The following is a 72,089-nucleotide window of genomic DNA, read 5'->3' as shown; positions in this document are numbered from 1 at the left end:
TTCATTCTTTAGAGATGCCTGTGATTTTGTGTTTTCCAATAAAACTCTAAAGTTCAGTTGACCAATATTTTTGTCAGAAAACACACACAAAAAATTAGTGTTTGAGAAATATTCTCCTATTCTTTCTTCCTCAGGATTCACATTCCTGCACTTAAATTTTATTTTTCCAGTTCTTTTAAGGCTGTTTCAAGGCTGATTCTAGAAAGACTATTTTGGCTGGAAGACACCCATTTCCATACCCTGTGGATGACTCTGACTCTAAAAAGAAAAGCAACTGAAGCAAGAAAGATATTTCATTCTTGACTGCACAAGTAAGAAAATGGGGCAAATGGGACAAGAATGCTGTGTGGATGAACAAGGAACTCCAGTCACTACTCAAGCATTAAGCAGGAAATGTGCACAGGGGATGGAAGCACTCAGGCCACTTGGAATGAATATAGAGAATTTGCAAAATGGAAAGTAGATGAAGAATGTGGAATTAAATGTAGCCAAGGATGTCAAAGACAACAAGAAAATCTTCTTCAAACACATCAGAAACAAAAGGAAAATAAAAGATAATGTGGGCTCATTACTAAATGGAGGGGAAACCCTGGGAACAGAGGACACAGAGAAGGCAAAGGTGCCTTCTAGAAAACCTTCTTTGCATCAGTCTTCACCGACACGACTGGAGATCAGGAATCTCTGACAGAGGAGACCACAGGGGAGGCAGGGAGGCAGGGAGGCAGGGAAGCAGGGAGGAAGGAAGTGGCGGAAGGGAGGGAGGGAGGAAGGAAGTGGAAGAAGAAAGTAAGTGTTGGAAGGAAGTGTCGAAAGGAAGTGGTGGAAGGAAGTAAGTGGCAGAAGGAAGGAAGGGAGGGAGGGAGGGAGGAAGGGAGGGAGGAAGGGAGGGAGGAAGGGAGGAAGGGAGGAAGGAAGTGGCAGAAGGAAGGAAGTGGTGGAAGGAAATGGCGGAAGGAAGGAAGTGGCGGAAGGAAGTGGCTGAAGGAAGTGGTCCAGTTCTGGGCTCCTCAGTACAAGACAGACATGGAGGTCCTGGAAGAGGTCCAGTGCAGGGCTACGAGGATAAATTATTGGACTAGGGACCATCTCTCTTATGAGGAAAGACTGAGAGAGCTGGGCCTGTTCAGCCTTGAGAAAAGATGACTGAGGGGGGGGACCTGATCAATGTCTGTGAGTATCTGAAGGCAGGGTGTCAAGAAGATGGAGCTGGGCTCTGCTCAGTGTCACCAAGCAATAGGACAAGAGGCAATGGGCACAAACTGGTCCACAGGAAATTCCACCTGGAAACAAAGAGGAGCATTACTGTGCAAGTTACCAAGTACTGGAACAGATTGTCCAGAGAGGGTGTGGAGTCTCCCTCACTGGAGATTACCAAGAACAGTGTGGACACAGTCCTGTGCCATGTGCTCTAGGATGGCCCTGATTGAGCACGGAGATTGGACCGGATGGCCAGCTGTGGTCCCTTTCAATGTGACTCATTCTGTAATTGTTGTAATCTCAACAAAATCCAGTTCCAGGATATCAGGTTGAAAGTCTTCCACAAAGGTGATATGCGACCAAACCATGAGAACCAATGGTATTTCCAAATGAAGGAAAGTATTCAACAACAATGTGCCTAAGGAAATTCACAATGGGAAAAAAAATGTTAGATATGTATGTCCTAATAATTAAAGTTAAAAGACTAATCAGAAATCACTGCAATTTTCTTACTAATAGAGGTATTAAGAATTAAGGCTGATCTCCTATTTTTTCCTTCTGATGAGAGATAAATGCTGACTGCTTCTCTTAAGGTCTTACTTAGTTGCCAGAACTGGAATTCATACACACATTATGGATAAGAAAGCAGGTTCTGCCAGTGAAGTCAACAGCTGCTTGGAGTAGGTGTCACCAGAGACTTAAGTGATGGTAATCTATCTCTTACATATATCTGGCTGCCATTGTGGTCATAGAAGGCAACTGTGGGATAGATGTTGCTGGAGAAGCTGGCCACTTGCAATACAATTGGTGAGGAAAACACTTCATCTTGCAGATGCCAATTGCTTCACAGGGAGAAGCTAAATCAAGTCCAAAATGCAAGATTTTTCTTAATTACTTCTCAAACCAGCTCAAACTGCTTTCCAAACTCATGGGCCTCCAGAAAGAGCTCACTAATCAAAATTCACTTTTGGCTTAAATTGTAAGAAAGACAGGATTCTCATTTATTCTGGAAAATAAATTTTTAAAAAACCTCCCTCTGGAATTGTATATGTCTTCAGAAAATTGACATTGAATTCACTCAAAGCAGAAAGGAAAACACCAGTTTCGTTGTTTCTCACAGCTACAGTAAAAGCTTATTCCTCTGGAAATCAGACACAAAATAATCAATACCATAAACAGCTGCAGTCTGGAAAACACTGTAGGTTGATGGTTTGGTGGGACATTTATTCACAAGTGCATTATTTCTTGTCCAAGAATAAAACAGACAGTAAAGAAGTACAGTTTGAAAAGTTTGCAAATGACTATGTGTAATGCACTGGTCACTTTGGAAGACAGTATGTTTAGGCCTAGAAAAATCTCAGACATCCCAATGTCATTCTTACAGTCAGTCAAACTACCACTCTTTATATGCAGCCTGCAAGAGTTATTTTCTCTGCTTTGTTTGATTGTGTAGTTAAGTTAATACCATACAAAGAGCACCTTGTAGAAAAATTCTACCTTGGAAAACAATGGAAAAATATTTATATGCTTTATATTAACAGTTTATATCAGTGGCTGACTGTTTCATGATTTTATGATAACATACTCCTCTAAAATAATAACTACAATAAATGTACGTCTTACTACTAGCACTACTATTAGCATTGTGAGAAAATTTCCATTCATTTTATTATCTTTTCTGTTAACTTGTCTCATATTATTTTAAAGATCCCAGGTTGAGCAGAAAAGCACGAAGAATAAATAAATCTCCTAATCTTGATGATACTCAGGATGAACAAAGCAGACCTTAATGTATACAAAAAGAGGTATTTTGCAACTTCTGTCATCCTAGAGATTAACAAAAATATCTCATATGTCTTGAAAATACCACCAGAAGAACTACCCGGTATATTATTGAACACAATTTCTAAATTCAACACAAAAATCTTTTTTCACTAGAGGGAAGAAAAGAATATTTTTCCTATCTAAATGAGAAAACTGCAAGGGGAAAAGGAACAGGTTATTCTCTATATTTTGTCTTAAAATTCACATCACTGTGATCAAATTCATTCCTGATTACACTAAACTCTCAAGAGGGATGAATGTGGTGAACGTGACAGTTATAAAAGCTATCTTCCAATAGAAATATTAAAAAAAATAATTTTCCCTCGAACAAAAAAAAAAAAAAAACTAAGACAAGATCAAAAGCAAACAACCATTACTTTTGTATTGCAAAATCAGAGAGTTATTGATAGCTATAATAAATCCAAAATGCATCTATACTTACAAATCTATGAAAATTTTTATTTCAAGATTAATTATACATTGCTCTCATTTTTCTACATCTCATGCATTAGAAGGAACACTATAAAACTTTCATCTGGAACAGATAAAGATGTATACTGACAGGCAGGATCCCTTCATATATATTCACACCTTCACTCAAGTTAATGACTTTGAGAGTTTAAGAGTTCAATAAACTATTGTTTGCATGAAATTTATACTTCAGTAAATAATTAGGCAAATAGGTGTGACCTCTGGTATTCAATTCAAATGTGAAAAATTCATGCATTCCTGAATTTTTCCAAGCACAGTAAAGAGCCACAAAAACAAGCCATGAAGTGTACCAAGTATTTTGTAACCACTAATTTAATATCTTCCAGGGTTTCACAATTACAAACTTAATTGGAATTATGAAAAGTACAGAATATCTCCTCAGTTGCTCCCAGATAAATCAGTCTCATCAGCACCACTGACTTCCAAAAGCCAAATATTAATTTGAAACAAGTGCATCTGAAAATCTATTTTCCACATTAACCCTTAACTAATTACTGAAAATCCTTGGCAGAGCAATAGGGCAAGGAAAAGAAAAGAAAAAAAAACCACCACCAACAACAACGAAAAACCATAAAAACAAGAAACTATTTTCAGTCATAAATTAATTTACTTTTGATTATTTCAATACATTCAGCAAATAAATTTTAAGCAGTAATACAGATGCAAACAACTAATAAATATTAAATAAGCTAAGCCCTTCCAGGCCTTCAAAAAAATTTGCTGACAAAGTCCACATTTCCAGAGGAGATAAAGGGTGGTTTCCATCCTTATTGATATATAATTGCATCTTTACCTTACCTATGTGAAAAAATTTTGAGACCTCATCCCACCATTTGTTCTTTCAGGATTTTACCTCAGGATGGCCAGGAAGCCCAGGTCCTCAGACAGCTTGTCACAACGGAAAAGCTATGAATAAACTAATGTTTTATTAACTTTGGGTTTGTGTTATGCAAGACTATCAGCCCCTAAAATAGGATGCCTTTGCCACAGAATCCAACCCAGGAACCAGATTTCAATCAATGCAAAGCATCTCATGAATTCAGCAATTTTCTACCCTTGAGGGCGGCCACAGAAGAAAATCTCCTCTTTGGACTGTTATCATCTATCACACAGCACCCATCAGTCAAGCCAAAATGTTACAAATTCTAAAAGAGGATATGTTGCCTGGTGTTTCCCTTGTTCCCCATACACTAGGTGGACACAGCTTCAAGAGAAGCTGTTCCTGCATGCTGCAGGCTTGTGCTCATTCCTTCATCATAACTCAGACGTGATGACAGCAAAGGTGCTGAAAATCCTGGCCCTTACATTTAGTAATGAAATAGGTTCACCTGAGCTCATGGGGTGTGCAGTCCACACTCTCAGTCTGCTGACACAGACTTTTTAATTAAGCTGCGCTCAAAAGATCGGCAGCTCAGTAAAATACATCCTGTCCACATACAGCCCAGATGATAGGCCCTATTCTTTATCCCACATGTGATGCTATGTAGAAATGTATTTTTGAAAGTGCAATCAATAGCAGTCCTTTAAAATTTAGCTCTGATAGGGAGTGTTGTACCAAAAAAAAAAAAAAAAATCAGAAGATAATGGCATATTAAATCTTATCCCAGAACGGCAGAGTAGTGGTATTATTCATGAGAAATTTTAGATTATAAGAGCAGAAGGAACTACTGACAGTTACTACTATGCTCCTAGGGTCTATACCATGGTACAGGCCATGAACCTAAGGGCTCACTTTATTAAAGAACATCCAAAAAAATCCTAAATCTCAAATAAATTGAACAGAAAATACACTTTATCAGCCACTGTGTTGTTAGACAACTTTATTGCCATTGGTGACAGTCTTCATTTTGAATCTGAATACATCTAATTTCAACTCCCAAAACTTGGGTCTTTTATAACTTCAATCTCTTCTTCTCATATATTTCTTAGATGACACCTGTCCCTTCGCAGATATCTGTAAATCACAATTCCTTCTCTTTCTCTTTTACCAGCCAAATATTTCCTGGAATCTCTCAATTTACAGCAAACTCTCTCTTTTCTCGACTCTTCACTGAATTTTCTCATGTATGTGTGGTCAGCTGCAAGTGAGAAATAAAACAATCCTTAGAAATGCAAAAGCACAGAGGAAGTATCAAGTAATCTTAGATGTTGAACAGATTATAAAATAAAATGGAAACTGGATAGTCATATCTGAAGACATCATTTAAAATTTCCAATATTTTTTAGCTGGTAAGATTTCTGACTCAAGCCATGAAAACAACATTTTCTAATTATCATATTTTCGTGTTCAAAACAGAAAGAAGAAGAAGAAAAATCTTACTTCTTTACCAGGTACAGCAAACAGTTTAATTGCAAAGGAACGTTTTTAAATAAGATTTGATATTGCTAAAATCTACTCAGAAACTGATCAGGTGCAGTCAAGCAGAGTGTGGAAATTATAAGACCATCTGAACCAATTACATTTCACAGAAATGACAACCACTAACATAATTTTGTGCATTGGAACGTGTTTGCTTACATAACTTATGCCCACTGTTGAGGTCTATATTTCAATAAAGCAAATGTGCAAATGGCATGGTTCCTGTTAGAACAGAGTCTTCCATCAAGTTAAATAGCTGCACAACACACTAAAATCCAGACAGCAATCATTCAACATCATTTTTGCATCTGTCTAAGTTCTTGTTGCAGTAAAAAAGATTAAAAGGGTAAGAAGTTCAGAAATAAACAGCCTTTCTTGTTTTTATTCCATTTTCTGGCCTTTCCAAGACAATGTCTACAATAAACATCATTCATCATCATCCTTACAGTTAAAAAACCCTGACTAAATCCAGAAACATTATAGAAGTAGAACTATACTATAATGTGGACTTCTCTGAGAACAGCATGTATAGATGACATGCTCCTTCTGAAATTTTGATAACTTTTTAAATTAAAAGATCCCTTATTGCCGCACTTCCGTTCTTTTTTTTTTGTTTTAAATCCAGAAGAACACCCACAAAATAGTGAAGAACTACAGTTGGTGTCAAATCAGTAACAGACATTTGTTATTAATAAATGCAACAGCATTCAACGTATAATCACCATAATTCCACCCATTTTGTTGTGCCTGTTGGCCCAGGTCTTTGCCAAATTGAGCATGTCATTTTTGCTAAGATACCTCTGGCAAACTCCTCATTCTTTCAGCAACCTCTCAAAACAACATCTTTTCATGAACTCTCTGATTAGCTGTCATGCCACCATTTCAGAGAAGGTGCCGCCTTAGGGACCTGGCTGAGAGAAAGTAGAAATTCAAAATACTAATTTAGCATTAGTAATTTTTTTTGCAGCTGCAGTGATCTGAAGAGAAGTAAGCTAGAAGGTATTGGGTATCAAAGGATGACTACATTTGCCATTTTATGATGATATAAAACTCGTCTAGCCTGTAATAGCAATTTTTGCCCAGCACACTACTTTAAGAATGTAATTTAGCAACATGTTGTTTAGGCTTGATCTCTTTTGTGGTCGGTTCCATGAGAGCAGACTATTTTAACTTCAAAAAAACTGGAGTATGTGTCTCAGTTTTAAGTGCTGCTACAGTTTGAGATCATTAGCATAGATTTTTTGCACATCCTCAGAAAAAAATATAAACAAATCCCAGCATCTAGAAATGGAGAAGATTTTTACCTCAGGTGTCCTGGTGTCAGAAAAATCTTTGTAATTACTATAAATTGAGACCATTTTAAATATTAGAAAAATAGAGTTATATTATATTAGTAAGAAAGAAAGCTTTTCTGTCATTCACTAAAAAGCTTCCATCCTTAATGAATGCTTATGCAGGAAGAAAAGCATACTTTTCACAATTTGAGCTCCAGCTTGCTCTTTTGTTTGTCAGTGAGCACTACCTGAAAATTTATCCAGCACAGAAAGACATATACTGACTTAACAGTTTCCTAATTTCCTAATTCCTAAACATTTGATTAACTTTTCTAAAGGGAACAGTTTCTCCTAAGAGAGAATGCATGTTTCAGATAAAAGATAAAAGGACAGAGAGTCTATGATCAAAGAAAGAGTTTTCATATTAAAGACTGGTTGGCAGGTATCAATAGCATGAAAACCCAAGAAATATAGAAGTAATTAAATACAAAACCCCAGCCTTCTTGCTAGCATCCCAATTGTAGCCAAACTCCACTAGGCAAATCGCTGGCTGGAAGTCCCATTTTATTTTCAGATAAAAGCTTGCTATGTCTAATGTACAGTTGTGCTTTTCACATATCTATTCCCTCTAAAGGTAGCAATTTTCTCAAAGCAGGGGAATATTTATGTCAATAGGAATCCTTTAGTAGATGACTTCAGTCACTGTGGCCCAGATTTCCCCCTGTATTAAGAGGGTGCTAGGCCACCACTTTGGACTAGCAAAGAATTGCACTCTATGAAATTATTGGCTCTTTATGCTGAACTTATTCCATGCTGAAGCTGACTTCAAGACATCCTCCTTCTGCACCTCTGTCTTCTAAATGCCTCTGTTAAAATGATTCTATTTTATTTCCTTTTAACAATTTTTTCTTCACCAGGGCCTTGTTCTTTACTTATTTCTGAAGTTAGTAAATGGCAGCATTGACTAGAGTAAGAAAAGCAAATACAAGGCCTGCACAAGACTATTTGCTAACTGAACAAATGGCAAACAATATGTTTCCAAAAATCTTACAGATACAAAAAATCTCAAAACTCTTCATGCAATAAACGTGCATTAAATAATTTCTGACACAAGCATGATTTCTCTTCCATAATACTCTCAGAATTGAAAGCAGGGATTGATGTCACCTTTCTGCTCCCCAGTCTGGCCTTTTCCAGAATAAAATATATGACTTTACAGTGCAAATTACTAGGATCGTTTTTTGGTTTTTTGTTTGTTTGTTTTAAAATTTATTTATCCAAGTGCTTCCTTCACTTACTTTTTTTTTTCATATTAGGAAATAATAGATTCTGACCACTGTGTTTCGTACATGTGTGAGACTCCACCTACTTACAAGAAAGAGATCTGGTAGCAATAAAAGAATACAGTGAATAATGGCAGTGGGTGAATCTGGTGCATGAGCATAGAAATGTAGTCCACTTGTCCTGCCATTGGTAGCCATCCTCAGTACCCTAAATTTTTGATTGTTTGTCTTCCTTGATTAATAGTCAAAGAAGACATGAAATTATGCCTTAGGAAGCAAAGGATAGTGGATAGGCAGGAAATAATACAGTTTTAGGACATTTAAAAGAGAAGAAAATGCACTTGAAATAAGTGCAATGAAGGACACCTACACTGGAGTTTCAAAGAGCTGACAGCACTGTCCAGACTATATGCAGATCATTATATAAGTTTCATTTTCAACACCCTGGATGGTCTGAGGTAAGTGAAAGACATTTAAAATCAAAATTAAAACTAAAAACCCTGAATCAGAGAAACAAAAGAAATCCTATAAGCAAAGGTTATAGGTACTTTAGAAACTATTTCTGTCCACTGCCCTTCCTATTTTCTTGCTAATCTGCACTGGAGCCTGAGTGGTGAAATATTCAGAAGTGCCCAGCCCTACTAAAATCCAATTTCTTTTTCTATTTTTAAAATTAAAGGTCTTGAGTCAAACCATGATGTATTATGCAATGAATCTGTAACAGAAAGAGCTGTATAACATTGCCAGCTAGTGGTCACTTGACTTCAGAGCACAATAACTCAATTCTAGCACAGTTTAAATATTTTTGAAATGTAATAAAACCTTTTATAGTTGTAGCGTAAGGAGATGACAAATAAATTGCAAACATATTTCAGTACCTTAGCCATCAGGACATAAAATTCTGCATGAAGGTAACATTTAGTTCATGAATATGCTTGTTCTTAATTTATGTTTAGTTTTCTAGTAGAAAATTACATGAAAATTTTAAGTTCATTCCAGCACTGATTCCAATGGTTCAGGAAACTATATCATATTTTTGTTAATGCTGTTTAACTTTACTATATCATCTCTGAGCTGTATCTTCTAACACCTGTATAAAAATATGGTTTTGAGGGTTTTTTTTGCAATTGTTGTGGCTAAAGAATGTTTATTCATTAGAAGTGAACTCTTACAAAGGAACAGACATCAGCAAAACAAACACATAATGGATACAAAAGTGACTAAGAAAATTCAGTAACCTGCATTTATAACAAGACATGCATTTATAACAATTATAGTTAAAATATTAATGATGCATCTTTCTGACCTCTCTGTAATCTAAGGTTTAGATTCAAATAAGATGTTTTTATGAAGATATAACAGTTCATGAACACCAAGTAATGCATAATACACAGTAGGAGGGAAAAGCAGGAGAGAAAGAATGGATCCTAACATAAATGTTATGTCCTGCAAAAAACATACACTTAAATGTTTCTATAGATAGCTTCACTAGCTAAAGTACATTTGCAAAAATTAAGTCAGTTGGCATTTGTGTGTCAGTATGTAAAGGTCATAGAGCAGAATATACATTCTGGAAGCCGACATTTCCTTCAGACTAACATAAGAAAGAATGGAAATCTTAGGGAATTATAACAGAAATTAAAGGCAAGCCTATGATGGTGTAAACAGTTATCACCAAAGAGTTCTTATTAAGCCATTGTTGGTCTTGATATATTAAAGGTTTTATCTATGTCATCATTTGCAGCCTGTTTTAAAATTGCACTTTTCACACTTGTATCAGATTTCACACTTGTATCAGAATTGGGAGCAATCATCCCCTTTCAACAAATCTGTGTTAATTCATCCTGCCCTGCAGACAGATCTATATGGTGTGGATTTCATTTCAGAGCTGGCTGTGGTTATGGGACCCACACAGTTCAGAATGAGAGCACACCATGCTCATACTGGCAGTATGCTCCAGCAGGACCAATCTGGTTTTTCCTGTAAAGGAGTGGGAAAACGTATCCTAAAATCAATCTATTTAAGGTCCTTCCAGCCTCAGGACATCATTCTGCAAAGATTTACATGCCCATTTAATTTTATTCTGACTTCAGCAGGACTAGTCATGGATAAGTACAAGCATAGCAGGCAGCTTTGCAAATGACTCTGAGAATTGGGATAATGCTGAAGTGTGACCTGAGATACTGAGTCTGAGGGCCAAGTCCTCAGTAGTCTGAAAAATTGCACTGCCATTAAAATTCATGTGAGGACTGTCCCTAGAGGAACAGATCTGTCAACAAAGGCGGAGAGCTACCAAAGAGGCCTTACTCAGAATCATTTAAAATTATCCACTACTTACAATGGAAGACCTAATTTAGAAGATGTTTTTAAAAAGAGGAGAGAAGGCAAATTTCACCTTTTAATCTGAAAGAGCAGTTTAAAAAGGCAAAAGAAAATTTGCTCCCTTTATGCTAAATCTACACCAGCTATTTCAGAAAAATTTTGAAGCCCTTCCCTTAACTCATTCTACTGAACAGTTTGCTTACACAGGATGGTTTCCCTGTACACTGGACAAATGCCTTGGGCATTGCAATTAGTCTCTCTTTCAGAACAAAGTCTAGTCAGCCTTTAAACATTTCATCTTTAGATATCTCCAAACCACCTGTGTGGTGGAGACTTTTGGCATAGGGGATCAAGCTAGACTCAGAGTAACTCAGAGTAAATCCCCTGAAAAATAAGTGTAAAAATACCAGAAGTCCAGAACAAGGAACAAGCTTCTGAATACCAATCCCTTTCTGATGTACCATATGATCTCCTAATGAAGATATAAAAATAGGCATTGAGTAAAAAAAAAGCCAAGCTCTTGTTACATTGCTAGTCACAATTAACAGAACGTAGGTCTTCAAACACACAGGCATCATTTGTTGACAAATACTTTAATCAGCCTCAGGAGTGAAAGGTACTGCACATCCCAAGTTTCTGACTGCACAAGCAGACTTCCTGCTCAAGCATTGAAGTTAATAACTCTAGATGTTATCATCCTAGCTGTAGTCATCCCTACAAGGAACAAGGGATTACTTAGACTTTCCTAGCCATCATAGTGCACTGCAGGGCTCATTTCATTCAAGTTCTTAGATTCTCCTTCAATACTTGCAAAAGTACCAACCTGCTGGGAAATGGCTATTTCCACATTACATTTTCAGGCTGTTGGATCAGTGACTGACACATACCATCCTTCAGCCAAAGGATGCTCTGTAGCTCCAGCTTCCCATGAGGTCAGACTTTGCAGCCTTGTCTTTCTATGCTCTAGCTCTATACATCATGTTTTCTTCCCCCATTTCCATTGCGAGGAAGTTTATGTTTTTGTTTTCTTGCTAAAAATGTATTGGAGACACTTTTCCAACTAGCTTGATAGTTACTAACTTGTGCAGCTACAAGCAGCTTGTGTAAGAGGGCTTCAAGGCTGATAGTCTTACAGTTCCAATGCTGTCCATGGCTGCAGAAGCACATTTGTCACCTCTTGGATCATTCTATGCTATGCCACCACTAGCCAGTTTTTACAATGTTTTATGCAATCCCTGCCACAGCCTTCAATTCTCTACAGTACAAAAACTTTCACCAGCCAAAGGCTCATTGCTCTCACTTTTCACACTCTGTCCTACATAAACCACTACCTGATTAGGTACTCATTCTCCTCCTTCCAGCAATTACTACCATCAATACATATACATATGCTTTATTATTTTTTATATAGTTAGAACTTTTGTTGATGCATGCTCCACTTTTACACAGAAAGCAGCATTCCTAAATTTTCTGTAATGCAGTTGCACAGCTAGAACATCTGTCTGAGATAAAGGAAAGACACTAAAACCAAACTGTTTCAGAACTAGCATTGCCTGCAATGCAAGAAATGATCCTCTGAAAGACTTCCTTCTTGGTAGCACCACTTGCCTTTGACAACACAAAGCAAAATGCTCTCCAGTCATCATCCACTCTGCTAAAATGCCAACAGTCATGGCAAGGCTTTTAACTCACTGCTATATTTGTGGGAAGTTAGTGTAGCAAAACAACGCAAGATGTTGCAGAAGAGGGAGGTGATTCATTAAACAAAATTATCTCAAATACATTGTGCATGCAGTTGCATTCTGCGAAGTACCAATGTATGGTTTCTCTTTTTCTTTTTCAGGCTGAGGGATGAACAGATGTAGTGCAGCCCTGCCCAGAAGGACTTGGGGATGCTGGTGGGTGAGAGGCTGGACATGACCCAGCCTTGGGCACTCCCAGCCCAGAGAGACAAACGTGTCCTGGGCTGCATCCAAAGCAGCGTGGGCAGCAGGGGAGGGAGGGGATTCTGCCCCTCTGCTCTGCTCTGCTCTGGTGAGAGCCCACCTGGAACACTGCATCCGCTCTGGGGTCCCACAGGACAGGACAGGTCTCACAGGAAGGACATGGACCTGTTGGATTAAGTCCAGATGAGGCCATCAAGTTGATCAGAGGGATGGAGCACCTCTCCTATGAGGAAAGGCTGAGAAAATTGGGATTGTTCAATGTGGAGAGGAGAAGGCTTCAGGGTAACCTAGTTGCAGCCTTTCAGTACCTAAAGGGAGCCTTAAAAGGAAGATGGAAAGGGAATATTTACAATGGCATGTATTGATATTATTACCAATATTGCTGATGGGATGTGCCTTGGCTTGTCTGGCCCTGCTGCTGAACCAAATAGTGGCAACTCTGGTGTTTCACCCCAGAGACACTTTTGGCTAGCTGGATGCTGCAGCTGGGCACGTGAAAACAAATTCAGGCATGCTGGAGCTCTGGTGGCCGTGGAATGGAGTTTTCTTCTCAAAGAGGGTCCGCTCTTCAGGTCTCCCTCTGCCAGAGAAGCTTTAAGGCAAGGTGAAGGAAAGGAGTCGGTTCTGATGGAGAGTTTTAATCCAGAGTTTTTATTCTCGCCTGCAGGCCTCTGAGTCTAGCAACAGCTCCAACAGAACTCCCGACTGCGTGGTCTACTCGTCCTTTTACCTGGGGGAGAGGGGTAGGGGTCGGGGGGGGAAGCTTACCGACCAAGTACAGGAGAGGAGGTTCCAAGGGACAAAGGACACCTGGATGGCCCAATCCCCCCCAGGGGGTAAGGGGCATCTTTTGAATTTGCCCAACCACTCGATGCCTTTCTGGAATTTTCCAGGATTGAGAGACAGAGCTCGGCAGGGGTCAGGTTGGGGAAAGGAGAGGTGACTGACACACCTGGGAGGGAATTTTCAGGGGAGGGGCCCAGGTACTGGGGTAAACCATTATATGACACCGCAACAGGTGTGCAGTGACAGGACAAGGGGGAATGGCTTCAAACTGAAAGACAGCAGGTTTAGATTAGACCCTAGGAAGAAATTCTAGGGGAGTGGTGAGCACTGGAACAGGTTATCCACAGAAGATGTGAATGTCCCATCCTTGGAAGTGTTGAAGGCCAGGTTGGATGAAGCTCTGAGCAACCAGACTCAGTGAAATTGTCCCTGCCCACGGTAGGCAGGTTGGAACTAGACGATCTTTAATGTCTCACTCAAGCCATTCCATGATTCTACAGTTCTACAACACCTAAGCAGCCTGGCGAGAATCATTTGGGCTCACCATGGAGGACCAACACTGCTGTCTATGCAGCTCTCATCTTGATTTCTTTTGGATTGACTCCTTCACACTGACTGGGGCATGTACTAAACATAATCCTTTAATGTGGACAGTGCTGGAGCAAATGCCCAAGACTTGTGGTTCTTTTCATTTCCTCTAGGAACATTTTATGGCTCCAGATCTCTCAATTTGACAACAATAATATTGCAAGTTTTCCCTTCTTGCTATCTGTGTTGGGTTTGTACCGCCAGTTTTTTTGGTAGCAGGGGGGCCACAGAGGTGGCTTCTTTGAGAAGCTATTGGAATGTCCAAAAGAGCCAGCTCCTGGTGACTCCAAAGATGGGTGTGCTGTTGACCAAGACTGAGCCAGTTATAAATGGTAGTAAGGCCTCTGTGATAACATATTTAAGAAGAAATTTAAAAAAAATTGTTGGCACATTTTCAATTCCAGCCAAAGAAGAGCAGAGTGAGAACATGTGAGTGGAACAACTCTACAGACACTGACGTCAGTGAAGAGGGGGCAGGAGGTGCTCCTGGCATCAGAGCTGAGATTGTCTTGCAGCCCTTGCTTGGTGCAGTCCATGGTGAAGCAGCTGTGCCCCTGCAGCCCATGGAGGTCCATGGGGATGCTGAGATCCACCCACAGCCTGCAGAGGAGCTCCATACCAGAGGAAGGGAATGCCTGAAAGGAGGGGAATGCCTGTGGTTCCATGAGAGATCTGTGGAATCTCCTTGAAGGACTGCACCCCACGAAAGAATGATCCACACTGCAGCAGTTTTGGGGGGACTGTGTGTCCATGGGAGGGACTCACATTGCAGCAGCTCACAGGGAGTTGCTGCTCTTGAAAGGGACTCACATCAGAGAAGTTAACGGAGAACTGTCTCCCGTGGGAGGGTCCCCATGGAATGACTCCACCCGCTGAGCAGAGGGATAAACCATGGCTGATGAATTTACCATAATCCCCATTCCCTGTCCACTTGCACCACTGGGATAAAGAGGTAGAGCTTGGGAAGGAGGAAGCAGGGAGCGGAAGGTGTTTTCAAGAGCTTTTTTTACTTGTCATTATCCTGCTCTGGTTGTGTTAGTAATAAATTCACTTTATGTCTCTAATTTGAGCCTGTTTTACCCCGATGATATTTGATGAGTGATTTCTCCTGGTCCTTATGTCAATTCATGAACCCTTTGTTACATTTCTCTCCCCTGCCCAGCAGCAGAGAGGAGTGAGCAAGCAACTTTTTGTGAGTGCCCGGCATCCAGCCAATGTCAACACATGACACTATAAAGGAATATGAATGAAAAACTATATACGGCATTCTGTAGCAATTAATACATACCATATCCTTGCTTGGCTGTTTCTAAGGCTTTAATACATTCTTCCATTAACACTTCAGTTACACCAGTCTTAATATTTTTGGTGTAAACATTTATACATTCTCTAAGTTAATTATCTTTGCTTCCATTTGTTTTTTCAATAATGGGGCATGTGCTAAACATCTAACCATCTAACCTCACAGAGGCATGACTCCTTCTGTGTCTGACTACTTTCAATTGCAGGATTTTTTAACACAACAGCTGACTCTTGCCAAAGGTATTCTGATATTTACAACATTTAATTATAAAACAGGAGTGTGCTCTACTTGCCATCACCTGTTTCAGCAAACATATTTCTACTGCACAGAGGGTGAGTATTTTTGGATATTATTTAAATAAATTCTTTTTCAAGTTAATGAAACACAGGTTAATCTGTACACAAACAGAAGAAAACTGTTCAAGCTCACTAAAATTTTGCAAGACTTGGACAACAAAGACTACAAGATTGTGCATTAATAGGTGAGGGTTTTTAGTGTGTCCACAGGATGCATTAATGAAACTGATCTCAGATTTCACAACTGGCACTTTCAAAGAGATAACAAGGACTTTTCACTTCCGCAGGATGTCTGTCCTGGGGATTGTCTTATTTAGCATTAGAACCACAGTTTGCGTCCAGTTGGTAAAGGTTTTTGTGTTTTAAGGGTGATGCCAGATATAATTTTATCAGATAGTTCAGTACCTTTTTGATATAACACTGGTGTCGTATCGTCTAAAAGAGCTGACAAGGTCTCAGACTAACATCGAAGAAGCATGTATGATGTTTTTCCCAAGTATTTGAAGCTCAGTGCCTTAAGACATTTTCTAACTCAAATACCACTCTGGGGTTTGTGGATGGATGTACTACTTCCTAAGCTAAGGTTTTCTTCTATGACTAATTTCTCATAGGAATAAAGTGGTACTATCTTTTTACAATGACACCTGAACCTTACAGTACTCTTGAGACCATGACGTGACAGCAGACGCTGTGATAACAAAAGCCAAGATTTTCTGGTATTTTTTGCTGCTAACAGTAGGCTTTCCAGACATCTGCAACTAGCAGTGACAGACACTTTCAGTCCCTCCCGCCAATGGGATTATCACCACAACCTTAGGCAGTAAAGAAACAATGCAGTCAAGTCTCAAGTGATCAGCACATTCCGTGCTCTAAATAGGACTCCTGTGTCAGCCTTTCAGGTCTTGTTTTTATGCAGGACAAAAGCTACACAGCATCAAAGACAGCATCAAACTAACATTCCTTTTATAACAAGCACGTAAACACTCCAATTAAAGCATGGGTATTTGCTGCTAAACGCTGTCACGTACCAAATGCTACAAACCTCAAAATTTGCATGGGCAGAAAAGAATTGTCACTGAAGGGTGAAAATAATATTGCATCATGAACAAATAGACATAAGACATTTTTGAAGCATTGTAGTTAAGAAAGTGTATCCTATTGGTATCAGTAGCAAAATGGACACCTGAGACTTGTGGCTGTTGAAGCCTTCCATCTTATAGGACAAGTTACCTGAAGGTGTAAGTTTCCCCCCGTTTCCTGTAAGTTTGTGGCACACAGGGTATCAGAGGAAAATGGCAATGTGAGATGGGGTTGAATTGTCTTCTTTGAAGGCTATTTCTCAGTTTTCAGAGATCAAGTTTGCTGTGCAGATTTTCTTACTAGCTTTTGATTCATCAGTTTAAATTCAAAAATCTAGGTATATTTCAGATATAACATTCGCCAAAATCATTGATCAATGTCATGTCAAAAATATTTCCATTCAAAGCTAGGTCTGCAAGGAAAACTCCTTTTATCAAAATGATATTAACAAAACTTTCTGCAACCATTGTTAATCTTTCATGTAACTTTATACAGATAAACCCTGCTTACCTCATGAGGTTTTTTTATCAGATTTAAAAATACAGTGGGTTAGAAAGTCATACTGTCTTCTTTCCTTCTCTTCACTAATACCACACCTTCTCAAATGCACTTTTAATACACTTAATTACCCTATTTGCACTCTGTTCTAGGTAGCTTGGCATTTCTGGTAGTCATGCAAGAAATAAAATAACATAAGCTGAAACTCTTAGGTTGAGACTGAAGCCTTTGCAATTAGGGAAAAATTTTAAAAGAGAATTTTAAAAATTTACCTCTAAAGGTACACATCTTCACTGTTCCATTTTTATTGCTCTTTCTCCAAATATGACTATGTTTAACACTGAATAAAAACAAATAAATTCAAATATATTTACCATGAGCTCCTTCCATAAACTTAGAGATAAGCTTTTACTTTTGTGTATTTTGTAATAAAGTAAAAGACCTCAACCAACTGCTTGAGGCAACTGTGCAGAACTTTTTAATATGATTGCTACATGGTAGCTTGATGTATTTTTCCCCCTAGAGATGGAAGAAATAGGGCAAATGAGTTGTTTTTACTACCTTCAGTTATTACCTGGAGTCATGAGTTGTTTTTCCTTTTGACAGACGCTGTAATGTCAAGGTGGAACCAGCCCACCCTTGGCGACGCTCTATCCTAGGAAAGTGTTTTGCTCATAATAGGCTGCCTGACAGTCTGACCTTTATCACATTTTTCTTTCCTGTCACCTTCAGGAAGGGCAGCTGTGGTGCTGTTGATGTATTTCATACACATACAAATAATTTCAGAATTATTCTAAAACACTAAAAATTAAGTTCTTCTCTTGATCTTGCAACATCTTCTGTTTTTTGTACCTGATTTGTACTAAAAATAAAAAGAAAAAAACCTGAATTTATTTTGATTACTTGGTTCCAGGATCATTAAGAGTTTCTGGTGCTCTGTATTTCCCAAGGTGCTTTCCCAAACATGCCTTCATGTCTGAAAAATGAAAGCTAACTCATTGGTAGGGAGAGCTTACTTCTTGAGGAAAAATGGAAATCTATTGTCCAAGAAGATTAAATTCTTAACCACTCAGTTAAAGTCACAAATTATCAGCTCTCCAAACAACTTTTTCCTCTAAGGACTGCACAGAGGCCTGCAACATCTCTCTGAGGTCAAAATGTGTGCCTGACAAGGATATGCAGAATGCAATTCACTTTAGATAGCATAGTCTAGTGAATATTTATATTTCTCAATCTTCCTTTTCAGTTGTTTTTTTTTTCAGTGTTAAATACATATATAAAGTACACCTTTGGAATGTATCTTTAAATATTGTACTTAAAATATGCTACTATTCTTCTTAATATGTTTTGAACTTTCTGGAACCACTAGATGCACTGAATTAACATTCTCAATGCATTTAAGCATGAGCACAAAGCATTCTAGGACTAGGTAGCTGGGCAAGTGTGATATTTCAGCTATTTAGATGCCAGTTACAGATGATGCCAACTATGAAAAAATACATTTTGTTTATTATGCAGGCAAGCATAGATAGCAAGAAAAAGCTGCTTTTGGGCTTTAAGCAACATGGAAGGATGCTTAGACCTGCATGTTTAACTTTTTTCTTCAGTGCTTAACACTTCAGTCTGTTACTAAAACAATTTTGTCATGCTTTGGTTTTCCCCTTCACTGCTTTTCAGAGGATGTTTGAACCACTGCACTGTGAAACAGCATTAAGTTATCAAAAATGGTACCTGCATGGGATAAAGCAGACACCCCCATATATGATTAAGTTTCTCTTACTTAAAGAGAACTCAATAGGATTTTCAGAAAAGACTGCAGTAAAAGACTACACTTTCACTTGCTCCAAAGTGTAAAATATGCTTAAAAATACTCATCAAAACTAGGAGGAGGAGAAGGGAAAAAAATAATTGCCTATAAAACTTTTTTAAAACAGATTTTTTGAACAAAACAATACAAACACTGCAAAGTTTTCAAGATAACACTTTCCACCTGTGTAGAAAAGTAATTTATGAATGAAGTTGCCTGCCTGTTATTCACCAATAGTTTTTCTTGCATCATCATCAAGTAAGGTCCTGCTGAGCAGATTTTTGCCTACACTCAGATGAGTAGAGCTAGCAGCACAGTTTTCTTTACAGCCTGTTTCTTACACAATTATATTGACACCTAAGCATTAAGGTATCCATCAGGCATCAGTTAAGGGACATTTCAGATAACAGCAATTTTCTGAAATCCGTAAGCCTAAGTTCTCACTGGGGTGTGCAATCAGAAGTGGCCATTTTTTCATGTCAACAGAAAAAAGGACTATAAAAAATATTGACTTCCAAACTGCTAGCAGGTAACGCAGTCAATTGCACTTAAATCATGCAGCTCTGTAATTCTCAGAGATTCAGCTGGTGATGCAGCATTTACTTTCAAATTAAGGAAGGATTTGAACACATTTACTTTAAAGGTGTTAGTGCTGAAAATGCAATATATAAAGGCACTTTTACAGCAAGAGAAAATAGACTGCAAGGGCAGCAGAGTAGCAATGCTAGGCCTGGGACTGTACCCTGAACCATGCCCAGCATCTTCTATTCTCTTACTGCAGTATTCTTTCAGAAAAGAGAGCAAGACTACTCTTTTTAGACAATGGGTGAAGACTAACAGCACCTTCTTTTCTGTATGACCTGTTCAAGAAAAATAGTCTAGGAAATACAAAATTGATTCAATTTAGTTCTTTACACATGCTGGATTCAAGATTTTACTCCTAGATCAATCTCACCACTAAGCTCCTGAAATGGAGCCCATGAGACAGCATGCCACTAAACAGAGGACTAGAAGTAATGTTCAGTTTCCTCAATCACATAAAAAATAGACTATTCTGCATCTACTCATCCAAAAGTTCACCAACTTTTTCAGGTTGACCAGGACGTGTCTCAGCTTAGCCAAGAGAGCTTGGAAGATCCTGTGAGTGAAAGCTATGGGACCACAACAGAAAAGTATGACAAAAATTTTTAAAGAACATTTAAAATCACATTCTCTTCTTGTTAGGAGACATAATAATGCTAGTATATATATAACAGATTGCTTAGCATGCCTGGTGAAACAATCAAAGTAATTGGTTTATTTATCACAGCTTTTATTATGATCTTCTAGTATATTATAATCAAAATACAGTGGCATCATATTTTCACAATAAATGCACGTACACAACAGAGCAAAATTTCTGAGGACAAAGGAAAAGGAAAGAAGTTCTCCCAGGTATAGTTTTCCAGATCTTTGTACTGTTAATTCATAATATCTTTCCCTGCTTTTTTGTTTGTTTGTTTGTTTGTTTGGAGGGGGGTGGAGAAACTGTGTTCGATTTCTTCTGAAAAAAATAGATAAAAAAAGAAGAAAAAAATCAAGAAAGGTAAAATTTATCAGAACAACTAGAACTTTGTTTCTCTGGATCAGAAGCACAGCTCCACACAGAGATCAGCAGCTGCCCCAAAGAAGCATGCCCATTACCACACTGAGGAAGTGAAGCACTGTCTTAGTCTTACTGCATGTTGCTACATTGCAATAAAACATGTTGTGGTGCAATGGCTTCCTACCTGGAAGTTAAGCACGCTTCAGGGTTACAACAAGGAAAGCTTTAGTTACTGTTTATTTTTTACCTAACACAAGCTACCCTTGAGGAAGACTGGGTACTTCTCAATGCAGAAGGAAGTTGACACTGATACCCTCAGTCTTCCTTTCATTTTCATTATACTGACACATGTGCCCCATTAAGCACATCTGTGGACTGTATTACCTATTTGCAACTAAACTAACCTTCAGAAAATTACCTAGTCTCTCAAAAAGGGTCTGGAAAAAAACAATGCAGATCAAAGGTAATACAAATTATGCAAGCACAAACAGACAAGTTCCAGAGGTGATACTTCTGCTCCTAGAGTAAGTCCTTCATCAACAACTTTTCATGGTAGTATCACTGACAATGTAGTCGAATTTGAGAAAAAGTTGGCCAAAAAAATTGAAAACAATCAAAGTATTTGAAATACAAATTTACAAGTGTTATTGCTAACAATGAATCTCTTTTTCAGTGCATATTGTACCTTTAGGCATTAGCTAACAATCATATGGAGCCACAGGGCATTTAGAAATTAGTCATCCAGGACATGAAGAACAACCTTTGTAAGTTTTTTCAGCTATGTTTGAAGTCCTGTGATATTCAATCCATTATTTCACGATTTTCACAGAAAACACTCTGAAGTTTGAAAAAGAATGCTGAAGGCTTGAACAAACAAATATTGGAACAAGTGGTGGGAGATTTGGAACTACAAGTGTTCCTAACCTGTCTCAGTTTAAGGTACTTGCTAGGTTTTTTTACATGATTAAGTACATAAAGAACAACTTTTTAGTCAATCCCTGATAAAAAGATGTAATAGAAAAGGCAGCTGCTCAACAGTAAACTGTTCCTTTAAATAAAGTTCTGTTTTGTGGAAAAACTGTACAAGTGCAACCACTGATGAAGTGGCTGCTTTGATAGAATCCCTTAGGAAAAAGGGATCTAAGGATAAGGTAGACTGAAGAAGTAGATTACCTTAAGGATAAGGTAGACTAATTTTCAAGACTGAAATTTAGTCACTGGATCACTCATGGGCATGCCACATCACTCACTGGTGCAGCAAATAAACTGGAGATAAAAGCACACAAAGTCCTACATTGTCATCAATGTGGTAATTGCATAAAAACAAGACCTTTCAATATTAGAATCTTTACAATACCTTGGAAACAGATGGGGAGTTACCATGAAAGTCTTTTATACTACAGGGGATCACTGATTATCCCATGTCAAATTTACATTTTTCTTTCAATGAAAGAAAAGTAGTTGTTCCACATCTCCTGACCTTTTCTGTGACGAAAAGGGCCTGCCAGTACTATGCCAATATTTTTGAAAAATAAAAGCATTCAATGCATCTCCTCAAGATAAAGATGTTGTTCTAACAATAAGCAGGAAAAAATTCCTTTTTAAAATAAAATTATTTTATGGAGGGAGCATTTTAAAAACAGAAGTTTGAAAATGTTTCCATTATCATGCAATTTTGTTGCAAAAAGAAGTGTAGAAGTCTCACCCATAAAAACCTCTACTATCTGTACACTTCTACAGGGAAGTAACTTTCTAACTCTTTTTAAAATATCTTCCAGAGGGAAGTTTTTTAATCAATTTGTTAATAACACAAAAATTCAAGACCTTTCAATTAGTTTGCAAATCCAACTGACTGACATGAGGGAAAACAGAAACTTCCTAGCTGAGTATGAATCTGAACTTTAATACACCTTTGCATAAGTAGTGGGCAGGACTGAAAAACGAGGATCATGATTTAGTAAGCACAGCCTTCAACACACTTTCCATTTGGATCAATATCTTTGTGAGGTATCTTTTTCAGTAATAACAGAAACTAAAAACAGATATTAAATACATATTGAAGTTTAAAATCAAGCTAAATTGCACTTTGAACCAATCTCTGTACCACTGCCTTGAATAAAAATTTCTAAAAATAATGAGGCATCAGGTATTTCTGAGGATCATTTACTAATTTTCTACTGGGAACAGAAAAATACTTCACACTACCCATAAAAATATTTGAAAATTGTTTATCTAATCTACAGCTTACCTTTTTACCTTCTTATTGTGTACTTAATTAGCAGAGTAGTACATATAATAATTTATATAGAGTAAGGGTGCGTGCTTAAAATATATTATCTTTTGCATCCACCTCTGGATTCCCCAGCACAGGAAACCACAGACTTGTTGGAATGAGGAGGCCACAGATGATTGAAGGACTGGAGCACCTCTCCTATGAAGACATGCTGAGAGCTGTGGTTGTTCGGCCAGCAGGAAAGGCGGCTCTGGGGTGAGCCCTTCAATATATAAAAAAAGACTTTTAGGAAAGGAGGCAGCATTTCACCAAAGTATTTAGTGACAGGACAAAGAGTAAGAGTTTTAAAATGAAAAGAGTTGAGTTTAGATTGAATATAGGGAAGGAAGTCTCTGCAATAAGGGTGGTGAGGCACTGTCACAGGTTGCCCAGAGAAGCTGCAGATAACCCACTCCTGAAAGTCCTGGATATGTTCAAGGCTAGATTGGACAGGGTGGCTGTGAGCAACCTGTTCTGGTGAAAGATGTCCCTGTCCCATGACCTTCAAAGGTCCCTTCCAACCACTCTGTGATTTTGAGATTCTACTTCAAAAATCTGATCCATTGCTGGGATACTATAAGCAGTAATAAATTTGTCAGATACTACCTTTAACACTTATATACTGTATTTTATTCCATATATCAAGTTTAAGACATTCTAAGCTGGGATCACACAAAACCTACCTGACTGCAGTCTGGCCTGCAGCAAAAAAAGATTATCCAGCATAAAAGCCCAGGCTTGAATTACAAGAAATTCAAAGAAAAAGAGCTACATAAGCCTCCTCACAAAAAAAAGCATATTAATTCTGCAGTAGTGTTCAGATCAGAAATTATTCTCAGGGCTTTTCTGCACCTTCATTCTCCACCCCAGTGGATAACATGTCAGATACCCAAGGAATTTCTAAGCAAAGCATGGTTTGCACCACTCTTGATAACAGAAACACAACAAAACAGAACAGGAATTGAGGTACTGTCATCCAACAGTAGGATAATTCTCCTCTGAAGTAGCAAAGGCACAACAGTGAACTTGGAAAAAGAGACACTTAGTCACAAAACCTAGAAAGCTTGATATTTATATTTATTATGCATTAGGAAGCTTATTAACTTAAAAACCAACCTGCATAGTACAAAAGGTTTCTTATCTGTGCTCAACATGGAACAAGTTTCAAAATATATATTTTTAAAATTTGTTCAGTCAATACACAATCCTTTTAAAAAACTGTATAACTGTCTGTACCCTCATTACATTTATAAATACATGATTTACACAGCACCCCATCTGGAAAAATTAAAACTCCTTACAAATATCTACATATATTGCATACATATAAAATATTCATAGGAGTACTTCATCAAAGTTGGGTTTAATAGTCCATTTACACTGCAGTAAAATACATATAAATCTCTGTCTTCTTCATAAAATGTCTCTAAAAATTAGCACATTTGTAATAATTCATAACTCCTTTGAAGCATCTTTTAGAAAAAAAAAAAAGATATGAATATCTCTATGATATTCAGCAGGTAAGACCGTGATACGAAGGCTGAATATTATTAATAACTGAACACTAAGAAGCAGTTAAGGCAGCGGTGAAATGAATTAATAGGAAAAATTGGTTTATATGGCAGATAAAGTGACGAAATGCAGTACATACCTATATATTTTGATGTGAAGTATTCTGGCACCCACTCAGAAGTGTCTATTTCTGACACTGCTCATTGTCATAATAAAATTTTATTTTTTATAAGCAAAACATTAATGGGACCTGGATCTTGGGTGCCATCTGGATTTGCTTTAATTGCACACAAGTGATTATTCCAGAATGTGGGTTTAGGGTTTCTGTATGATCTTCATTTATGGCTAAGTACTATCCTGTGTGATCACACACATTCACAATTCTGCCATCTCAGTTTCATCACTGCTTTCTGGTAACTACTGGACTTCTTGCTAGTAAATAATATCTGAGAATTTCCTTGATAACCACTATTTCAGGTACCAAAACTATATAGAGATCAGTGCCTCCCATACTATGAAGACTACCTGTGGCATAGATGCAGACAAAAAGGCATAAGAAATGTAAAACAACCTATTATAGCAATGGCCAAATTGTTTTGACTCAAACCAGTTTATTTCACATTAACTTGCAATTTTGGGAACTAAACATTCAAACTTTAAAAAAAAATGTGTCTCTGTATTCAGGTTTCTACCCAATTTCAGAATTTGACACAGCATTTCAGTCCAATACTGGGTAGAATCACACCAGCTGGTGACCTGCTGTTCTAAAAAACGACTCCTGCATACATGACATCAACCTCAAGTAGCACACAGCAAGTGACCTCCTGTCACAGCTGCCCTCTTCTCAAAGGCAAGATACTCTGTAACTCCCACTGAGCTTCCAGAGCCACAATTCAGTGCATGAATTTGTTCCATTGGCCCCTCAGAATTTAGCCTTCATACACTGCTATCCTGCAGCAACGGTTCAATGTCCTCTTCATTACTTTGGTCTAGGTTGTTACTCAGACTACTGCTGATGCTGTTGCTGTGTTTTTTGGTACTGCTGGCTTTGCTGTTCTCAGGAATAAATAAGGCGACTAGAAAAGCCAGAAGAACAATGCACGCTCCAACCAGGAAGGGGGGGCCAGGAATGACAGCTCTCTACAAGAAAACAAACATAATAAAGAATTCATGTTTCAGACATTGACTTCTGCATTACAAACTACACCACTAAGGCAGAAGATCATGAGAGACATATTTATGGGGACTATACAATTTTTGCAAACAGATTCATATATGCACTGTAAAGTGAATTTTCTACATCTAAAATCCCATAAATTGCTCACCTGATCTCCACACTGATCTAAAAACCAAAAACACATAAAATTTCAATTGAAAGTATGATTGCCTAGCTAATGAAAAAAAAGTTGACTTGATGCTTTTTTGTAATATTTTTTTTGGTTTAGGCAACATGCCTGTTAAAATCAACAAGACTCCTCTGAACATTAATACAATAGGATTTCAACATCCAGAAGTACAAGTACTCAATAACCTTAGCTTCACTTTTCCATGGCTGAGATATCTAGAATCAAGTTAGCCAAATAAAGAAGCATCCCAAAAAAATCAAATATATGGGTGAGCAAAATAACCATTTTTAAAGTGAGACCATTTTCATTGCAGAGACATGTTACTCATGTACGATAATTTAGTATTTGGAGTTATTGTCTCTTGCTTCTAAGAGGTTTATTTTAAAATTCAAAACCAAAACTTATCCACATTTCATAGCTCCAGCTAAAAACAAAAACCAGAAAGGTTTTAGGATAAATTTTAAATCAGCCAGGTTTGATGGCAAACCTCTGCAAAAGAAAAATGTCAGCAATCCAGCTTTTTTTCTATCTTTAACAACTTTTCTGTATCTATGTAAACTAAAACTAGATAAAACAGCAGGTGAAACTTGTCAATCTAGTGTACTTTTATTCTACCAAATTAAATGTAGGAAGTTATTCTCAAAAAATGTGGGAAAATACCTGAACATAAGTATATAGTAACTGGGTATTTTGCTTGCCTCAATTCTTGTTACAATCAGAGGCCTAAATTTTCAGCTGATTGTCTGTACATATAAAGAATATAAACATATAAAAATATATATTTTGATGATATTAAATCTTCAAGAGGTGCTACACACACAAATACTCAAAGAAGAAATGAACTTCCAGAAATTGATACACCCTCATTTGCAGTATAACAGCTAATTCATCTGAGCAGCTAATTCATTTGAGTATTACATAATTGTGACTTTTACTCCTGAGAGGAGTAAAAATCTTTCAAAAACTGCACTTTGTCAGTGCATTGCCAAGTGTTATTATTACTCTTCAACACAGCCTACAGCTCCCCTGTTTGCTGTAAGGGTTTCCTGAGGATAATCATAATGATGCAACCTCACTCAAACTTTAGTTCCAGTAAATTTACATCAAAAGAAGTTACCTGGTACTGTTACAACACTGAAACCAATGCTGCTACTACTGTAAATCAAAGTATTTACTATCACATTTAAATCATGAGCTATCTTAATTATTTAATAAAACTGAAAAGGGAGAATTAAGTTGTTTAAGTATAAGATACAACGATTTTAAGTCAACCAAAAAGACAGATTTCTGGCACTATGAGTTCTACACAGCAAACTCTGCACTAAATTTTGAACTAACCTTATCACTGGGATTCTGCTCCGTTTCTATTTCAGAACTGTTATCAGGTAGCAATTCATTGAGTTCCACATGGAAGAGAAAGAAAATAAAGCCATATAATGCTGGTCCCAGGCCATTGCACAGTCCTCTTACTCCAGTTATTATTCCTTGGACAACACCTAATGAGGAAAAAAAAAAGTAGGGTTTTTTTTAGGCAAGGAAGAAATGCTCAGAGCCAAGAGCTCTGAGTGTATTCTAATAATTGTTCCAAAATAGAGCATATGATAATTATTTCTACATTCTAAGATAAGAATAAGTATATTGAAGACAAATCTTTTGGATTAAAATAATCCTCTGCACACCACAGTTCGGTCACCATACTTGCAGATTACTGGAAGAATTATTATTTTTATTATTAGATAATATTTTATTATTATGATAAAGAAATTATGTGTAGGTTTAATTTTTAATATTAGAGCTCTTCCACTCTCACCCAAAGCCTGCAATGAAGATAGCAAAGATAGCGGAGTTTAAATGTGGTTCCCATCCAATTTATTTTCAAGTGAAATTTAGAGTAAAGCACCTAAGTGTTTAGAACTGTGGGAAAATACGCATAAATTGTGACCAGTATTTATTTAAATACCAAGTAACTTACTCAGGGCAATAAATTAAGTATACAGCAGTAAATTCACAATATTTGACTGACTGCACTTTTACACTGGATTCTTTTTAAAGCTTGATTAATCAAAATGTTATAGGTATATTTCTGTTTCGACTTCATTAAGTAATTGTGACAACAGTGCAAAAAAGTGTTTTGATGATATTAACTTCACATAATAAGAGTCTAAAAATGCTATTTTGCAATATTAATAATCTGCTTCGTTCTTAAGGCAGTAACTTGTAAATTAGGAGGGAAAGAAAACATGCAAAAAGGATCGCTGTCCAAGTTTTTACTTCATAGGTTGATGATATGAAAGTTTAAAATCTTCATGCTACCAGGTGGCAAGACCTCAGTCTTGAATGCCTTAGCTATTAACACCAGTTTCCTCTATGTAAAATCAAAGTTCAATGGCTTCTGTCAGCTTAACTAAACTAGTCATTTCCTGATGTAAACAGAAAACAAGTCTTTAAAAATCTTTACAATGTCTCGAAAAAAAACAGGGGAGAGGGGAATAATTACAAAAACCCATGTAAAATACTATCTTTTGCATCTTTCAACAGAAATCCAGCTCCTGGAACAGCATCTCCTTGGTACTTCTCAGATTACCTGCATTTACCTAACTTTATGTTGTACAATGCTAAAATATAACTGATACTTACTATTTATATGTACGGCATTTTTAAAAGAGAATACTAAATTCAAGTTCAATTCAAGTACAATACTAAGTCTTTTTACCAGTGTTTTAATTTGTGATGACTTCTCATTTCACTTTAAAGGAGGAGTAATTTCTGACAGTACATTGCTTTTCATATTAAAACCAGTAAATTCTGTGTTTTCTCAGATCAACTGGTTACCTTGGCGACTTCTCATTTCACTTTAAAGGAGGAGTAATTTCTGACTGTACATTGCTTTTCATATCAAAACCAGTAAATTCTGTGTTTTCTCAGATCAACTGGTTACTTTGGCATCCTTTTCTATTCCTTGAAAATCTGAAGTATTGTATCAAATAGGGCCAACTTTTCTACAAAAAAAAAATAAAACTTCTTTCCTACATTTATTTCAATCCAGTAAAATGTGTAATTAAGAAGGCAGTATTGTCACATTAATCCTCACAGTCTACTTAAGAGAATACTGCATATAATAAAAGGAAGAGGAAAAAAGAGAATGTTTTTGTTGCCTTCCTAGTACTTTTACAGAAAGAAAGACAAGAAGTAGTTAATCAGAAATTATGGTTTTTTCAATGCAAATATGGTAAATTTGTGCACTTCCTTACTCTCTACATAGACTAGCAGACTTCCACAGGTACTACCAAGTGAAAACATACAAAGACAACTTGAAAAGTACACCTAGATAAGTCTTCTGCTTTCTAGACAAAAAAGCAGTCTGATGCATAAACAGCAATTTATCCAATACTCACCTTGCTGATCTGCCTCTGCATTTCGTGAAACCAGGGCACTAATTGCTGGGAATGTAATGCTTGACATCGCTGCTACAGCTCCCGCTGCCCACATCATCCTGTGTTAAATACATAATTTGAATTAAAAATGAGACTGCCCTTATAATTACTCCCCACACTCCCACAAGAGCCACAAGGGCACCCTTATTTAATACTTCATTCCTTTCAAAATATTCTTATTAAAACACCTAAAGAATTGGAAATTATCTGGTTATCTTCCCGCTCCCTTCCCACATATTATTCTGAACTTGTTAGAACAGAAGCACATTTGATTTGATTCTATCCTAGCAGAGAAAAAAATGGGAACGGGAGTGAGGTGGGCTTTCCTCTCCAAACACTGTACAAAGGAACAATTTCCCAGGGTGTCCCAGTGACACAATTCTCTAGCTTCTACAACTGATTAGGAAATACTCTGATAAACGACAAGCACTCATCCTTCTCAGTAGGACACACTCTGTAATGAATATGTTTTTCTAGCTAATGGTTCCAGTTGTCTCTACTTAAAGACAGTTTTTCCAACAGAAGAAACTCTAGATAGTTTCTAAGACTGATGATAGTTGGAGCAAGAGAATACGTTACAAAAACAAGTATAGGTCCAATACTTAATGGGTAAAACAGATCCAGTGGAATTACTAGAGAAAACATGCTACTTATTAGCTTGTGAATTTAGGAATAAGTTTTAACCACATTGATAGACTTAATACTCAGTGGAACAAAATGTTGCAAAGACTCCTTTTCAAAAGGGCTGTAAGTACACAAAATTCTATCATTCCTACATATGCAAAATACAGACCAAATTTTGGTAGTGTAATGAAAATGGGAATACTTAATTCACAGAACACTCAAATACCCATGACAACAGAATTAATAGTAGAATTTCTTGGGAAAAAAAAAACAACTTTCAGTTCCTTAACAAGTGTGTACATAGCAAAATGTATGCTTACCAAGACTGAGATCCAAACCCATACCAAGCCAGCTGAAAGATCTGAAAGCCAAGACCAAGGAGAACTGTGTTTTTGTTCCCTATAGATCTCATCAAGATACTGAGAAACAAAGTCTGCAAGAGAAATTAGTTCAACCAAAAGTTGTTTTAAAAAGTCAGACTTGCTAAAGTAATTTCTCCCATGCAAAGTAATTCAGAAGACCTTTCAAATGATGAGGAAATTCATACCATTTGTCCTCTTTCTCCTCCTGTATTTAGTCCAGATTAGAGGTAAGTAATTTCAACATTTAATGTATAGATATCCTTAACATTTAAAGGATTACTACTTTGGGACATCCAGAAGCATATGTATTGCCCTCTCTATGTATATTAGATGACAGTGTCTTTTTCCAATGCAAACAGGCTTTCATTTTCACCTCTACAAACCTATTGTATTACAGAATAGAGCACTCCACAAAATAAAAGCTGTTACCAATCAAAGACAGTGCAGGCTGGACACGATTTTAATTACCAGTATCTACAAATACTAGAGAAAAAAAAGACTGCTAGCTCAGAAGAAAGTAAACTCCTTAGGTAAGCTGAATTATTTTGCAAATTTACATTTAAACTTACAAGTAAATCCGGCTGCTTTGTCACCTTCATCACATACAGTGAAATTTGGCCAATTCCTAGGCACCATTAATTACATTTTCCACTGACTCTTTACACAACTGATACGACCTTTTCATTTGCACATTGAAGCTAATCCTAACCAAAGATCAGTACTTCCATTTTTCAGAAGTGTTACTGCTGAGGGGGAAGGAGATCCCAATTCAGATACAACAAGACACTCAGGGCAAGAAGCAGACACTTCCTAGTAAAGCGAAGTCCACATGGACAACTTGATTCAGTTAATGGACCACACATTTTTCTTTAACAGGAGAAACTCAGCAATGCTTCAGTAAAAATACAGAGAAAAGGAACCAGGACTGCAGAGCAGAATACACTTCCTCTCTTCTCTTGTCTCTTTTCCTGATTGTATTGAGTCTGGCTGAGATGGAGTTAATTTTCCCACAGCAGCTCTCACTGGTCTGTGGGTAATTGGAAAGGTGCTGTTAACACACCAGTGCTTTGGCTACTGCTGAGCAGCACTGGCAGAGCATCAGTGCTGTCTCTTAACACTCCCCCCACATCAGTAGACTAGGAGCGGGTAAGATCCTGGGAGGGGACAAAACTTGGCCAGCTGACTCAAACTGACCAAAGGGATAACTCATCCCATATGGTATCAGCTCAGACATAAAACTAAGGAAAGGAGGAGAAATGGGGCATTTGTTATTTATGATGTTTGCCTTTCAGAGCGACTGCTATGTGTGTGGAAGTCCTGCTTCCCAGGAAGTGGCTCAATGCTGCCAGCTCATGGGAAGCAGAAAATAAACCCCTTTTTTTTCCTGTGTTTGTGCACGCCTAAACTTTTGTTTTTGCTTTAATAAACTGCCTTATCTCCTGGCTGGATAGGGGAGTGCTGGAGCAGCTAGGTGGGCACTTGTCATCCAGGCAAGGACAACTGCTCACCCTAGCTTCCTTGTTTCTCATTTCTAGTTTGAATGCTACATAGAAAAAATACAGTAATTCTATCTTCATGTGTTCAGTTCTTTCTTTACCCAACATGACAACACAAATCAGTATATGAAGCAAAGATTATGTCAATAAGCCTAGATTACTTCAGTAAGCTGTACTCTCCAAAAAGCTCAAAAATCAAAAGATTTTCCTCATTTTAACACTGAAAATTATAAAAAAGAAGGAAAGTCATCTTAGATATTTTTAGCAAAAATACTGGTCTGCATAAAGTATGACTGGCAGATGTGAGTGCACATAATAGCATCAGAACAAAGTATAGCACAAAGATTAAAATAATTTCTTGAATTGCAAATGAAGGCCACAACTGACATCAGTAAAACTGGTAATTATTGATGAATGTGTTGTTTACATCAAAACAGTAAGACCTTCATTCTTCTAAGAATGGCAGCAAGGGTACAACATACTCTATATGCCATTCCTCCTCTTGTCATCAGAACAGGAAGACAAACTGTATCCATAAACATACCAAAGATCACATCATAAAAACCTGGATTTACAAAAGACATAAAGGATTTGTTGAAAAATCAGCTCACTTTTGCCAATTAAGAAATATGACAAGAAGATACCAAGGCCTCACAGCTCCTCAGCCTCCAAGCTGAGCCTAAGTAACCCTGGAAAGACTGTCTGTATGCAAGTTTGATAGCACAAGCCAACTGAACAGGTGCAAGTAACATGACTTTTATTTAAAATAAGGCATCTCCCTTTCAGCCTTGCATTTAGTAACAAATTTCCATTATCATTTTCATGATTTTAAGTCAGACTTCCAATGAATTTACTGATCCAAGTATAGCAAATTTTATCTTTCTGATGTCCAGATCCAGCATTACTAAGGAAAGCTTATACAAAGTAAGAAATTTACACCAACTGTATCATGAATACAACATTCAGTGAATGCAAGATACACTGACATCTTAGAGCACCTAAAAAGTTTTTAGATAAGCTTAAATGAAGCACTAAGAAACAAAGCTTACCTGAGCTATTATGGACAGAATGCCTACCACAGCTATAAATGCCGCAATGCTAGTGGATCCAAAGCCTATAATCTGTAGAGAAGCAGAAACTGTGTGAAACAAATGCTAAACACAATCCAGGACACTTACTAGCAGTGAATATCTTCTCAATTACTAGCAGTGAATATCTTCTCAATGAAAACACTCATCCCTGCTTACACTTTAGATATATACAGGATCCATTCAGGAAGTGTCCACTTTCAAGAATAATCCCTAACTTGACTCTTTGCTAAGAAAAGTATCAAGGAAAAAAAAAAAAAAAAACTGCCTTAAAAAAAGGAGACAGAGGAAGTCATGGATCTGAAGTTCTCTATCCCTCCCCCAAACACAACAGGTCTTTGACAGGCAAGATCTCACTCCAAGACAGACTCAGAAACTGCTATACTGAATGAGAACAAAGGCCTGCTTAAGGTAAACACGTGCTTAAGATATTGCAGGGTTTATGCCATCAGGAGTCAAGTGTTACTCAGTTCTTGGCTTAGCAAAGCACCCTGCCTTTAATTTTAAAGCTTTACTTTGTCAGAAAGCAGGTCTCTAAACAAAGTCTATAACAAGAAAGAGGTCATAGGGAATACTTATTTAAACATCCTTAGTAAGATGAGAAGAGACCAACATTTACCTGTCTCAAGTACAGAAAGAAACTAGAATACTGGCCAGCCTCAGGCAGATATGAGAACAACACTGTAATGCAGATTGGGAGAACTGTAGGATCCTTTCTAACCTTCTTCAGAGACTGTAAAACAAAAGAACAAGGCAGGTATTGAAACATTTGCACAAAGTCTAATGAAAGCATAAAGAAAGAAGGTAGATTCCCTTTTTTTGTGCATGCATACACACCAAAAGAATTACACATGGATACTGTTAAGCTGAACCTTAAGTCACAAACAATCTCTTTATATACAATTTAAGGAGCCCAGTTCTTCAGTAAAGTTTCCATCAAGATTTTTGAAGCTACTGTTCAGTACCAAGTCAAAACTATTCCCCAAAACCAGCATTACATAATAGTAATACCTAATGTCTTCTAATGGACCTCCATAGTAATTATTTGTTTTGAAAGATACTAGGAAATGTACATTTCTTACACTTGTTCACCAGTTATATTAATTACTTTAAGGAACAAATAAATTGTGGAAAACAAATTCTGTAACTGCAGTCTTTCAAACATGCCATTCATCTCTCAATATTCACAACCAGTTCCCAGCAGGACAGATCTCATGAAGAAAAATCACTTCTTCCTTTCTTAAGATACCAAGGTGAAACGAAAACATAAAATAACTGAGTAAGTGTGAGTCAGTGAACAAGTTACTACAAAGACTGCATGAGATGTTTTAGCCCTTCCTATATATGCCTATAAAAAGATCAGGCTTTATAGATCCATTCTCTATTAGAAATAAATCACATATAACCAAAAGTGGAAATCAAGAGTGCAGAGAGGTACTGCCAAAACTACAGTCATAAAGTGAGTAGGTAAAACCTTAAAATATTGGCTTTCTTTGAGGCGTAAGAATTCAGCATTTCTGTTTGCAATAAAATAGAGTACCTAAGTTAGAAAATTAAAGTATTGTACCTTTGGATTTCACACCAACCATTATTTTCAAATCTAGAATTATTTAATCTACAAAGTTTGGTTTGATTTTGTTTTTTAAATATAGTTAGATCTTTATGGGCAACAGCAGAGAACGGAGACTACAGCGTACCCAACAGTCAAGCTACCAGTAAGGCTGAAGACTTCTCAAGCTTAAAAACTGCAACTTGTAATTATTACTTATTAATCACCAAATATTAAATAACTACTTATTGAAGTGCATCTTACTGCAAAAGGATCTGCCTGTTCCCACGATATAGAAGATCCCCACGAAGCAGGTCTTATTTTTTCCGGCAGAGATTCTGGTACAGCTAGCATGATGAAGCAGATGTCCACAGCAGCCACCAACGTGGCCACCAGTACAACCAGACTATCCCCGTAGCTGGCAGACAGGTATGCTCCAATGGCAGGACTAGTTACCAAACTTGCTGCAAAGGTGGCAGATACCTATGCACAACAACAGTTTACAAACCCATCAAAGTGGTTATTCTCCCATTACAGAAAAAGGAAGTAACTTGCTCACCACCACCACTCCTCCCTAGAAGTGTGATTTAAAAAAACACACCAGTAAAAATTCAAGTAAAAAACCCAAACCAAACAAAAAAGTAAATAAACCACATACCATTTACAACAGTAAGCATGGGTCCCAGATACAGTTTCTACAGCCTTCTCAACAGCACACCATACTAGACAGGATTTGCACTCCAAGATCAGGCTTGGCTCAAAGGAAAATGGCTCTTACTTTCAAATAGACTAAAATCTTTATTTTGTTTTCTAAATATGAATTTGAAGTGATTTGACTGAAAATGTTGTCAGTACACTTAAATGCCTGCCGGCCTAAAAGAAGTTTAAAAGCTAAGGATGTCTATCAATAGACCTCCAAAACTTAAAGTAATATAGATCTTAGGGATGCAAACTAAGCAGGAATTACATTACCACTGAATGGACTAGTTTGTACTAACTAAATTACTTTCCTCATCTTTTGATCATTAAGAAAGATCGTGTCTAAGTTATTAAAAATACTGGTTTATGCACTTTCATCCTTACCATTCTGACGTTAGAAAAGGCCATTCTACACCAAAAAGAAGTCATATGAACTAGATGTGCAACTTAGACGTGATGGAAAACTATTGCTATATTCCTTGCATTGTCTTTAACATTTAATGTTCTGTTTGCAAAACTTACAGACATTCTTTCTCACACATGCCCTCTGTGCAAGTTGTCAAATATCAATTCTGCTCCCATGAGCACACAGCACTCCGTTCACTGCTTGAACTCTAACACAAGAGTGTTAGAGAGAGAGCCATGGTACATTCCTTTATCAAACTCTTTACATTAATCAGGAAACAATCTGTACATCAAAACACAAGTTCAATATGAAGGTCATAATCTGACCTTTTTCCCCAAATTAAGCATATCTTACCAGTCCATAGGCTGTAGTTCTTTCATGTTCTTGTGTTACATCAGCTACATAGGCAAATATTACAGAAAAGGTAACAGAAAAGATTCCACATACTGAAATCATAGCGAAGTACCACCTAATAATTTAAAAGGAACAATTAGAAAGTTTGAACTAAGATCGCTTGCTTTTTATCTTACTAATAAGCAAGTTTGTGTTTAAGCCTAGGAGGAGGGTTCCTTGAGAACTAACACAGAACTTTACTAGAGATGAATGAATGACTGTACAGTCTCACTTAAATATCGGAAAACAGCATTTAAATTCTTTTATATTCTTCTGTTTGCTGTACATCAGCCTAAAATAAGAAGTGGTCCTTTGAGAACATAGATTTTTACACTCTCAAGTTCAAGTTATGAAAAATTAACTATCTCAGAAGTTACTTCATCAGTTAAGGAATAAACTATCATATATATAATGCTGTGGAACCTGAACTCTGAATGCATTACACAAAATTCTTCTGTAATTCTTCCAAGTTTCACAATAAATGTAAATGCAACTGAAGTCTTAACTGAGCAGTACTGACTTGGTTTCAAAGTCCTAATCAAACAGGTAAAAGATCTCAGTTGTAACACTTATACTTCTCTTTAGCAAATAAATGATAAGGTTCATTTAGCTTTAAAAACATATGTATTACTGTCAGTCATTAAGGGAAAAAATTAACAGCTGATCTTAAAATAGAGCTAGACAGGATGTCAAATCCTTACAAGAACTGCTTTACTTGGATGAATATGGTTCACATTCCATTATTTCTACTTTTAGGATAGAGTTTGAATACACCTTGAACAGAAAAGCTCCAGAATAATGCAATCATGTCTTGAAAGGAAAGCTGCTTTCTTCTTGTCTTATTGTCCCTCTCCCATTTCCCCAGACATCTCATCTGAATATCTGCTCTCCTGACAAGATTGCTACTGCAGTTTGTACCACTTACCATGGGCTTATTCGCATTAATGGAATTGGGACACAGGTGAAGAAAACTGTAAGAAGAAGAAAATATTTTCGTCCCCAAGCATCTGAGAGAGCACCTATTAGTGGAGCACTGAGAAATGACAAAAAACCCTGTGACAGAAGAAAAACAATTATTATGTCTGCATCTACATTTCCAAGGCTCAGTTTAACTACAATATTAAAAAATAATAAAATTGAAAATTTATTTAAAACTATACACAGAAGTTGTAGATAGCTGAAAATTCACACTATGCTCTGCAGTCTAGTTTTCTGTGATTCTGATGTTTTATGTTTCAAATCTATTAAACCTGAGTGAATTTAAAAAAAAGAGACAGCATACATTTTTTCAAGTTCCATTTGATTCAACATAGAAGTAACACAGACTGCAAAATCTTTAAAATCTCCAAAATACAGCCTAGTTCCACAAAAGATGTTATCTTAGCCTCTATCAAGAGACTCAGTGCTAGATTTCAAACCCAAGTTGCCCGCCAATTTGGACTGTCCCAGCAGAGAGCTTTGGGTAACTGCTCTCTGAAACAAATTTAACAGTTTAAATTAAATTAAACACTGCTTTATACTACATATTCATCCTGTACAATACATCTGCAAAGAGCAAGAACTATGAAGATCATTTGAGCAGGCCTGGCAACTTGAGATCATGCGACACCATAATGAGATTCCTGTGGCAAAGGTCAGACTCACATGTACAGCAAAAACAGAAAAAATTGACTATGGATGAAATACTAGATTTTCCAGAATTTCATGAAGTCCTAGAATCTAGGCCTCATATACACTTTATTACACAGGAGAATTAAAACAAGGAAAGGATTTCACAGGTTTGTTAATTGGGGAGCAATTGTACTCCTAATTGTACTCCTAATTAGTACATTCTTTGTTTACCAATCCAATTGTGCCTTAAGTCCAAACATTAGTGAATGCATGGTTCTGTAAGCACCTTAATACCCTCGAAGCCTCCTCTGGCTAACTTTAGCTTACCTCTTTTATTCAAATGTAGTCAAAAGTTTAACACATGCACACAGACTTGCTGTACTAAACAACTGTTCTGCCAAATCCTTACAAACAAACCTGATTTTCAACATTTTTAGTAAGTAGATTGAGAGCAAAAGCTGTAAAGCCAGACTACCAGATCCCCGGAAAGTTAGATCTCTTACTCAGTCGAAATTAGTGTTTCTGTTCCTTAGAATCAGATTTCAGTGCCACATGAACTAACATGTTTTGCTGTCAAAAACACTTCAAATGTTTCACAAATGAAATTTTAAAGAAAAAAGACACGGAAGTACAAGCTCTCTCTAGTCTTGGATCCCCAGTTTATTAGACTTGTTAGAGCAATCCAAATATTCATTACATTACTGCACTTTTCTACAGGCATGCTCGGTACAAAATCTATGGGGAACCCTCTATTTACTACTTTTAATACACATTTACATTGCAGTGTGAGAGAAAAACTTAAAACAGGAAGAGGAACATGAGCTTTGTTTTTCTATGAGAACAATGAGAAGATAACTTCCTCTTTCAGGCTGAGACAAACATCGCAAGTGCACTGTGTTCTGCCAGCTCACCAGGAAAGACAGCAAGACAGCAATCCTAACGATCCTAAAGACGTTACACTCTTACAGCTAAAAGCAGTGCTTTAGATTTGTTATGCGACATAAAGAAAAATAATTTCTGAGTGCTATAAATTATCTTAGTCATAAGCTTCAGCAAGGGCTTTGCAGCCTCTCAGCACAAGAGTTATCAAAGAAAAAGCTTTACATTAGTTATGCTATAAAACTCCTGCAAGCTTTTCTGTGGCCACAATCCAGCATAACCACAGTAAGTAAGCTATAACTTGCCCTGAACATCTTGAATACCACGGAATGTTCAAGAGCTGATTAAAAAATAGGATGAGGAAATAAAACAAACCTGATGAAAATTAGCTCTTATGCCACCTTTTAAGACAAAATCAGAGTGATGAAATGCTTCATTTTCTATCTCAATGGTATCATCATGATCACATTAATTCTCCTCTGATATAAATCATTTAATGTTAGGAAGCAGACAACAAAAACCTAGCTTTATTCTCAGACAGATCCTTATCAAAATTACAAATAGCTACAAGTGGAACCTATTCAAATGAGAGGAATTTAAAATTCTGAGAAACATTCCACCTGTCTCAAGATGCTGCCACTTCCTCAGTAAAACTTGAATTCAGCCCAAGAAACAACAACTACAGTAAAAAAATGGTTTAAGAATTAACTACATTCTCAATGTTTTGTATGTTCTTATGGAAAATGTAGTTGAGACAAGTCAAAATATGAGAACACACAGAATATTTAGGTCAGAGGTTTAAAAACATCTTACCTTAACACCTTGAATAAGACCATTCATTAAAAATGTATGATGGGGAAATGTTTCATGTAAGACCTGATGTAGGGGGAAAAAAGCACTATTTTAATAATGATAGACAGGACAGAGTTGATTCCAAGTTTAAATTTGATTCGTAAAACAGGATAGCTCTAAGAGAACTTGTTACAAAAAAAGGATTGTATCCCAAAATAAAAAAAAAAGGCAAAAAAACCAAAATCAAAAACCCTGGAACAACCAGAATAAAAGTGTCTTCTACCTCTTTTTTGTCATCACGAGATAATGTAAACAAGATTTAATATCTATTTATCGGCATAAATTCCTATTCTGGCAAAGACTGTAATGCAGAGATGGTTGGTTTGGGACACTGCTCAAAAAGAAGACCAATGTAAGCAAAAACCATCTCCAGGCAGTACAAATTACAAAATTTTTATGTAGCTACTTCCTTAAAAAGGTTGACTCAAACACTGTCAATATTTAAGAGTGAAAATGAGATTATGCTGAATTACATTCACAAAGAAAAAACAGTGCTATATTCAAAACTGAACACACAGCAGCTATTAAATACCCATACAGTTAGAAACACTTCCAATTAGTAAGTAGATGCTTATAAATACCAGCAAGAGTTCTGAGTGTTTAAATACAGCTATGAATTCATGTAAGGTGCTTTACCAGCAGTCCTAATTCAAGGGCAAGAATGTTAATCTATGCTAAACAGATTTACCATAAATATGCGAGAGAGTTAAGGGGCCTTACAGGCACTACCATGTTGACTAAAAAAACTTATTGTGAGGTTCAAAACACATATATGCAAAAATTCACGTTCAAACAAAACTCACATTCATCTGCTCCTGATATTTATAGATAAGTACCACCAATTACAAAAATTATTGATATGTATAATGAGAAAGTGACGCTGAAAAGTATCAGCATCATTTTTATAGGAAGATGCAGATTCTCAAATCATAGGTTTAATCAAAGTGGTGGTTCTCTTACTAGTTATAGGTCAGATAATTTTCCTTATTTACAGCACTTTTCCCTCCTGGTACCATCCTTGGATTAGGTATTTAAAACAATTTTTCACCTGTTAGAACACTGATCATACAAATTGAGGAAAAAAAAAAAGATCAGAATTCAAATTACAGATCTAAAAGCAGATGTCTTCTAACTTAAAGAAAAACAAAACAAAAAACCAAAAAACAAAACAAAACAAAAAACCAAAAACAAACAAACAAACAAAAAACCCAACAAAAATAGCGAACTCAGACAGTCAAATCTAATCACCTGTGTGCTGTTTTCTAGTATTTTTTCCTGAGAGGCAACAACTGCTGATATTAAGTTCAAGTTTTTTGATATTAATTTGTTAATTCATAGACAAGAGAAGTGCAAGTTGACAAACTGGTAGAGGGGACTGCTTTATTCAAGTCCTACCAATAGATACATATTCAAAGAAAAATTTTATATATGTGTGTCATTAAGTAATTAATATTGCTGATGATAACTTACTAACATTGGTTACAAGTCCATAAATTAAAAAAATGTCCATAAGCTCTGGGCAGTCTTTGACTAGAATAGCCTTTGTGTTGCTTTATAAACACTTTAAATCTTTTCTTCTCCAAGTATAGTGTCATGTAACAAACAGTACAGCTTTGCTAAAAGATGTCAAAAGAAGTGAAAAAGCAATTTAAAAATTAACTTTAAATAATCTCAGCCATCAAACTATTTCTTTTCATAGTATACAACATTTTAATTAGACTAAAAGTGGACAATGATCTACAAAATCATGAAAAACCCACAAAAAATTGAGTAACCATGAGCTTTGATCAACAGGCCAGACATTTCCATTTCTGCCCTTCCTACCTGACAAACCTGCTTGAGCAGAAGTAGGCAGCTGGCAGTTCAAAGGCTGAACCTTGCTGATAAGCTATCTCTACATGACATCTAGTACTGCTGCCTCATAAGCAGGCCAACATAAGCTACCACAGGTACATCACAAGACAGGTGCAAAGTATCAAACCAGACTTGAAATCCATAAACCGCACAGCAGCAATTCAGTGTTTACAAAGCTGATTACAAATAAAGATGATCACCCTCAACTATGGACCTATTCCAATTGGAGTATACTACTGGGCAACTATTGAAGAACCCACCTAATACACAGTTTTATTAAAACTGGTGGGGGTTTGTAGATCTGTCAGAATTATGATTTGCACATTTATCCCTTTAAATGAGAAGCGTCAAACTTGGGCAAGTTGAAATTGAGCACATTAGTTAAGAAAAAAAAGCAAAGAAAAAAAAATGTAAGAAAGACCACTCAATAAGCTCCCCTATATTTTGACACCAGCAAGACAGGATGAGAGGACAGTCATTTCATGAGACAACTGCTTTATGGAAATGTGTAATAAACTCCTTTATTACTAAGTTATGTTAAGAAGTTCAGCTATTGTCTTTAGTTGGGCAAACACATTCCAAGAATTATGTACATTATCTTACTTGGAGTTTGGAGAAGGAAAAAAATTAACTCTTTCAATCACACAGAACTTTGCTTGCCATGTATTCAAAGCATCTCAAGTATTGGGCAATGAAAATCTGGACTAGTAGACCTCCTGCAACTGCTCACAGGCAGGCCCCACTAAAATGAATGAGATCCATGTCTTCAAGTGAAATGCTTCATATCCTATTACCAAACACTCAAATTATCTGTTCATCTGGAAAATAACCAGAACATAATAAATACTTATGAAATCCATTTCTTACATGAATGCCTTTGCACTTTAAGTTACATGCTGACAAAACAGTCAGCCCATGGGAGAATATATAGTTAATGAAGGGTTACATAGTTTATTCAATTGTTACAATGGGAAGATTATTTGAACAATCAAGTCTTGAAAAAGCCAGAATTTCCAGAGATAATTTAATCAATAGACTAAACTGGTGTTAGTCTAAAAGGCAAACAAGAGTTAAAGAGCAATACAGCAGAATTAATTTATTTTTCTTTATCTTCTAGTCTTTCAGCAGTCCAGATCTCAGCTGCTTAGACCTCTGGAACTGAGGTAGTGAGATATGCATTAATACAATTCAAATTAAACCCTAAATCCCTAGAAATTAGCAAATTAACATTTGTCAGTATCAAGACAACAGCTGATGAATGATACTTACCGTTAGCATTGGCGTTGTCAAGAGCCCCCAGGCAAAGAATTCAAGAAATATGACCACCACTGCATGGTATACACTCGGCCGACCAATACCTTGTTGCTAAGAAAGAAAAACAAATGCCGTGGTTGTACACATCCAGTTCATTACACGTGCAAATGGCTCTTACAAACATGTTTTGAGCATAACCACTTTTCAGCATGACCTACTAACCAAACCCTTGGGAATAACGATAAGCCAAACAAGGGAGGAGAATTTGTTTTGTATTACAAAACAATTTAAGATCTCTAGGGAACTTCAAGTTTGTTCCCTTGAACACCTGCTGACTGAAAAGAATTATTGGCCCTATTCCTGACATTGTCCTGTACTGCTCTCACCTCCAACATGCCTTTGGGCTTTCTCCCATTCAAGCATTATTCACAACCCTTCCACAACAAGGTGACAAATGGTATACCTCTCCCCGCTTCCTCCACAAGTGACAAGACACATCCCCTTCACTAAGATCACAGCACTGCTTCAACAAAACCATGACAATGTACATAATCAGAAGAGCAACAATTTTTGAATTAGAAAATGCCGAAGTATGAGAAAATAAGGAGCTGCTTATGTCATCTGTACAACTGCTTTCTATTGATTGCTGACCAACTGATTCTGTGCTTGTGTCTGCAAATACAGACTGCAGACTGAAGAACTTTTCTACTGGTCAACAAGTAATTCCAGAAAGAATAAGCAAACTATCAAAGTACTCATGATTCTGTGAAACTGCTGCCATTCAAGATCAAAGGACTTGATCCCAGATGAGATTAATGAAATCTTTTTATTTAGATTCAATGGGCAGTCATATTTAACCGGAACTGCTGCTTGCTTTCTTCCTGAAAGAGATTTAAGCAGAGGTGCTGAACAATCTAGTGGGCTTCACTGCATAGACAGCAATTGCTGACAAGAGGAGACTGACAGACGTCATTTAGCTAGACTTCTGTAAAGCTTTCAACACAGCTCCATATGACACCCTTACCTCCAAATAGGAGACACATGCATTTGAAGTGTGAACTATTTGGTGGATAAGGAACTAGCTGGAGGGATGCAGCCAGAGAATTATGGCTCTGTGTTCAGGTGGGGGCTGGTGACAAGCGGTGTCCCTCAGGGCTCTAATGTGGGACCAGTGGTCTTCAATATCTTCACTCATGACACTGACAGTGGGATAGAGTGCAGCTTCAACTGCAGATGACACAAAGTTGTGCAGCACAGCTGACACAATGGAAGGACAGGCTGCCATCCACAGAGAGTGGGATGAACTTGAGAACTGGGCCCACAAGAACCTCATGAAATATAACAGGTCTGGGTGCAAGTTGCTGCACCTGGGTCAGGGCAATCCCAGACATGAACACAGACTGGGAAAAGAATTAGAGAGCAGCCCTGAGGAGGACTTGGGGGTTCTTGTGGATGAAAACTTGGAAATAAGCCAGCAATGTGCACTCACAGCCTAGAAGGCCAACCATATCCTGGGCTGCATTAAAAGAGTAGTCAGCAAGTGAAGGAAGAGGATTTTTGACCCTCTACTGCGTCCTCATGAGGCCCCACCTGTAACACTGTGTCCAGCTCTGGATCCATCAATACAGGAAGGGCATGGATCTGTTACAGCGGGTCCAGAGGAGGAGTGTCTCTCATATGAAGACAGGCTGGGAGTGGTGGGGTTGCTCAGCCTCTAAGAAGAGAAGAGAAGAGAAGGCTCCAGAGAGAGACCTCTGTGGTCTCTCACTGCTTGAAGAGGTCTGTTGAAAAAGAGTGACTTTTAAAAAAGGAACTGACTTTCTACTTCAGTAAAATGTGATAGGAAGAAGGGGGATGGTCTTACATGAAAAAAGGAGAGATTTAGATTAGGTATGAGGAAGAAATTCTTCATTCAACAAACAGCAAAGTACTGCATCAAGTTCTGGACATTTCATACTTGGAAGTATTAAAGGCTAGCTGGATAGGGCCCTGAGCAACTTCTCTAGTGGATGGAATCTTCTCCACTGGTGGAGAGGTTGGAATTAGATGATCTTCGAGGCTCCTTCCAATCAAAAGTATTCCACGATGTTTTAATTTCTGACTACCCCTTGGCATAGTAACTGTTTTACATAGTTTTTGTGTTCCAAAATTACTCTTTGCCTTTCTCCTAGCAACTGTCCCGCAGAAGACTGTTTTTCAGCGTTTCCAGCCAATCCAAGGCCATTTCACTCCAACAGAAGACTGCAATTTAATAATGCAGAATTCAGTTAAAGGGACACTACCCAGTGATAAATATCAACCTGACTTATTTCAGCAAGTGGACACACAGGGCAAGCATGAAACTCAGGATCTCCTACTGAACACAAAATAAGTCAAGATGAAGGTAGAGTACAGACACCTTTGGTGTTTCTCCCCTGCTTAAAAACTTTTGCCCAAATTGATAGAATTTACATGTTTTGAAAATGCTTGCATTACAAGATTCAACCTGTCTGTAGCAAAAACTATGAAGAAATTCCAATTGTTTAAACAGTAAATGCATAGATCTGTAACAATTTTTAGATCCATCAGTTTATCAAAACCTGCAGCAGCAGTGTATTCTAGCTAGTAAGATTCAATTTATTTTCTACATTGCAGCTTGCTTCCAAGCATAACAAATTGAAGAAAACAATTCTCTTTCTCCTGCAAAACAATATCACAGATCAAAGATTATCTCTGGAAGGCTAATAATGTTCAAGAATTATTAACATGCAATTTTTAATTTCTAAATAGCAAAGATTCCAAAGGCTATGGGGGTAAAAAAAAAATCTTCCTCATACAAGAAGTCTGTAAGTACTTCTATATGAGGTAATAGGATAACAATTTTACAAATATTTTTTATCAAGATGTCTGTCAGATAGACTAGCACTTAACACTAATTACACTAAAGTCTGAAGATCCCTGCCACAGCAGTTTCCTCTGAAAAAGGGAAATTTTACAGTAGAGTAGGTAAGGGACTCCCCAGAGATTCCCCTGCCTCTGCTTCACTTCCCTCACAACTTTATACCACTAAGTGTGTTGCTGCATCATAAATATCTGGTCTGCATTTAGCAAACATTTCTCATGCCATGAAAAAATGAAGGTTTTGAGTGTTTGGAGTTTTTTAATAGTGTTTTTATTACATTCAAATTTGATCTGAGACTTATATGCTTTAGCAGAAAGATAATGTACATACACACTCAAAGACAAGCATGGAGATTAAAATAGTCTGCAAATCATTTCTGGCAGTATCACACAGCTTACAGTTAGCAGCACTGACCTACTAAAAAAACCAGAAAACACCACAGCCTTTTGGATTCAAGCCATGACCTGTTAAAAATAAGACAAGCAATCTATGTCAAATATACTAGCACTACAAATACATGATCCACATTGACTGTAGTTGATTTTCTTCCAGTTTTCTTTACAGTGTCCTAAATCTGTAGGTTAATTAAAAATCTTGTGCTAAGGGGTGCATTGGAAAAATAAGATCATGAAACCAGGAAAGTTTACTGACATTATCAAATGGACTGATGAAGACAGTTGCTTCTGAATATTCATCTTTACTGTAGCTCCCAAAAACTCTATCACAGAAGCTTCTGATTTTTAATAAAGCATCAACTTATTTTTTAAAAAAACAAAATAGTCCATGTTTGATCATGTACACAGCCTGGTCCACAGATTTAAAAAAAAAAAATCAACAATAACTCTTTACTCAGTTCAAAATCAAAGTTTTCTAAAACCACTTCATACTTCCCTTTTTCATAAAGCTGTATCAGAACTATTGGATGAGGTTTATTTCTGCATTGAGAAAACACTGCAACAAAACTCCATGCAATCTACACAAAGAACTTCGAATATGCAAAAAATTGTTATAAAACTTGAAACACAAGGACCTTTAGGCTTCTTGAATTAACAATATTAGAACAACCTACTGAATTCCTTATGATTAAAAAGATTTTTAAAGTATTTCAGAAATAGTGCAGATATCGTCAGCACAGAAGTTGTTTGCCTCATTCACTGCCCTCAAAATTTAAAGTGTTTTAAGTAAGTGCCCTCAGGAAAGCCTTAAATTGTTAAGGGCTTATTTTCTACTCACACGGATCATCTTAATGTGACAGAACTGTGTGTGGGCTGCGAAACTATGTATGAACATTGTAACAGACTTCAAATGCAGCTGTTTGTCGAGGTTTTATACTTGCACAATCATTAATGAGCAAAACATTACTTAATCTCAAATGCTTAACAATACAAGTTTTAGGCCATCATTGTAAAATCTGAAGTCCTAAAAGTTCTAACAAAACATCAGTTATTTCTCCAGTTTTATATTTTGTTCCTTCAATGCCTCTTTTCACTGCCCAATTCTGAAAAACCAATTTTTTTCTTCTGCCTTTCTTGGAGTCAGACTAAATCTGAAAGTTAATTTGAAGGAAACTGGGATAACTACCGGGAGGCCATACAATGTTTTTTCAAAGTGAAACAGCCGTTGAACATTAATAAATCCATGAAAGAATGTCAAAATGATAAATACAGCAAGTAATAATTGCTCATAGAAAAGGAGGAGGGAAATGCATTCCAGTATTAGGAACAATACCTTATCTAAGACATTCTGAAGAACAGCTAATACAATTTACCCTAAAATACTCTGCAGCAAAATGCAAGCTTACAGCCAGCCCCAGATCTGTAGAGCGAACCAAGAAGAGGCAGTATTTATTATTCATACAGTTTTTAGATAACTACTTATCTGTTAATTCTAATCTATATTATAATAATTAAAATTGTTTGAATGCCTGCAAAAGCACCTTAGCATCAATTTCAAGAATGCCTTCAGAAATGTTTATTTCCCTGAAGAAATATGCTTTTTTTGAGAGCAAAATCACTTCTCACTGTTCAAATTCTGAAGTCCTCCAAAGCAACTTTTCAATTTTTTTCTATTTCAATGAGGGCCACACAGTCCTGCTAGGCAAATTAAGCAAAATATTCAACTGGATAAATACAGTAGGCTTTTTTTCCTCTCATAAGGGTGAAGAAGTAGAGCTTGACATGAAGGGTTTGTTTCAATATACACCTGGAAAAGCCCTGGGCAACCTGCTCAGGCCTCACAGCTGATCCTGTCCTGAAGAAGACGGTATCTCCCTAAAGTACCTTTCCAGTCATATAATCCTATTATCTTTCAGGCAAATAACAACCAAACTCAAACTGAACTTCTGAATTGACAACAACAGGAACTTGCTTTTGTCCCCCTACACCATCCTCTAGGAAATTCCTTCCCACCAGTCACTAGGGTCCCTCAGGAGAGTCTGCTAGTTGCTTGTTCTACTTGCAGTACAGACATACCCTTGCAAAGAGCACTCACTGTCCTGCAATATGTAAAACAGCAGTCAAATTAATTAGTAGAGTTTAATTTATTTTTTCCTAAGTGCCTACAGAAACATTTTCCACTACAAAAATTAACTGACTCAAATAGCCATTTTTTATACTACCACCTGCACTGCAGTCCACTATGTCAACTCTGATATTTTGAAGAAAAAAAGAACTGAACTAACAGAATCAGTAAAACACTCCATGAAACATGCTTTCTTGTATCAGTCATTCAGATCCTGAAGTTCATGATAAATTATAAAATTCATTCCCTTTACACATTTATTTTCATTACTATTTTGTTAATTTCCTCCAAAATACAAACCCCCAAAATACAACCATTTCAAATGCAAACTTCTCTTGGTATGTCTCACTACAAGACTATTTAATCATTTTAGTTTATTCTTGCACGAGTATTATGCCACCAATCCATCTCACTTCATGATGGATTCTCTTTTTTCCCCACACATATTACCCAGGTAGTTTTCTGGGGATACTGCATGTTTGTCTCTTTCTAGTGACTATTTTCTTTAATTTTCAAACAGAAGCATTTTGGATCCACCTTTATTCCAGCTGTTCGCCACAAATACTCTACTTGCTGGAACTGGCAAAAATTCAGTGCAAAAATACATAGAACACAAATGAAAGTGCTTTCCAATCCAGTACAGCATTTTAGGTATGCCTTGTGAGCTGTAATATACATCATAACTAATTCAGATTATGCACCATCCAAACTTCTATTTCAGCTAGAAAACAAACACCTTAAGCAGATCTGTATCTGGAATGGAAGATCATGACTTTCTCAACAGAAAGCTAGTCTAAATCATATTGCACAGGTCTAGAGTATCAGAACAACAATTCATTCAAAATGGAAAAGCCCGTGAAGATTTTGGAAAAAGAAATTGTGCCTTAAAAAGTTCCTGGAGTTCTCAAAAGCCATAGAGATAAGGCAGATCACATCAAGAAGCCTTCCAAAAATTCAGTACACATACTCAAAGATGCTCACTAAAGGCTCTTAAAGCAAGCAAACGAAGAGAAGAGAAGAGAAGAGAAGAGAAGAGAAGAGAAGAGAAGAGAAGAGAAGAGAAGAGAAGAGAAGAGAAGAGAAGAGAAGAGAAGAGAGGCAAACAAACACAGACACACACAGGAGGAAAAAAAAAACAAACAAAAACACAAAAAAAAACCCTACACACACAAAAACCCCAGGACAATTGAAAAAAAAAATAAACCCACTGCAATCTGTTCATACGGCACAGCAACATTACCAGATGACTCCTACTGCTCTGTCCTAGTGCCTATGTTATTCAACACATTCATAAGCGAGCTGTATAAAAGGATGAAAGTGAAGTGACAAAGTTCATTGATGACAAAAAGCAATTCACTTTGGAAGAGCTACAGGGCAATGTTAAAGAACAACAAAAGTTTGTGGAATACACAGAACAAATAAAATGGCAGATTGAAATTAATGTATATTAATTTAAGCAATGCAAACAAAAATAAATAATTTTAATTCCACATATAAGATGACTACAACATAGGAATGTGATCCTGGAAAAAAAAAGAGTACAATGAAAGAAATGAGTCTAGCATTCAGCAGTGGCTTAGTAACACATGTTCTAAAGAACCTTCCCTGTTAGGAAAAAGATTATCACTATATTACTGCATTAACATGTGATGTGCCTGCCTTCTTCTGATGTTCTGACCATTTTTATTAGCTCTACATAAAAGATCCTCCTCTTATCCCATGACTGTTTCATTCAGAAGCTTTAAGCAATATTCATTGTTGAATAATCTGTTTTACAGAAGCACAAGAGGCCCACAGAAAGAAAAAGAACACTACCAAAGATATGGAAGAATGCTGAAGCAGCTTCCTCCAAACTGCCATAAAAATATTTGCAGAAAGGTACAAATGGGATTCATTGAACTGAGAGTGACATGACATAAAGGGTGTTAAAAAATTTGCCACTACCTCCTTACACTAAAATACAAGAAAATAAGTGGCACTTTATACAATCTAATCTTGAGGTCTAAAATGTCTTGCGACACTGTATTTCCTCCTGGGAACACATTCCTGTTTCAGTTTAAGACTAGACAAATTTAGAAGCAGGAATCTTCTAAGGCACTTAAAACATGAAGACCATTTCTGGTTCAGTCTTCATACCTGAAGCCGCTGAGGTAGGAAGACCACCCAAGAAATCAACTGCTGTACATCCTGCCACATTCTGAAAGCTCCGCTCTAGACAGTACCTCATTGCTTAACTAAAATACTTCATACAGAAGTAACATATAACCAGCATATTACACTACAGCAAGTTGAAAGCCAATTTATCTGTTTAAGTTCTCTTCATAAAACTTAGAAATATGTACAACACTGAGAAATTCCTCTAAAAAGCCCTGGCTGCTTAACTAGTACACATGCTTCTCCATAGTGCAGATAGTTACTCAAACTCCTTGTCCAGCATGCTAGGTTTGGATCTTCATGACTAATTATATAACTATGGTAGTTTAAGTCTTTACCAATCTAGCCGACAGTGCTTCTCTTGGAATGCAACATCATCCACACTGATAGAACCCAGAGCATCAGTAACAGTAGACTTGTAACAGCAGAAGTGCCCTCTCAGCAAAAATATAAACCAGAGTGAATTGTTTTTAAACAGAACAGCTAAATATTCCTGGTAACAGTTCAGACTTAATGTCAATCTAACAGGATGGGAAGATTCAAAGTGACATTGGCAATCTTGAGAATGTAATATTGTTCTTCTCTAATTATTCAGATTTAACAGTAAAAATAACCTGTGTGGGAGAAACTGTGCTCCACAAAGGACTTGACAACCGACAAATGAACTATGTTTTTACCACTAGCAATACAAATTAAATTCTACAAGCAAGAAATTTAAGAAACCAGCTTACTGAATTCAGACCTTTTTCAGTAAAGTCTAGTAACATTAAATCATGCTGTCTTAGTTTTACTGTGTTGTATTTTTTATGGAGTATAGAAAAGAAAAATGCTAACACTAAGGGCAAGAACATGTAATTCTTTGGGTATGTACAGTTGTGCTTCACGATGTAAACCAATATAAAATTTAAATAATAAAGGCTGGCAAAATTCCGAGATGTACAGTTCAGAATGTTTATATTATCTTTCCAAAATATATAAAGGTCTTGGGCTTTATAATAGCTTACGCATTTTGCAGTGTCCAAGAACATGAAACTAACATCTGATTAATTCTCAAAGAGGTACATATGTGTGACTTCTTTTTTCATACTCTATTTAGGACTTCTTCCACAAAAGCACTTTATTTAAACAGTATGACACTATTTTGCTGAAAAGTTTCCTTAGTGTGACATTTTACTGGCAACCGGTTGCCAGAAATGAAGTGCGTACTGCAAATATTCTGAATGCCACGTTAAGCTTTATACTACCAGCATTCATAATTCAGATGTAATAAGATTGCACAAGAGCTAACAAAATGTCCCATGGCATCATTTACTTAAATTTCTGAGGCTCACTGAAGTCATGGTAATACAGCCAAGAAAAATTATTTAATTCCGTTGGAATTTAGTTAAACATACTATTGTTCTTATTAATTTTGAGAAAGTAACTCAATTCATAAGAAGTCATTTGTTCAGCATTTGTATTTCAGCTCTTCGATTCAGTGAAGCCAATGCATTCAGCAAGGTGAAGTTAGTTACAGCTACACCCAAACACAGAAGCTTCTTACACCCAACCTGGAGGGGTAAAAGGAGAAAACCTTGCAAAACATGACAGACTTGGTCATACTCTTCCACTTTGTCTTACAGATCTGATGTGAAGAAAGAGTAAAACTAAAAATGAAAAATTAAGACAAAGAAGCAGCTCACAAAAATTTCACTTCTGCATTTATTTCTTCAGCAGCAGTTCAAGCAGCAAGCTTCCTCTTCCAAATGCCAGGGATGCACTATCACTGAAATCAAACAGATCTCTGCAACTACATCTAAAGCCATGATCCAGCCCCTCATATTTTATTGTGAATAAGCTCTTTCAATAAAGTCTAGGCAGAGAGAGTTGCAGCAATATGACAACCATGTGAGAATCACAGGGATGTGCAGGAACAGCAATTACAAAACAGACTGTTCAGTCAGGAACAGATGCAGACCCTAACATGATATAACTGCGCTACTGAGATAAGGCTAGAGCCCCACGCAAGTCTGTCTCGCATGAGATGCTTTAGAGGATCACAAAGTCCTCCAAGGGCATAACTAAGAGGGAAGGGACAAAAAGTACACTCAGAAAACCAAACCTCATCATTTTACAAAATTAAGAATGTACGTCATTGTGAAGCTAAATTTTCAAACTCATAGAAAAGCATATAGTAAGGACTCAAAAGCCTTTTTTAACAATTAATCCAACTTTATCAGACATTCCATCCATTAATAAAAAAATGGATTAGCGCCTTTTTCAGTTATGGATTTAATTTCCATTTGAGTTTTAATTTTCAAAATTAGAGAAAGAAATCAGGTCTTTGATTTCTTTTTAAATTTCCCTACCTGTACCTTCCATTTCTAGCCTCTGTTCATACATCAAAAAATTCAACTATTTTTCTTCTATATAGCTAGGAGATCAATCCTCTGTTTCTTTCACCACATCTTCCGAGCTGATAAAACTGAAACCTTCTGTTTCTTAACTAAAACATTAACTTTTCAAAACTCTTTCAGAGATATTTGTGTAGTCTGACTTCAGATCGGGCTACTGCATTCCATATACACTAGACTCCCTAATGGGAGATATTGTACACAAACCTGAACAGCAATTCTACCATACAGCAAATATCACCTGCACTTCTTGATGAGTCCAACCTGCTTTTAGAAGGGCATAATAATTTCTAAAAGACAATTGAAAGACTCAAATACAGAAGTGATACACTATAAGAAAGTATGAAGCAGTCATTTTGGAATTAACTTACATAAAATAAAGTACTTTACTAATGAATTCCACAAAACAACATTTTTCTACATCTACTCTGCATTAATCATCTACTAACAGTACCTTAAGATCTTCATCAAATACAAGATAGAATGTATGTGCATCAAACAGATGGTATCAAGATTTTTTTTTAAATATTCTTGAGCTCTAGCCATGATATGACATTAATGCTACACTGTTAATGTACTAAATATAACAGCTAAAAATACTTCTTCACCTTCACATAAAACAGCCCATTATCTTTTCTCTGATAGCACAGATGCTTATCTGTGGGAGGACATGTAACACACAAAGGAGGTGCTGACTCCCTGACACAAACCTAGCACTTTTTTATAACTTTTGGCATATGCAAAACTTTCAGCATACTCAACTTTATGGGCAAACTAATACTAAATTATTCAGGAACACATGAACATAAATATACCTCAAGAAAAGTTATTAACAGTTTGCAATTCAGACGCAAAAAAAAAAAAAAAAAAAAAAAAAAAAGTATGTGATTTCAATTTGCTGAAAAAGATTTGGCATGGTAAGGCATTGCCTTATTTTGCACCTGAACCCCTTCAAAAACTGTTTGTGCCAGAATCACCTGTTCTATTACTCTGTGCCTTCCCCTGGGTTCTTCTACTCCACCTTGACCTCTGGGTTAACTCCCAACAAAACAGGATGAGCCAGTACCATCCTTCCTGAAACAAGTCACCAGTCCATCTACTGCAGAAAGCTCAAGGGATGTGATCTCTGATCTGGTTTTAAGGCACCTTGTGAGCACACGGCTTGACGTACTGACAGAAAGGCTTAAGACTTTTTCTTCAGAAAGCCATTAGGCACGGCTACCACATTTACAAACGCAGCTTTGCAGCGAGGGCACGGATCACTCGCTCCCTTCCAGCTCCTTTTTTTGCACAAGATCTCAGTGCTTCGTGTGAAGAGACGAAACAGAAAGCATACTTACAAAAACTGCATACGGTAACCCCGTGCGTTAGGTTCAACAAGGAGCACCTTCACGAGCTCCTACGGAAAAATAAGTTTGACCTTCCTGGCACCTCGGATTCATATATTTTAAAAGAAAACTTATTTACAGCCACCTGCTCACAGGTGCTGTTACTCAGGTCACTCCGCCCGGGACAAACCCGTGAAGAATGTGGCGGGGCTGTCAGGGACGGGCAGGGCAAGGTAGGGCAGGGTCCACCCGAAGAACCCGCCGCACCTCAACTTCCATAAGACATCCAGGGGCAGGACGCTCCAGGAAACATCTCGGCAGGCAGCTGAGGGGGAGCTACTCCTCACGGCCGGGCCGGGCGCTGATACCCACGGGCTGCCCGGCCCAGCCCGCAACGCACGGCCTCCCTCAGGGCCGGCAGGATCCGCACGCAGCCGCCGCCGCCACCTCCGCGGAGCCCCCGCTCCCGCCGTGCACTCACCGCGCCACAGCCGCCCGCCGTCAGGCCGATCCTCTTTCCCAGCATGATGCAGCCGCCCCACCTGGCGCCGTCGCCGCCCTCCCACGACGGCTGCGACGGCGACGACGGCGACGACGGTGGCGGCGGCTCCTCCTCCTTTGCCGCCCGGTCCCGGGCTGGCGGCGGCTCCGGCTCCGGCTCGGGGCTCATGTCGCTCCCACCATGGCCCCTCCCGGAGCAGCCGGGCCGGGCCGGCGGCTGCAGCGGCCGCCTCCGCCGGGCTCACGTGACCGCGCGGCCTCGCCCTCCTCGCGCCGAACCGCCCCCGCCGCTGAGGCGGATTCGAACGGCGGCGCGCGCGGCTGCCGGCTTCCCTCAGGGAATCGGGGTCAGTGAGGTTGGAAGGGGTTTCTGAGGTCATCGAGTCCAACCTACGACCGAACACCACCTTGTCACCAAGACCATGGCAGTGGGTGCCACATCTGCTCTTCGCTTGAACCCCTCCAGAGTCCGCGACTCCGCCACTTCCCTGCGCAGCCCATTCCAGCGTCCAGTCATCCGTTTCTGTGAAGAATTCTTCCCAATGTCCAACCTAAACGTGTCCCGGCAAAGCTGAAGCCCGTGTCCTCTTGACTTGTCACTGGCTGCCTGGGAAAGACGCCGACCCCCACCTGGCTACACCCTCCTTTCAGGGGGTTGTAGAGAGTGATCAAGTCGCCCCTGAACCTCCTTTTCTCCCGGCTAAACACCCCCAGCTCACTCAGTCAATACCAAGTTACTGTGAACTAAATGGATGCACAAAATTATTTTTCTTATTATATTAGGGATTAGTAAATCAACATATTTTTTTTACATTTCCTTGCCAGCCCAAGCCAACTGCACAACTACTGCATGTAGAATTTAGCGCTTGCTTTCCACTTTTTTTTCGGTTTTAGTAGCCTAGAAGCTCTTACAGAACTTTTCATTTCTTCAAAAATAATCACCATGAAATATAGCAATATTTTTGCTCTTTTAATGACTTAAAGGCTTTCTACTGACTTGATAGGCAAAGAATTTTTCCCTGTACAGTTTTCAGTGTTGGTTTTTGTTGTTGGTTTGTTTTGGTTTTTGTATTGATGCTTTCAAGGGATGAGAACTTTTCAAATTCAGCTTCCTCAGTCAGAAAGGTATGAATTTATAAACTTGATGTATCAGCAAGAAGCCTGTCTACCACGTAAGGTTCATGTAAAATGTATTACTTAAATTCATCATTGTATTTTAAAAATTTCACCATTGAAATATTTACATATATCAGTAAAGTATTTGCTCTACTTTATATAAAAACCACTATCAAATGATCAGCTGTAATGGCTATTGATTTGGTCTCAACAGACCCGTCAACTACTTTATGTCCTTGTTGCATACAGAATTTGAAGTCAGAATAGTTTTGTTCACATTCTGAGCTACAGATATAATCCCTATTAGGAGCTGGTTATCCAATTAAGTGGAAACAAGGCAAAGGAATAAATACTGAGTTTATGAAGAGATGTTATTGGTACAGTTCCTCCCAGTTCTGTGCTTTATGCTTTTTAGAGTATTCTTAGCAATATTTTTAAGCTATCCGCATGGGTCATTAATAACAAAGATATAGAGTTTATTAGAGAATGCTATTCAGCTTAATCAAAACTATAAAAAGTTGTAAAAATACAATGAACTTGAATGACTGTTGAAATGTCAGCTGAAAGTGAAGATAGGTCGTCCTGGGGAAAAGAATTCTGATTAGTCATTGAGTTTGTAGACTTCTAATTTACTTAGTCTATTTCTACTTTAAAAAGATACTAGAAACTGCGTAGATTGTTCTTATATCTGAGATAGTTCTTATATCTGGCAGTAGCTAGTCGCCTGCTAAGAGATAATAAAAATATTCTCTGAAATTTAAAACTGTACTTTACCTAAGCTTAGGTACCTGCAAGTTTTTTATTGTATTTTAATCCATTTTTTGTAGTTCATGGAGTTAAATTGCCTGTTTTATTGAAGAGAACGTGTAAAATGTTTACAAAATATTCATGGTAAAAATATGAACCAGATCTAACAGTTTTTTCCCACATAGTTTAGTGAGGTTTTGTGAAGAGTGAACCACCTGCAACACTGTTTGAACAAAGTATCTTTAAACAGAAGAATGAAGTCCCAGATAAACAAAATTGTCTGAAGGTGAATCATATGTTGATGTCAATAAATCATGGCCAAGAGTATCCTGAGGAAGATGGCCTTGGGATGGCTTGATGCCTGAGGTGCTGTCCCTACATTCATCTATGCCATGCCACCCTGTGCTGCTCTCTCAGACTGACACTGCTGGTGCTCGGAGCAGTCATCTCCAGGCTCTGGCACAGTGCTGGCAGCCAGGCACTGCTGCTGTCATGGAGCTCAGGTGCCAACAAACACCTGCACACAGTCCCAAGTGCCCTCCTGAGCAGGGAGCGCTGCTGCTGTCAAGGCAGCAGGGCGTTAATGCTGAGGGGCTGTATGGCACTGAGGGCTCTCCCCAGGGAGTGGTAGATATGGTCTGTGGCCAGCATTGGTGAGCATGATGCTGCTGGCCTGAGCTGGATGCTGCTCTGTGGGACACCTGGGCCAAGCCTGCCTTTGCTGGGGCAATGCCTAACTCTTGGATGTGGCTGGGTCATCCTTTGTGTCCTTGTGACCACCCACAGCAGGGATATGCTCTGAGGGTTGCTACTGTACTGCCTCTCTGTGGGAGACCGAACCAAATTGAGGCCTCTGGATAATGACTCATAACATTCCCCATTTGTGGAAACCACAGAGCTTTGTTGAAGCCCAGCTTGAAGATGGAAGGGTTGAGCTTTGACTGTGTAGTAGCTAACCTCTGATGTGATAAGACAGAGAGTCACTGATAGGCTGTGAGCGAGATAGGAAATAATCCTGTCAGGGATGGGGCCTCTTGTCATGCTGAGTTGACCTCTCTTGCACAAACCATGATCCCCATCAGGGCCCCTGCTCCTCCCCTTACTTTCCCCTTCCCTCCTTCCTCTCTCACCACCCCCATCCACACCACCCCAAGGACCAGGAAGTTCATATGCGGCCTGAGGCTCATATGGCTGATGGGCCATAATGGGCCTAATTGGCTCAACTGCCAACTCTGTTGTCTTGGAGGCCCCTGCTGTCTTGGGCAGCTTTGTTTTCTCTGAAGGTGTCAAGGGCACCCAAAGTGTCCAGTGATCCACAAAATGACAGGAAGCTCCCTGACCTGGAGGCAGGCACCTGGGCACCTGGATGTTCCAACCTGAACCTGACCTGAACCAAATAGATTTTGTGCTCAGCAGATTTTCCTGGGGATTTTTCCCCACTGGTTTTTTTTGGTACTTCTCCCAGCAGCCAACAGATCAGTTCTGCAACCACCACTTTGACTGAGATTGCTCAGCAACCAAGTCTTCGTGAAAGGCCTATGGGTGGTGAGAGTTTCACACTCTTATTCTGTCCCTTCTTTTTTTGTTTCGTTCTTTACACTCTTGTGCTTTCTCTTTCTTTTCCCTTGTGCATGTCCTTGGGTGATGTCGCATTTTTATATTGCAATGCTTCCTTGTTGTTATATTACTAGAGATAATACTAACCAAAACTGCTACATACCTGTTTTCCTTTGCAACTGAATTGCTCTATGTTATAAATGGGTAATGTGATAGTTCGCTCTCACAATTAATATGATGAATATTATGTGTATGTTAAAAAAAGTTTTATAGATGCATAGTTATGTTATTTGTATATGTTCTCCCTGTAGTCCTCTTTCCCTTCCCGCCTTGTATTATTGTCACTAGTTGGGGCATTTAGGAGAGGGAGAGCTTGTTACTAGGACACACAGCATGACAACACCTGACCTCCAATCAAATTGTAAGAAAGTGATCTCTACTGATGGACAGCAGAGAAGGAGTTGACTGACAAGACTTTGGGAGGGGCCAAGGGTATAAAAAGCAAAGAATCCATTTTGTAGACAAGCACATGGCTGCTGGTCACTGCTGTTAAGGTTTAATAAACCTTTGACATTTTAAGAGTAAGCATTGTTTCTCACATTCTGTAGTAAACCCTACATGTGTATATTTACAAACACCAATTATTCAGTGGCATTTCACCACAAAGGATCTTCTAACAAGAACTTGGGTTGTCCTTCTCTTCTGCAGCACTTATAACTCTCTCCTAATGCTTCTGTGCATTGTCTTTATGCTGAAACAGGTCTTGGCCACTGTGGTCTTCCAACACATATCAGGACACCTGGCTTTTGCTGTAGTCTTCCCACTCTTCAAGGGCACTGGACATTTTTGGTTCTCTTCAGACCTCTCATAGGACAGCTTTTTATCAATATTGCCTTCTGAATCCTCCTCCTCAGCCATGGTCCCTGGCTCACTAGAGACATGGGCTTCAACATGCTCCACCTTCTGCATGCTCTGGGTGGTCTCTGTCCCCTCCAGGCTTGTCAGCTCCAGCTGTCTAAGATCAAGAAATGTATTCACCTGGTAGATGAGAATGGAGAGAGGGAGGAATTCTTGAAGGGTTGTTCCTGATGTTCTTTACACTGAGGCTGGAAGAGCACTTGGAATAGGCTGCCCAGAGAGGTCATAGAGACCTCTCTCAGGAGACATTCCAAATCCACCTGTATACATTCCTCTGTAACCTTCTCTAGGTGACCCTGCCTTTGCAGGGCAGTTGGACTAGTTGACCTCCAGAGGTCATTTCCAACTATTTTGTGATTCCGTGATTTGTATGGTTTGCCTAGCTCCCATCAGCAAATGTCTGCTGGGGACGTGGCAGTGGTGGCCGCTGGGACAGGAGATGATGGGACGGCAGCCATGTGGCACTGCAGCTGGCCCCAAGAATTGAAAGGCTCATTCCCCTTTTCCATGCCATCCCATCTTGTCCTTGGCACTCACCTGCCTGGGTCTGTCATTTAGCTGCCAAGACTGTGTCAGGGAGGCAAGCTGTCCTCACCCTCCTGCTGCAGGAGCTCCTTCTCCAGAGTGTCCTGCTGCCACTACAGGGTAACTTTGCTCCACTGAGCCCTCTGCCGGGGCCAGGCCCAGCTGCTCCTCTGCAGAGCCTTCATCTGCAGGCTGGGCAATCTTCTGGGAGGCTGGAAATGGTGTTCTCTTCTCCAAAAGGATGTCCATTGATCTCTTTGGCATCCACTGCCACAGATCTGCCAGGGGCATCCAGGGAAGATGCTGTCTCCTGAAGAATCTGCTCTCCCGAGAGTGGGCATCCAAGGGCTCTACGTTCTTTCAATGCTCTCACAAGCCAGGTCAAGGCCCTAGAGCTTCACAGTGGTCTCTGGGCATTACAGAGTCCTGGCAGCTGACCGCAGCAGCCGCTCCCAATGCAGGTGTTCAGTGACACTAAATCCCAGATATTGTGTCTGATAACTGTTGCCACAGCACCCAATCCATCAAAACCACCAAAGTTCCCTATTTGTCATTTTCACAATATGGGAGATAATGCCATCTTGAATAGGAAATCGTGCTGCCAGCTACTTTTAGAAGTACAGAGAGGATCAAGGTGAACATGACCTCTTGCAGTGGAGTATAGCAGCTGTGCAAATTGGCTGCTGGGAAACTTGACTGCTGCCATCTTACTTGATGGAGGGGTTTTACCAACCTTATTTGGAGCACCTTTTAAAAAGGTTGGAGGTTTTTTAATGAAATCCTAAATTCTTAAATATATTAATCATGAAGAACATTAGTTTTAGGCATTGAATGGTTTTGGTTTCATAAAAAATTTAACATATATGTAGCCGCACAAGTGAGCAGACAAGAAATAGAAATCTACAGACCTTCCACTCTTTAAAGAAGGACAGGAAAGCTGATTTACCTGTGATTAATGGAAATTAGCTTCCATGTGAAAGAAGCTGTTGCCTTTCTGATTGCAAAGGCGTGCGACCTGGTTCCGATGAAACAGCACGAGGACCTACTCCTCACGGTCGCTCGGGCCATTAACAAGACGCTAACACCAATGTGGTGGACGGTTAAAGGCATTTATTGCTTCATCTCGTGGGGTTATATACTCTAGGGTACTTCACTACGTCAGGAGGGGGTCTTGCAACACTTCCTGGGTTAGTAGAGTGGAAAGTTACTAGCCATGTTAGTGGGGGCTACACATTCTAAGGGTGATGGCTTATCTTAGGGGATTAGGGAAGAGACATTCCTGTAACTTTCCGTAACAGCCCGAAATCTTCCGAGCGCCTTTCCCTACCTACTACAAGAAGCCTTGCTCTCTCAAAGATTTTCATGCTTGTTTGAGGTACACAGTGCAACTGTGGTCATAGCCAAGTTGGACATGCTGCGTATGGCCTGTCTCTGAGCATGTCCAATTGTTTTGGCATTCAGTGAGAATGTGTGCTGAAGTTGCACTGGGATTGGATTCATGCAATTGTTTTAGTGAGGTTAAAAGGAGATTTGGATCAAATATTCTCCATTTGAAAGTAGTATTTTTTGGAGGTAGAAATTGCTAGCTGTTGTGTAGAGAAAAATGTTTTATATGTAAAGAGAATTTTTTTTTTATTATTTCAATGACATGTTTCTAAAACTTTGTTGGTGTTATGTCATGTATTAATATTCATGGAAGAGTTTACAGAAGTTTAATACCTGTATTTGGACACTTGCTTGTTGTTACACATCTTCCCTCTTATTTTAATACAGAAAAGAGAGAAATCTCCCTTCCAAATCAGTTTTTACATTTACACAGGAAACTGCTTCCAATATCTTAGTCTTCTGGTTTCAGAGATCTTATGGTGTCACACAGGAATAAAAGTAAAGCTGCTGCCTTCAACCTGGAAATGTCCTAGCACGGACAGAGAGAATAAAGCAAGAGCAGCACAAGCTGGTCAGATTGACCTCTCTCCTCCTGATAAGGACACTAGAGCAGCACTTTACTCACTCAGAAAGAATAGTAGTACAGTACAACCTTTACTCTTATCAAGTACCCCAGAACACAACTGCTTAGCTTTGGAGAAATAAATAAAGGATGTAACTTAGGGAAACAGAAGTCATGCAAAATGCTAGCAGGATGCCAGCTTAGCTCTGTAAGTCTGACAAAGTAGAAGTTATGCAAAACATAGCATGTGCTTAAAAGCAGGGAGTAGAGGAACAGCCGCCTGAAAAGGACACTGAATGTTGAAGACAGATCCCAGAGAATCATATAAGGACATCCAATAACAGGTGTGACTATGTCAAATAAAGTCAAGGAGGTGGGGATAGCTAATGAATATGCAATCAGCGTGTATTATAAAATCTCTGCTCATCCAATACTTGAACGGAGGAAGGATCCCCCAGGTGAGTAATGTGCTGCAATAAAGAATTCTTGCTTTCTAATACTCAAAACTGTATTTGAAAATTTTTATCTGGCTGATTTTGGCATCACCGGGAAACTCCTTGTGGGTAGGTGAGGCAATGGTGCTATGGCAGCTGGGTGAACTGTGCTGCTTCAGAGCTGCTGATTAATCCCATCCCACCCCATCCCATCCCATCCCATCCCTTCTATCCCAGGAGGCTGTGCATGGCTCTTACTGCCATTTGGGATGTCCTGTGTAAGATGAGCTTATAGTCAGCAAGGGCACAGCCAGTGAACTCTTGCAGGCTGGAAGCTGACATGTCTGTGTGTGTGGTTTGCAGTTGGGTTAGATTTTTCAGGTACGGTTTGGTTGTTCATTTGTTTTTTTTTAATATTGCAGAGTAGTCATAAATATACTGTTGAATATTTAATTTACAGTTGTGTAATTTTACAACTGTGTTATTAGGAACCTAAGAACTGCATGGATCCATTGGGAGGAAATTATGTTTCACCAAATCTGATAGTCTTCTATGATGATATGGCAGATGGGTTGACAAGAGGAAAGCAGTGGATGTAGTCTGCCTTGACTTCAGCAAAGCTTTTCATAGTGCCTCCCATAACATCCTCATAGGTAAGATCAGAAAATGTGGGCTAGATGAATGGACAGTGAGGTGGATTAAGAACTGGCTAAATGGCAGAGCTCAGAAGATTGTGATCAGTGGAGTACCATCCAGTGGGAGGCCTGCAGACAGTGATTTTCTCCTGGGATCAATACTGAGTCCAGTCTTGCTGCACCACTGGAGTGGATGGCTAGCTCAGTCCTCACTACGACGAGCGGGTATCCCTAGGAGTTAAAGAGGCAAAGAGGCAAGAGAGGCTTCTGTATGAGTCTTTAATATCTAGAGGATCTAGGGACAGAAGACCCCAAACACATCTGTGTAGTAATTTATAAGCTGGGGAGGTTCAATGGGGGGGTACAAACAATCAACTAATTAGGGTAGTACAGGGGAGGAGATTAAGGCAGGATGGAATTAACAAAACCCAATGAGGGGATGATAGGAGAGGGGATAATTCACATAAACCAGTGGGGCATTGAGGAACATAATATGGACACAAAACCTTCTAAAAGAATGGGTAGGTGTGAGGAAGGTATGAGGAGGAATGGGTAGGTATGACAACTAAGGGGAAGAGAGTAACAGAACTTTATACAGTCAGTTTTTTGAATTGACATGAAACTAGGAGGGGGTAACTTTAAGAATGAACCATTAGTACTCTGAGAGGAGGATAAAAAGATGACACATTATGATCAACTCCGAGGGAAATAAACGTAATAAATGCACCACGACACAGTCTCACTCAACTTGTTTATCAACAACCTCAAGAAGGGGATAGAGTGTACGCTCAGCATGTTTGATGATGGTACAAAACTGAGGAAGTGGCACAACTCAAGGTTATGCTGCCATTCAGCAAGACCTTAATAGATTGGAGAGCTGGGTGGAGAGACGCCTGATGAAGTTCAACAAGGGCAAGTGTAGGGTCCTATACCTGGGGACGAATAACCTCAAATGCCAGCAGCTCTGCAGAAGAGAACAGCTCTGCAGAAAAGGCTGTCTGCAAGAAAAGGACTTGAGAGTCTTGGTGGATCATATGTTGACTGTCACCTGGCAGTGCCCTTATGGCCAGGAGGGCCAAGGATATCTTCGGGTGCATTGGGAAGAGTATGGCCAACAGGTGTTATGATTCAATGGATGTTGAAGTCCCCTGCCCAAATTAAGGTGCAAAGGAGACCAAATATGCAACATGATCAGTTCAACAGTACAGGCTCTGTTTTGCAAAATTGCTTGTATAACAAAAAGAGAGAGAGAGAGAAGGAGAGAGATAGTGCAAGTAGAAGATTGTTACCACCATGGATGTGGGATTATTGCATCAGTCATTCAGTGCCCTGGGCATCTTCTGGTGCTGGGTACCCACCCCCTGGCTCATTCCCTGAGTAATTTTTATATAGTCCCTTATTTGCGCAAGAAGCAAAGGTAGGAGTGGCTTTCAGTTCCTCATTAGTAGGAGTAACTATCAATTCCTCATTAGCATGAGAGGGAGAGGAGGAATGGCTTTGGCTATCACTCATGCTCAAGCTTTAATTCAGTGGTCATTGAGGTTTACTCTGGAGGTTATGTAGCATTCTGCTGTAGAACGTTGCAGTGAAAAGTATCGGTTTCCGTCCTGCCTAGGCGAAGACAGAACAGAAACTATTTCTTTTGCTGTTTGTGCTTAGGGACTACTAATGTCTTCTGCAACAAGTTTTACAACCGAGTGTTTGTTTAAGCGTTATACTACAAATGTCCTTAACTCTTTCCTTACTGCAGACCAAAGGAGGTGATCCTGCCCCTCTACTTGGCCCTGGTGAGGCCGCATCTGAGTACTTTGTCCAGTTCTGGGCTCCTCAATACAAGAGAGACATGGAGCTGTTGGAGAGGGTCCAATAGAGGCCACAAAGATGATTTAGGGACTGGAGCATGTCTATCATGAGAAGAGACTGCAGGAACTGGGCTTGTTTATTCTACAGAAGACTGAGAAGACTCCTCATTAATGCATACAAATGTCTCAAAGGCAGGTGTCAGGAGGATGATGCCATACTTTTAGCAGTGTCCAGTGACAGGACACAGAGCAATGGTCTTAGACAAAAAAAACCAAGAAGTGTTACCTCAACATGAGGAAGAAATTCTTTACATTGAAGCCGGCAGAGCTCTTGGAACAAGCTGCCCAAAAGGTCATAGACTCCCTCTCTGGAAAGATTCCAAATCCAAGGAATACTTGGATGTATTCCTCTGTAACCTGTGACCCTGCCTCAGGGCAGTTGGACTACATGACCTCCAAAGATCACTTCCAACTCTAACAGTTCTGCAGTTCTGTGATTCTATGATTCTGAATGCTCAAAAGTGTTTGAAAATGAAAATAGACCTTTTTAAAATAATGGGAAATAGCTAGATAAAAAAGAAGGTGAAAATACTACGCTATGTCATGAATCCATGAAGTCCTTCTGCTGTTGTATCCCAATCTCAAAAAAGTAATTAACAAAAGAGTCAGGGAATGACTTTCATATATGAGAGATAGAGATGGAAGGGAATGATACAATAGCAGTTTTGGAATCCTGACTGGAATGGAGAAAGTGCTGTCATTGCTTGATATTCTGTTAGGAAGGAAAAGGAAGCATTCAATGGGATTAAAAAGAAAAGTTTAAAACCAATAGAAGCAAGTGTTTTTCTAGTCAAATTGCAACTAAATCATTAAACTCATTTCTACAGGATATTTTGATTAAAAAACTACAAATGGTTTAAAAGATAATTACACAGGTTGATGGAATAAAACTCTATTAAGTTATTATAAGCTATTAACCAGCACAATGTCTTCCAAGCTATTGGCTGCAGAAAGGTAGGTGAGTTTGTCAGAGTCCCTTTGCTGTTGATTGTGTTTTCCACTATTTGCATAAGTATATGCTGTCTTCAAACAAGGGTAGATGGAAGTTTGATAGTAAGTAGCTCTACATATCTGCTCTTCAGTTTTAAGTCTCAAGTCTTGACAGTCTTACAGACTCAGAGACTTTGAAACAGAAACCACAATTGCACTGTCTGACCAACTTTCCAAGTATGCAGTGGCTGGTCTGAAAAAAGTATAACTGCCCCATTTGTTTCACTGGATGTGCTCTTTTGAAAATTGGTGATGAATTGTATGTCAGTGCTGATAACCATAATTACTGATCAAATGAATACCAAAGATTACAGAATCATTTGAATGCAGAAGATGATGTTGTTTGGGTCAACAGAGTTTGCGAAAGCAATCCCTGTAGCTTCTGAGAGTGCTTTGTCTCGGCAGGGTGCTGATGAAGATAGCCTTACTCAGTAAGCTGTCAATAAAACAACGGGAAGGCTTCTGTCAATGGCACAATAATGTGTGCAAGAGGTGGGCCGGCTTATATTCTGCAGCACAGGAACTTGTCATGGTGTCTACCCTGAGTCTGAGCTGTAGGTTACAGTAATGTGATGAACTATATGTACCAGGGACCAGAAACAGCCTCCACTCTCTCCCTTCTCTATACGTCATCATTCCCAGTGAGAAGAGTTTAGAACCAATAAGCCATCTTCCTCCTCAATTTCTTTGTGTCATTAAAGACAAGGAACGAAACCAGTGGAATAAGTTCATATGTGAGTGCTGCAAGAATTAATTACTGTTTTGGTTAAATTCACCATATCCTAGTCCCCAACATTCACTACAGTACCATTCCATTCTTTTATGTTCTTGGGTCCCCCTGTGGTTTATTAATTTCAATGAGGGAAGACAACTTTGAAGGAAATTCATGCAGGCGAGGTACTCTGAGGACCATTGACCAACACTATTTCTACATTGTACTTTTCCACTTATAATAAAATATCTCATAAACCATATTTTTTCCACAGTGTTGCACTAAGGATTTTTTTAGAGCTCATCCAGATAATACAGTACATAGCTTCCTTCCTGTGCCAACCCTTTGTAATAGATGAGGTGAACATAAAAATAGCAAAGACAGAGTCCTTTAAGGAGAAACCTTGAGTAGACAAAACCTGGGAATCTCCCACTTTCACTTGATAGTCCTTGCTAACACAAAATACTCAGAGTAATGAAAAGATCAAATCCTATCAGCTATTAAAAAGAAGTCCCACTAGATGGGGTTATAGCTTCAGAGGAAGACTATTTTCTTATATAGTTTGAGGAGAAGCAATTTTTTTTGCTTCTTAATTGTCCAAATTGGCAACATAATCTTGTAAATTTAGAATATATTTTCTTTTTTTTTCAGTTCACTGATAGATTTTTTTACCATTTCTACATTCAGCACAAACTATAGTAGCTCTATATTAGTAAATAATTAATGTGTTTGGGGCAGTGTTGCCACTGTTCATAGATTTAAGTGGCTGAAGCTTGTTTCTCTCTTTTCTCTCTTTTTTCCTTAACACTACTTCATTACCGTTTTATATGCTGCCATCAGCAGTTTCAAAAAAAAAGAAATTGCTCAAATCATCTTAACTTGGCATTAGTAATGTCACTGGTGCCATAATCTATGAACTGTTTGGAACAGAGGTGTGTTTATTTATTAATTTTTGTGAAAGAAAACTGGTTATCACAGGGAAGCTGGGTATGACTGGGTTTGAATTCTCCTGAATTAAATACTAAATAATTACATTGAATATAAGTAAAAATTATTCTAATAATTGTTCTTAGATCCTTATTACTATTCAGTTTTAAATGTTTCTCAAATGAGTATTCATCAAATATAGTAATGACCAAAAGAAAAAATGTATGCACAACATCCAGTGAAAACAAATTGAGAGTAAAAGACAAAATTAATTTTTGAGATTGTCTGGTTTGTGATTATTTAAAAACTTACATTAATATTCTTGTACCATATATTTGTTGTTGTTGTTATGCTTAGAACACTCTAATTGCTACATCAGTTTAATTAATATTTATAGGAATGCCTTGCATTTTACACTTTAGGAATGATTATAGGAATGACAAGGGTCATCCTTGTTCTAATGAATTTAGTTGAATTAAATTGGTACTAAATAATTTCTCGCTACAATTTTTGATACAAAAGATGACAAATGAAATTTATCTTTATCTTTTAAAACCACTGGGAGGAAAAAAAAAGGGGAAAATGGGCAAGGACAGAAATGCAGGGAAATTAAGAGTAACCTATTGCTAATATCACATGTTGAGAATTCTAGTAAGGGGCGTTGGAAAATCAAGCACCTTTAAAAAATATCTAAAACTTACCAAAACTCCATTTTTGGAAGTGATGTAACATCTCCCTTCCTTAACCATAGTATGAGTTTTAATTTAGTTCAAATTCTGAGAATGGAATTTCTGACTTTATATTGAACCCATAGTCAGTCAGTCATTACAAAAGGAGTGTAAACAACAGGTGTGACAAATGAGAAGGCTATAGGATGAAAAAAGAAGAAATAACAGAGCATGGGGGGTTTTACTTCACTTTTACCTCACTGACTCTCAATATTTGAAGTCGGTCTTTTTTCCCAGCAAAAGAGATTTCCAGCTTGGTAGCTGTCAGGAGTACTGTCATTTACTGTATGAAACCAAAAAAAGCATAACGAATATACAGTGACAGTTTGTTTTCTTCCAAATTGTTTAGGTGAAATAATTGAGTTCATTAATATAATTCTGAATATTCTTGGCAAACTTAAAAATACTTTTTTCCCCAGGATATTCAAAGATGGCATTAGTAAGTGGAAACTGTATTATGGGCTATTAGAGATTGTTGAATACTGAGATACATTATGTTAATTTATATGGTTCTTGCCAGATATCTTCTAATTTCATGCATGCATTACACCATAATTCAGCTCTGATGAAACTTTTGTTTGCTGCTAATTTATTTAACTCATGAATAATAAATTCAGCTTTTGCTTATATGTTACATTTTTTTCTTCTCTGTGCTTAATGTTGGAATTAATTAGAAGTCTCTTTTGCAGTTTTTTTTTTTGTTTTTTTTTTAGACCATGCATTTAGTACAGTTACTGCACAATTAAGGAGTTTAGCATTGTGGTTTGTTCAAAACCTTGTTTTGTATCCAAAAATTTACCTGCTCTTACCATTACTCAATTTCACTTGCATAATGAAATGTGTATACACACACATCCAAAATAAATGCATAAGGTGTTTGTATAGTGGTTTCTGTCTTTTCTGAATGAAAAATCCCATAGCCACATACTATTTTACTTTATTGGTTGCAGCAGAATAGATTTACTAGACTTCAGGGAAACTAGGTTCAGGAAAAATAGCTTACTGAGTCAGAAAATTTGTGTTTAAAAATTTTTTCACTCTGTGAAAGAAAAAAGAACGTACGTGCTGGAGAGTTTCTTCTGTCCACAGCTCTGGGGAACTTCCAGCTGCTTGTAGGACCAAAGGAGAGGATGTTTCTTTATGTTTAGGTAAATATCTCTGCAGAAAGTTGCAACACTCCTTGGCTGAGTGGCAAAGGAAGAAGAAGGCAGAAAATCTTCTGATGCTGCCAGCAGTGCCTGGCACTATTCCCACAGCTCTCCCAGCCTCACACCAAAGCTGTCCATTACATGCCTCCATGATGACCAAGAGACACCAATCTTGAGGGAACTGTGCTGGCTGCCACCAGCATTCCACCCACTCTGACATGGCCCCTACCTCACTAGAGGTCATGCCAGCAGCACAGCCCCAGAGGACTCAGTGAAAGATAGGTACAGAGGTCTCTTTGCCTAGGGATTTAGAGAGCTTCAGCTTCCTGTGAGAGCACTACAGGATGGGGGCTGCTGCCTTCTTATCTGTCCTGTAGATTATTGGCAAAGGTACAGTTCAGTGGCAGAGGAATGAGCAGACAGGAGTGTGCTGTGGTCTGGTGGCTTCCCTAACTGCAGTTGAAAGCAGCCACCCTCTGTTAACATAAGCACCCCCTTCCCCCTTATGCTTCCTTTCCTTATTTCACCTGGCAGCTCCCCTGCCAGACTGGGCTGGGACAGCCCTTTTCATGCCAGTTCTGTACTGTCATTGTCACCAAATGCTGCCGCTCATGTTCTGCATACAACGGCACCACCACACCTCCAGGGCTGGTGCCAGGAAATGGAGGCTGGGCTGCCTTCAGGGGCAGCACCAGAGCAGGCACGCTGACTTAGTTCTGCAGCAGTATGGCATGTGCTTCCCCGTGTCCAGGTAGAAGGAACAATTAAATAATTTATATTTCAAGAAATGCTGAATTTGCTGGATATGGAAAATAATTAGCTGCAGTGGCATTTTGAAGAGCAGCACATTCAAAAAAGTTTGAAAGAGAATTAGAAGCATCAGATCCTACTCACTGCATGACATTAAATATTTGTGATACCTGATGCTAAGACTTTTCCATTTGAAGTCTAAATTTTGGAAGAAAAAGTCTTTTTGTTTTTACTAAAAACACTATTTCACACCCTTGGAATTAAAGGCATGTAAAATGACAACCTCTTCATCAAGAGTGGTTGACACTACTAATAATTTTTTGGCTGCAGCATATTGGTAATTTCTTACTTTTGCCAGCAGTTTTAGAAACAATTTTCAATTTTCTTAGTGTTTCATTTGTATACAGCCATAAGAGTGATGATGCACATGAGCATTTAAAGGATTTGTAATGGGTTTGCTTCAAATTTATCAGTGCAATGATGTTGTACTCGCCGTAATTTCTATCAATACTTTTCAAGTAGATTATACAAAAATATGATAGCCAGCTGTCATTCAAGATCAAGGTTTTATTCTTTGTGAATTGAAAAAGGTGGTAGTTACCCCTTTTTTATAGCAGTACATCAAGGAGTAGACATTAATTTATGTTTTCTGCTCAAAGTAGTCTTGGGATGCTTCTTCACAAGGTTCTTTTATAAAGTATATGAAAATATTTGAGCTAATTTAATCAAATTTAGGTATATAACACATTGCTGGGTCATATCCAGCCTCTCACCCACCAGCAGCCCCAAGTCCTACTCCTCAGGGCTGCTCTTCGTCTGTTCATTCCCCAGCCTGTGCTGATACTGAGGGTTGCCCCCACCCAGGTGCAGCACCTTGAACGTGGTCTTGTTAAATCTTGTGAGGTTCTTCTTGACCTATTTCTCAAGCTTCTCCAGGTCCCTCTGGATGGCATCTCATTCTTCAGGAGTGGCAACTGCACCACACAGCTCAGAGTCATCTGCAAATTTGCTGAGGGTGTACTTGATCCTCCTTTCTCTGTCACTGATGGAGACATTAACCAATTAAAATATTAACAATTCTAACCATCCTTTCATTGATTTAATTAAAATAGTAGTTACTTTCTGCAAAGTCACAAACAGTTCATTTAATCATAAAATGCAAGGATTAGCTGAATATTCCTATTAATAATGAACTGATCAGATAAATGAATCAGATTGAGTCAGATCATAGTATACAGTCTGCCAAGTCTGTGAGACAATATTGAAAATTGGCTCATTATAATAGCATCAGACCAATCAATGAGGAGGATTAAGGGAACCAGTAAACCTATTTGTATATCAAAATGGTATATGCTTTCAGTCTGAAGAGGGATGTTGGCATCCAGGAGAATGCATACAGCAGCCACATGGGAAATCTTGCTGGGTCCCAGCAATACTTTAAAAAAAAAAAATTGAGCCACTATTTAGAGGCTCAGAAGGTCATTTAGCTGATTTCTGATGAGAAATGAGCTAGAAAAAAAGTTTTTCTAGGTTCTTGTATCTCTGCTTAGTCTGGAAGGGAAAAACACTTTCAGTGATGCTTCAGGCACGCAGTGAAGTTAACATTGATGCCATATTTCAAATACACATGTATCAATGTGGTAGGGTTTAGATCTTGGAAATAGTTGGTAGTCAAAGGACAAGACTTGTAATGAAAATTACATTATTAAAATATGGCTTCATCAAGTGATGTCCAGTTTGCAACAAATATGGAACATTTTTAATTTTTATTGTTTTTTTATTTTTAAAGTATATCTACTAAATACATGTATGCCTCTCTCCTGTTGTTTATGACATTTAGTAGTAGAAATAAATTATTAAAAAATGCTACCAGATTAAAATGCTGAAGAATCCTTGTCAGCAGAAAATGGCAGGTTAGTTATGATGCAAGGGCTAAAAACTCAAATGCAAGGCTTCAAACTTAAACAGAAAAAGGGAGATGATATTTGACCTTTATCAACACAGATCCTACTTCATTTAAACTGAGTTCAACATTTTAGATTAATTTACTGGCTACATGTGGGAGTTGGAAATCAAAGCTCAACCACAACTGTAATGGGTGTTGCTTACTAGCTTTGTATTATAACAGTTTAACAGTTTGCAGCGGCTTGCACAATATAAAAGACAAACTGAAGAATATGGGAAAATCAATTTGAAGTAAATGAAAAATGCCAAGGTGGCAGAACATAGTTACTTAAGCCTGAATTTATTCAAGAAACAGAAATTGTGAATATCAAAATTCCGATGTATACATCTGTATACCAGATATTTTCTCTATTGAAATTTCAGCTGGCATTACCCTTAGCCACTAAACCAGCTCTTTTGATGACACTGCTGTTCCTCTGCTTCTCTTATGTGAAGCAAAAGTTTCTTCTACTCATGTTAAGTTGTAGAAAAGCCATTATTAATATTTTGACTCATCTATGTCCCCGACCCTTCATATTGCATATGTCACCAATTAAAAAGAAGAATAAAGTTCTCTTCTTTTATACTCTTTACTAAAATAATGAAATATTAACTGTAACAGACATTTAATTTCTTTGTAAAAGCCTAGAAGTTGAAGCATTTACAGCATTTCACTTTGAATGTCAGATTCATATATCCTCAGTCACTGTGGAGCAGTGTTTGGTAGCTTTCCACAAGAGGAATGCTCATAGCAGCTACTGCTGCTCACCCCTTCACTTCAATGTCCCATTCAGAACATAACTGGCTCCAGTTTTCAGTTTCTGGTGCATGATCATATAAATATGTCTCAATAGCACATCTTCAGCTTTTTATTTTTTTTCAGAAATTTTAATACCAGTCTTTAAATTACTAATTATTTTGAAAACCCTCTTCCACTTGGAAGAAAATAGCTTTCAAAATACTAACCAAACAAAAATTATCACTAGCAGACAGTGATTAACAAAGTAGCATTTTAAAGAGTCAATGTAATTAATGAAAATTGATGGGTAAATTCACAGCACACTTAGCAAGTATAGCTATATAAGTTCCAGATACAGGGA

General features: G+C 38.1%; 1 protein-coding gene across 1 annotated transcript; it reads right to left on the bottom strand.

Moving 5' to 3' along the window:
* Positions 1–23,968: 23,968 nt before the first annotated feature.
* LOC119695741 (hippocampus abundant transcript-like protein 1) lies at positions 23,969–54,287 on the bottom strand. The gene is made up of 12 exons (XM_038124812.1): positions 54,029–54,287; positions 42,287–42,382; positions 39,125–39,187; positions 36,747–36,874; positions 35,783–35,897; positions 34,588–34,806; positions 33,394–33,507; positions 32,736–32,807; positions 30,149–30,261; positions 29,166–29,263; positions 27,109–27,266; positions 23,969–25,564 (listed from the first exon to the last, which is right to left on the bottom strand). Exons 1-12 carry the CDS (start codon positions 54,215–54,217, stop codon positions 25,361–25,363), a joined length of 1,569 nt encoding a protein of 522 aa, XP_037980740.1. The 5' UTR covers positions 54,218–54,287; the 3' UTR covers positions 23,969–25,360.
* Between the last annotated feature and the right edge of the window lie 17,802 nt (positions 54,288–72,089).

This window comes from Motacilla alba, chromosome Z (genome assembly GCF_015832195.1).
Source record: "Motacilla alba alba isolate MOTALB_02 chromosome Z, Motacilla_alba_V1.0_pri, whole genome shotgun sequence".
Classification (NCBI taxonomy): Eukaryota; Metazoa; Chordata; class Aves; order Passeriformes; family Motacillidae; genus Motacilla; species Motacilla alba.
Note: the sequence above shows the minus strand (reverse complement) of the source record. Positions and strands in the feature narration are given on the sequence as shown.

Excerpts from the sequence above, each read along its gene's own strand:
- LOC119695741 (XM_038124812.1), bottom strand. The coding sequence starts at position 54,217 with ATGAGCCCCGAGCCGGAGCCGGAGCCGCCGCCAGCCCGGGACCGGGCG. Across the intron at positions 39,188-42,286 it reads TGACAACGCCAATGCTAACG|GTCTTACATGAAACATTTCC; the intron begins GTAAGTATCATT and ends CCCCTACATCAG. Across the intron at positions 36,875-39,124 it reads GTCTTATTCAAGGTGTTAAG|GGTTTTTTGTCATTTCTCAG; the intron begins GTAAGATGTTTT and ends CTTCTGTCACAG.